A 72089-nucleotide genomic window follows, 5' to 3' on the forward strand; every position below is an offset into this window, starting at 1 on the left:
ATGAGTAAGTAACTCAAGGCTGCGTGAAGTTAAATATGTCCATAGTCACATAATTTCCAAGTGTGAAAAGTACAACTCAGTAGTCTTTTTACACACATTATACTAGACTTGATTCTACCTAATTGTTAAAATCACTACCCCATGTGATCATCCAGATGCTAAATTGAATATGACAGGTAAATAAATATAAGTGAAAGTCAATATCCTGTGAAACAAATCTGAATTGAAAGGGAAAGCAGGAAGAGCTATATCCTGAATACATTAGAAAGTAGTCTACCTAAAATAGGTTGGATAAGTACCTCAGATTCCAAGGTAGATTAATACCAATGATACAGTATACACTTAGCCTACTGGAAATCTTAGTTTATGTTTGGTGAGTCACTTTCTAGAAATGAAGAACTACTCCCTTAATTCAGAGCAGGAAAAGTCATTTCTACTCTGCTTACTGAATGGTGAAAACTTTTTAATTGGCTGCTGTTTTGGTATGCATAATTCCAACAACAACAACAAGAAAAAAAAATTTAAAAAAAAGTAATTTTTATTGCCTAGTGTTTAAGAAGGAAAGAATTGGAGGACTTTCGGCCAAGATGGCAGCGTGGAGGCAGACAGCTGCTTGAGCTCTGTGTTTTCTCTCAGGATTTACTTCATGAAAAGCCTCAGAGTTAATGCTTCAATGGAAAAGAAACCCACAAATAATCACCAAGAGAAGACATCCTTGAAATTCGCCAGAGAAGGTCTGTGTTTGCTTGGGGGAGGGTCAAACAGACTGGGTGCAGACTGAGGGCAGGCAAGCCAGAGCAAGACAGACAGCTCACACAGTTCAGACCTGAGGGGGGAGGGGTACAATCTCTGCCATTTCTGCAAAAAGACTTTGACCCCAGTGTGGATATTCCATCTTGGCAGCAAGCCAGGAGCAGCAGAGAGGGTGTAAACACCAGAGGTGAAGATTAAAACCCCTGAAAGGTAGAGTCTCTCCAAATCGGCCACCCCCAACACCCACCTGGAGTGACTCAGCATGTTCTCAGGGCCTCAGAGCACAGACTCAGTACAGTCATTGCTGTTCTGTTAGTAGCTCTCTGCTGCCCTACCCCCAATCTGTACAGGAAGCCCATTAACACCATCCAGCCCCATCACCCCCAAAACAAACCAATTGTTTCTCTTGTCAATTTGTTTTCTTCGATTCCACTCTTGACAAAATGAACAAAAAATTCAAAAGGGCTCTAACCATTGACAGCTTCTGTATGGAGAGAGAGCAGACTTCAAATACTGAGGAGACTAAAAACAGACTGTCCCCAGAGGAATCCCCTAAGGGGGATATGATCTTCTCCTCAATACATAAGACTCTCATAGAGGAAATCAAAAAGGCTCTCACAAGAGAGCTAGAAGAGAAATGGGAAAAGGAAAGGGAAGCTTGGAAAGAGAGCCTGGAGAAGTCATCCAGAGTGGATAAAGAGATCAAATCATTGAGAAACAAAATTAGTGAATTGGAAAAGGTAAACAATTCCAAGGAAAACAGGATTAGTGAATTGGAAAAGATAAACAACTCCAAGGAAAACAGGATTAGTGAGATGGATAAAGAAATCAGCTCTCTATAAAACAAGATGGAGAGTGGATAAAGAGATCAAATCATTGAGAAACAAAATTAGTGAATTGGAAATAAACAATTCCAAGGAAAACAGGATAGTGAATTGGAAAAGATAAACAACTCCAAGGAAAACAGGATTAGTGAGATGGATAAAGAAATCAGCTCTCTATAAAACAAGATGGAGAAAATGGAAAAAAAATTCCATAAAATAAAAAAACTCACTTAAAAACACAATTTGACAATTACAAAAAGATATAAAAAAGTGAGTGAAGAAAATACATCATTGAAAATTAGACTTGAACAAGTAGAAATTAATGACTCAAGGAGAAACCAAGAGGTAGTCAAGCAAAACCAGAGAAATGAAACAATTGAAAAGAATGTCAAGTACCTTATTAGAAAGACAACAGACCTGGAAAACAGATCCAGGAGAGAAGATTTGAGAATAATAGGACTCCCTCAAAAATGTGAGGAAAAAAAGAGCTTGGACACTATTTTTGAGGAAAATGTCAAAGAGAACTGCCCAGACGTTTTGGAAACAGAGGGTAAAATAGACATTGAAAAAATTCATCAATCCCAACTGAAAGGGACCCTAAAATCAAAAGACCAAGAAATATCGTGGTCAAGTTCAAGAACCATCAGACAAAGGAAAAAATATTGGAAGCTGCTAGAAAAAAATCAATTCAGATATGGAGGATCCACAATAAGGATAACCCAGGATCTAGCAGCATCCACATTAAAAGAACGAAGGGCCTGAAACATGATATTCCTAAAAGCTAAGGAACTTGCTATGCAGCCAAGAATAACTTACCCAGCAAAAGTGAGCATTGTTTTCCAGGGAAGAAGATGGACATTTAAAAAAATAAATGAATTCCATCTATTCTTGATGAAAAAACCAGACCTACATAAAATGTTTGATCTTTAAATACAGAACTCAAAAGATGTCTAAAAAGTAAAAAGAAATCTTGAGAACTATACTTCTGCTACAAAAATATGTAAAGAACATACATATAATTTGTCCTAGAAACTGGAGGTGGAAAGGAAATTATATCATAAAAAAGTGTAAAGTGGTAGTACTACATCTCATGAAGAGGCAAAGGTAACCTATTATATATCTGAAAGAAAGAAAGGAGGGAGATGAACATAGTGTATATCAATAGAAATATTCGATTTAATGAACATAGTGTATATCAATAGAAATATTCGATTTATGGTGAAACTTCTTCCACTTCATTGAAAAGTGAGAGGGAAGGAGTAAGCTAAGGGGAAGGGAATACAGAAATTGTGAGTAAAAGGGGTAAAATAAGGGAAGGAACTTTAAGGTGGGGGAGGGATCCTAAAAAGGGAGGGCTGTGAAAAGCAAGTGGTGTTCACAAGTTTAATACTGGGTAGGGGGGTAAGAGGGAAGGAAAGGGGAAAGCATAAGCAGGGGTTAATAGGATAGCAAGCAATATAGAATTAGTCCTTCTAACCATAAATGTGAATGGGGCAAACTGCCTCATAAAGAGGAAGCAGTTAGCAGACTAGATTAAAAGCTAGAATCCTACTATATGTTGTTTACAGGAAATATACCTGAAACATGGTGATACATTCAAACTAAAAGTAAAAGGGTGCAGCAGAATATATTATGCTTCAGGCAAAACCAAAAAAGCAGGGGTAGCCATCCTCATCTCAGATCAAGCAAAAACAAAAATTGATCTAATTAAAAGAGATAAGGAAGGGCATTATATCCTGCTAAAGGATAGCATCAGTAATGAAGCAGTATCAATATTAAACATATATGCACCAAGTGGTGCAGCATCTAAATTCTTAAAAGAGAAATTAAGAGAGCTGCAAGAAGAAATAGATAGCAAACTATAATAGTGGGAGATCTCAACCTTGCACTCTCAGAATTAGATAAATCAAAACACAAAATAAATAAGAAAGAAGTCAAAGAGGTAAATAGAATACTAGAAAAGTTTGATATGATAGATCTTTGACGAAAGCTAAATGGAGACAGAAAGGAGTATACTTTCTTCTCAGCAGTTCATGGAACCTATACAAAAATTGATCATATACTAGGGCATAAAAACCTCAAAATCAAATGCAGTAAGGCAGAAATAGTAAATGCATCCTTTTCAGACCACAATGCAATTAAAATTACGTTTAATAAAAAGCCAGGGGAAAATAGACCAAAAAATAATTGGAAACTAAATAATCTTATACTAAAGAATGATTGGGTAAAACAGCAAATCATAGACATAATTAAAAACTTCACCCAAGAAAATGACAATAATGAGACATCATACCAAAATGTGTTGGATACACCCAAAGCAGTAATAAGGGGAAGTTTTATATCTCTACAGGCCTACTTGCATAAAATAAAGAAAGTGAGGGCCAACAAATTGGGCTTACAACTAAAATTGCTAGAAAAGGAACAAATTAAAAACCCCCAGACAAACACAAAACTTGTAATTCAAAAAATAAAAGGTGAGATTAATAAAATTGAAAGTAAAAAAAAAAACTATTGAATTAATTAATAAAACTAAGAGTTGGTTCTATGAAAAAACCAACAAAATAGACAGACGCTTAGTAAACCTGATTAAAAAAAAGGAAAGAGAAAAAGCTAATTGTTAGTCTTGAAAATGAAAAAGGTGAACTAATGAAGAGGAAATTAGAATAATAGGTAGGGGCTACTTTGCTCAACTTTATGCCGATAAATTTGATAACTTAAATGAAATGGGAGAATACCTTCAAAAATATAGCTTGCCCAGATTAACAGAGGAAGAAGTAGGTAGTCTAAATAGTCCCATCTCAGAAAAAGAAATAGAACAAGCTATTAACCAACTTCCTAAGAAAAAATCCCCAAGACCAGTTGTATTTACATGTGAATTCTACCAAACATTTAAATAACAACTAAATCCAATGCTATATAAACTATTTGAAAAAATAGGGATTGAAGGAGTCCTACCAAATTCCTTTTATGACACAGATATGGTACTGATACCTTAACCAGATAGATCGAAAACTGAGAAAGAAAACTATAGACCAATTTCCTTCATGAACATTGATGCTAAAATTTTAAATAAGATATTAGCAAAAAGAATTCAGAAAATCATCCCCATGATATTACACTATGATCAAGTAGGATTTATACCAGGAATGCAGGGCTGGTTTAATATTAGGTAAACTAATGAGAGTATAGGAATAAATGGACTATTCCTTAGAATAATCAGGAGCATATATTTAAGACCGTCAGTAAGCATAATATGCAATAGAAATAAATTGCAACCTTTCCCAGTGGGATCAGGAGTGAAACAAGGTTGCCCACTATCACCATTACTATTCAATATAGTACTAGCCTTGGCAATAAGAGCTGAGAAAAAGATTCAAGGAATTAGAGTAAGAAATGAGGAAATCAAACTATCACTCTTTGCAGATGACATGATGGTATACTTAGAGAAAAAACATAAAAAACATAATGACTTTTCATGAAAAATGATAATTTCAGGTATCAATATTATTGTTTCATATAAATTCCTCCTTATCTATTTATTTTTGTTGTTGCTTACTCTTAAAACTATCAGTTACTTAGGGAGTTAAGAAAAATTCAAGTTTTTCTCCTTGTGACAAATGTATCTGCATTCCATATTCCTTGGTGCATTCCTATAACCTTCTCATGATGATTTTTTTTTTTCACATTTGCTTTAAATCTCATCTCTACCTCAAAGACTTCTGAGTCTTCTGGATGCAAATTTCCCCGTGAAATTTTGATTCCTGTTATTTTAAAGTAAAATGCTATGTATGGATGGAGGCATACCATTCTCTGAGAGGTGTATTATCTCTGAGGACCAAATTCCAGTATGTTGTGTGCATCAGAAGAGTGTCATTTCTAATGAGAGAATATATGCAAAAAAATCTTCAGTGTCTCACTACCTATCTTACCACTAAATTGAAATTCACCATTAACATCTTCTCTTTAATTCATTGCCTTTTCCATTTACTTGTAGCCCCTCATATTCCCGAAAGAGTTAATCACTGATAGTAATTTTCCATTAATTATTTATTTTTACTTTATTATTATGCAGATCTTAGCTTTTATTTCCCTTTTCCTCTTTTGCACAACTTATTTTTCCTCAATTTATTTGTATCTAGGTGAATTTTAGGACTTTGTTTCAGGTCTAATCAGTATTTTTCTCTAAGTTATACTTCCATTATTATCCCATTGTATATTTTAGAAAAAAATTAATGGTCCTTTTGCTCTTTTTTATGAAAATTTCTTTTTAAACTCTGATCCCACTTTTACAACATCTTTTTGGTCTTACTTTCACTCCACTACTATACTCTCTTTCAAACCTTCATCACCTTATTCCTGGACTATCACTGTTGAGTTTTCTTCCTTCAAGTGTCTGTTCCTACTCCCATTGATCCATCATTCAGTCACTGAGGTGATTTCCCAAAAATTCAAGTCTGATTATCCTACTCAGTAGATTGCAGTAACTCCTTTTTGCCTGCAGGTACAAATATGAGATGATACACTAAAAACTCAAAAACCTTTACCCCTTTTTTCCCCAGTCTCATTTTACCTATCTCCCCTACATTTATTCTTTGATGCAGTGATACTGGCCTCCTGGCTATTCTACAAATCAGATATTTGAATTCTTCACTCCAGGCTTTTTCTCTTGCTGTCTCCTGTGCCTGGAATGTTGTGCCTCCTACTTCCTAAGCTCTGATTAATGAGTTCCCTGGATTCTTTTTAAGTCCCAATTAAAATCTGACTTTCTATATGAAGCTTTCCCAAGTTCTCTTAATTCTAGTTTCATTACTCAGCTATTTTCTATATTTTTTGTATATAGTTAGCTTTATATCTATTTGTGTATAAGTTGTCTTCTATAGCATATTGGCAGCTCCTTGAAGTCAGGAATTATCTTTTTTTCCCTTCTTTTTTGTATCTAGCAATAAATGCAGTGCCTGAAACATAGTATCACCTAAACAAATATTAGTTTTCTACCTTTTTTTTCTTGCTTTGTTCACTAGAGATAATTTAGTTAATTACTGGAACTTTCCTTGGAAACTTTGTTTATCTTTCTTATAATTCAATGTGTGCAGAATATGTTGCCTTGGATTGCAACTTGAAGGAATATAATATTCAATACTCTTCTGTGGTTTTGGAGGAGTATACAATAGAATTATAATACTCAAATTTCCCTTTATTTATATTTGAAGATTTTTCTTCAAAATAATATCTTGCAGATTTTTTTTTCATTTGGAATCACTCAAATTAACTACTATATCTTTATGCTAGAAACTATGTTTATATATATATATATATATATATATATATATATATATATATATATATATATATATATATATATATATATATATATATATATACTATTTATTTTGTATTAATTATTTTCTTTGTTTCTACTCTTAAGGACATAGAAATAATCAAACCCACATCCACCCCTTGGCACATAAGCCTCTTTTTGTCAGTTTTCTAAAAGTAAGAGGGGGAGGAAGGAAGCAATTTCCAGTCCTTTTTGGTCATAAGATTAGAAATCTTGAGTTTCAAAGGCCTTTGACATAAGAATATTCAGTTTGAAATGAACAACTGAAAGTTGGTCTTGAAGGATTGAGACCCATGAAAGATATTATGTGTGGATATATATAGTATCACTGTAGGATCAGTATAGATGTAACTATATATACACATGTATGTTTCTGTGTTTGTAGATACATGTAAAATCATGTACATATGTATGTCTTAGTATTGAGTGTAGCATGTATGACTTCATACACATATACATGATATATATTTGTATGCAATGTATACCTAATAGACTCTCTCTTTCTCTCTCTCTCTCTCTCTCTATATATATATATATAGATATAGATATAGATATAGATATAAATATATAGATAGATATATAGATATAGAGATAGAGATAGAGATAGAGATAGAGATAGAGATAGAGATAGAGATAGAGATAGATATAGATATAGATATAGATGTAGATATAGATAAACATGAAATATTATATAAATAAATTAATTAAGTAGCAATTAAAGAGAGTATTAATATCCTAGCCAAGTTCTATATACTTAAAGCTTGCTGCACATCTAACTTCTATATCTAATCTTTTTTTTTACATATATGTAACACTAATTTTACTAGTTATTCACATGATGACTATATATTCTCCTACTACATATTTAAAAGGGAAAATAATTTTATAGAACTGAAAGTTAACTGTAATGACAGAAGGTGTAACAACAAGAGAGTAACAAGTGGAAGTTTAGATTTTCTGTGGGGGAACAAAGACTGAGTGTAACAGCCATCTTGTGAGAGACTGACTGACATTTAGCTGTTACTGTTGTAAAACACTGGGAGTTAACACTTATTTGTGAGACTTTTTTAGAGGACTTTGAGAATGAGCTGTTATCTGTAAGGGAACCCTAAGAGACGGTATGAGAAATGTGAGTTTAAGTCTTATTTTTTGGAGACAGTTTGAAGGAAATTCCTGAGATACTTCACTTACCATCCTGAGAGAACTGGATTTTTTCCAGAACTCAGAAGAGATTGGCACTGTTCCACAATGAATTTTTCTCTTGGTTCCCCTCCACACTTATGAAAAACAAAGAATTTTAGAATGACATGTACATGTTTATTTATCATTTTGTATTATTATTTTCTTGTGTAGTGAACTATATCAATATTACATAGATCTTGTTTATATTTATGAAACTATTAAGAGAGATAGGCACAGAAAGATAGAACAGAGACCCAGAGTGAATGAGGCAGAGAGATAGACAACGATGCACATGCAGACAGGGATATAGAGAAAGACAGAGAAACAACTAGAGAGAAACAGAGAGAAGAATCACTCAGGGACATAGACACAGAATCAGAGATAAAGACAGACAGAGATAGAGACAGTGCAATAAAAAAAAGAAAAGTGGAAAGAGATAGAGAAAGACAGAGGCAGAGTCACAGAGACATATGAAGAGGAACAAAGACATGAAGTATTAAAAACTTATGGAAATAAACTTATTTTTTCCAGGATATTAATAAATAGTGTTAAGAAGTCAAATCTAGATAATTAGTGTCAGATAGAATATTTTTGTTAATTCATAAGGATATTTCAAAATAGGCTCAATTTCCTTAAAATCTGCATAGAGAATTGAGGGCATACTAGGGGATACTGGAACTTTCAATGTAGTTGCTGTTCATGTGAATTACCTAGAACACTGAAAAGTTTGTAGTTGCCTCAGGGTCACAGACAATATGTGTCATTAGCAGAATTAAAATTCAGTTCTTAAGTTCAATGCTAGACTCAAACCCTAACTGACCTGAATTCAAGTCCTGCAGGATATCTATTGCATGTATGTTAAAAATTACAAATACCAGTGAAACTTCTCTGATCCACACATATTTATGTGTGCATATATACACACATATTATGTGCATATTCTGTATATGAGTCAAACAGAAAATAGACATATATGCTAATGAATTATAAACATATAATATATACACATATGTAAGTTATTGATGACTATACTTTTGTGATTATAGTTTGAAATAGCATTTTACTGTTTTGTAACAAAATAATTTTCTTACAACACACCTATTATGTGAGTATAGAAGTCAATGGAAGTATGTATCTTTCTATATACATTCATATCTGCATATATACACACATCATCCATAAAACACTTCATGTTTTCAGAAGTGATCTGTCAGTGGGAAGGAATAGTACCAAGGGAAAGAGAGATGGACTACAAAAGAACTCACCAGTAAATTTAGAAATATTTTTATTTCTCTACTCTTATAAAAATATGGGGCTTAAAATGAGCTATAGTTATTATCTTCATATTAAAGTTCCTTATTACTAAAGCCAGTATGAGACAAGTTATTTAAGTATTATACATTAAATATACACCAAAATATGATTATAACAAATGCCACGAAGTGAAGAAGACACTTGATGACTCAGCATTACTGTAGTGTGATCAATGGTGGATTTCATTGATGTGGGTACTCTTCCAATGGCATAGATGATAATTTTTTTCCATATTTCCATATTTCCACAGGCTCATGTCCAATTCAACTCACAAGGAAAATACATTCTGGAGACTTCCTTTGCATTCTTGTCAAATCATGCACTTAAAAGGATATTTTAACTAATTTTAGTGTTGATTTAAAAATAATTGCTGGTCCATAATTTTTCATACTGATAAATTATATACTTGACCAAATGAATCACTTGGACTTGAGAAGTAGAATGAAAAAAATAAAAACCATCATAACAAATACATACATATATATATATATATATATATATATATATATATATATATATAATAGTTGTTTGTTTTAATATTAAAACAAAATATGAGTACCCTTTAAGTACTAGATAGAACAGAGGTAAAGGCTCTATATAATACATGTAATAATTATGTGTGTATGTATGGGGGGAAGACAGAGACAAAGACAAATTTGAGACTCAGATTAAGAGAGATGCATAGAGAGAGAGACTCAGAGAAAGAGACACAGAGATACAGAGATAGAAACAGGCAGAGAGAGAAAGAATAAGTCAGAAAGAGAGATAGACAGATAGACACACACACACACACAGACAGAGACAGAGACATAGAGACTCTTTGTAGGGAAGCTATATTATAAGTACATGTCAGAGGTGATATAATATAGTTGATAAAATTTTCTGTTCATGCTGGCTATATAATCTTAGCAGGGCAATTAAACTCTGAATGCTCCAAGTAATTCTATAGGACTCTAAATTTTCAGAGTGTCCTAAGGTAGTGACATTATAAGTTTTTACCAGGAGAAATATGGAATATAATATTGTACATGACAATAAAGGCCAATATCTCTTAATTTGAAAACTGAAGTAAGTGCAACCATTTTTCCCTCTCAGGAATATAATATATTATATATTATAAGTGTTTATAATAAGTATATATAATATATACATATATATGTATGATTCTTTTCATTCATTCTTCATATATATGTATTATTTTTTCATTCATTCTTCATTTTCTTCATTCTTTATCTTCTTCATGTTTTTCATTCTTCATGTTTGCATATGACTGGGATTAAGAATATTTTGTTAGAATGTATGCACTTTCCTTGTATTAAGTGTATACTTCCATTATATATTTTGGTAATTAAAGGGAGTAATAGCTTCTAACTTACATAAATATGTTGAGAAACAGAAAAAATATCATGTGTTTAAATTGAGATAAAGTAAGAAAATTTCACTGGAGGTGGGGCTTCTGGTAGAGAGTAACCATAAAAGGAAATGATACCTTGCCTATTTTTCAATTCTGTGGTTTTGCATTTGTATTTTTAACTTAAAAAATAAGAAGTACTGAATTTTAGTTCTGCTTGTGACACATACTGTCTGTGACCCTGAGGCAACTACTAACTTTTCAGGGTTCTAAGTAATTCACATGAATAGCAGGCTACATTGAAATTTCCAGCTTCCCATGACTTGCCCTCAATTCTCTATTCAAATTTTAAGGAAATTGTGGCTATGTTTTGAAATTTCCTTGTGAATTAACAATTCTTTTCAGAACCTTAATCAGTCTATATTTGTGGTACTGAGTTATTTTTCACTAAAGTATAAGTATTATTTTGGTCACAGATATTGAACAAGAAGGCAATCAAATATCATTAAAATGTATTCTTGATAAAAATGCACATTTGACTCAATCTTTGTATTTTGTTTCAAGGAATACAAGGAATATGGAGTATTAGGTCCAAAATGATTGTTTCTATTTTAAGAGATAAAAGGACAGCTGCTGCCTTACTGGTTGGTTTGCTAACAGTTGGTGCTATAGATTTGCTGAGATCATTAGTGGTTATAATTAGATAGTATATACTGTAATATCATGTGATGTTGCCTCAACTCTAATGTTAACTCTAGTCAGATTTCTTAGTTCTTGGAGTTTCCAGTGAATTCACCTGCATAAAAATATACAAATGAATATAGTGTTACCTCAGAAACACCTTGCTCTTTATCATAAATCTATAAAAAACCCAGAAAATTTGAGAACAGTGTCTTTATCACCTATAATTTTAGTTCTCAATATATCACAAAATGAATCTTTAAAGTACTAAACTTAACATTCAGTAAAGTTCTATTTCAATGTCATCATTTTAGAGAGATAGCATAAATTATTTTGGTGAAATTTACTGTAGAATTGATCATCTTAAAAAAGTAATTTGAAACTAAAACTTGCTAAAATAGTGGGTAGCTCATCAAAAAATCTTCAAATTACAGAAAAAAAATTCCCTTATTAAAAATTATGAATTTCCTTTTTGCATCAAATTAACCATAATTCTATACTAATTATCAATCCTACTCAACCATCTCATTGCCACATACCATGTAAGGCTATCCTTTAAATAACTAGACCTTCTTGAGATGATACTTTAGATTAGGGATTGGCAAACTATAGTCTGTGGATCTAATATAGACCACAAAGGTTTGCAAAATATATCTATGAACTTATTTATCAAATCTATCTATACCTATAATCGATATCTATCCATTTATCTATACATCTATCTATCTAATTAGTTTGCCAGTCTTAAAAACATGATATCTGATTTTATATATATATATATATATATATGTATATATATATATATATATATGTAAACAATTATAAATATACACCTGTACATATACACACTCACTCACATATATGTATACATATATTTTTAAATCATGAAGAAATCATAATTGATTGTATGAGTATCTCAAGGTATCTTAATAAATTTATGTTTTTTTTATTTCCTTGAAATCTTGTTTTCCCCACTTTACATATGGACTAGAACTCCACAAAGCATTTCCCCTCTCCTTTTAAAGAATTAATATAGGGATATAATTACACAAGGGCTGATCTTTCCTGATTATTACATAAGTACAAACTCATTTACTCACTGCAGTGTTATGTAAATTAATTGGGGAAATCAAAATTATTAAATTTATTGACATATATATTAAATGCTTTAACCACTCATATAGAAAAATATTTTATTTTTAATGTCTTATTATTGCAACAATCATTTGTTTTTGCAGTTTAGCATCACATTTATAATGTTTTTAATGATAGACAGTTTTTTCATAATTAAATCACACATTTATTACATTGGATGCTAAATATATTTCTGATCTACAGTCTAATACATAAAACTTTACTGTGCTTTAGATAATATATTTTAAATGAGATTTAACTCAGGTAAGATGCTAACTTATTTAAATGTGGCTATCTTCATCTGTTAGATAAGTTTTCCAAACTTTTTATGCTTTCATAACATGTTTACACACACATACATCCATCTATCTATGTATGTTACTAATGTTAGTATTTCTTTCAAAGAGAACAAAGCTTCTAGGCCCACTGGGATAAAAGAAAAGAAAAAAAAAAGAAAAAGAAAGAAGGAAAGAGAAACTCCTGAAAATATATTTTTGAGTTCAAGATTTGCAGTTTAATTAAGATGCCCATATGTTATATATATATATATATATATATATATATATATATATATATATATATACATTCTAATATTTTTGTTCAAACATGAATTTTCATTAAAAAGTTATCTTCATCAGTAGAGATAACCTGTTCCCAAATTTTCAGTTTTGGTATTTCCTTTCTATTTTTCAATTCTGTGGTTTTGCACTTGTAGTCTTACTATTTTTTAACTTCAAAAAGTCTATGCTGAAGCACAGATAAATAAAACAAAAACAATGAATAATGTCAGCTTCCTCTGAAGGTATTTGTTTTTTGAGTATTATTTGTAGTATTGTTACTTCCCAACTCAATTTTTATTTAAGACTAAGTTTTAAAATTAAATTAAGACTAATTTTTAAGACTAAAATTTCTCTGAAATGTACTTTTTCTTGTTTCACTATGATATTGGATAACCCTTGAAGCTCTTGGTTTCCCCAAAGCAATAGCTGCTAGAGAAATATATTTAACAGTTACTATCATGGGCACTTTATTAGCTTCAACTTTCATTTGCTTTTTTTGAGTAATATCCATTCTTCAAAACCATTAAAAGGAAAACAAAAGATTGCTTGTGTATCAGGAGTGAAATCAAGCATACCAGGGACAGAAAACTAATTGAAGGCTGACAGACTCAGATTCAGATGGTTTAATTTGATCAAGGTCAATCATTCTGAATCAGACTAGTGGCAATAAAAGCAGAAATGTTCAATTATTGCTGTCAGAAAATTAAACCATATAAAATTCATAACTGTCCCAAATATTTCATAACAAAACTGTCTCTGGTTTCAACTCCTGGACAGGTGTTATATCATTTTTATTGCCACACGAACTGATTTTACATTTTCAAAACTCCTTCTATTATCTGTTTTCTACCTCTTGCTCTGGGAAAAAGAATCAAATCAATAATACTATTATTGCTTCTGGAAAGGAAATGATAGTCAATTAACTGCCCTAAGGCTCTATTCACCATTTTTAACTATCTCATCTCCCTCAGCTAGTACTGATATTTCATAACAAACTGAAAAGACTAAATATAGGACAAGAGATATAATATATATTTGACTTTTGCAGATCAGAATATTTTAAAAAATAGAAACTCAGAAACAGGTTACTGGCAGGAGGTCAGGTATTTTTTGTCTGTATCTATGGGTCCAGTGGGTGGTTGCTGATATATAATTTTATTATTATAAACCCAATTTCATAATATAATGAATCATAAGTTATATGTGTGTATATGTAAAATTTCTTCACTTCTAAAAATTATACCATGAAATAGAAAGAGCTTTATGCTTTTCATATATTATTGTATTATTTGTTTGTCACAACAATATAAAATATGTAACAGTAATTTTATTATCCTCATTTGATATATAAATAAATTGGGAATCAGTTTACTATTAGTAACTAGTAGACTCAGTAGAAAAAAAGTGGACTAGTCCTGAAGTGAGGAAGATCTGAATTGAAATCTGACCTTAAATACTCCCTGTTTGTATGACCATGGAGAAGCCACTTAATTTTTGTTTTCCTGATTTTCTCTCTCTGTATAATGGGATTACTACTAATAACTCTCTTACAGTTTTATAAAGATAAAATAAAACAAGGGTCCTTTTCAACAGTTGCTAAATAAAGGTTAGATGTCAGTTGCTATCATTCATCCATCATTCTTGAAAAGGACCAATGACTGCATGAGGAGGATACTTGATCTCGTGTAAGAATTAGGTTTAGTAAGGCAAAGTTGTGCAAAGTTATCAGCTGTACCAGGTCTTCCAGTCAATGAAGTCTAGTGGCAAGAAACATTCATAATAACTAGTAATAGCCTAGAATGTAGTGGATGATGTTGGCTTTTTTCAGTTAAGGCATTTCCTTAGCTTCAATTTGCCTGAAGCAATACCCATTCAATAACTAAGAACAAATGTAAGTCATTTTAAAATGTAGGACAAGGAGTGAGAAAAAAGACACTCTAGAAAAAATACTGGGGGTTTCTTCCTCATTTTCCCTATAATAAAAGAATGTAGAGTGGGGTAGAGCCAAGATAAGAGAGAGCAGACAGGTCTTTGAGCTATTCCTGATTTACCATAAATCAAAACCAGATGAAACCTCTAAACTGGATTGAAGTGACAGAACCCACAAAAATTTAGAGTGTTAACAAATTTCCAGCTGAAGATATTTTGAAAGAACTTCAGGAAATGTCTGTTTCAATTGTTCAGGATGGAGGGTTGGTTTGTGGCCAGTGCAGGTGTAATGCAAGGACCAAGAAAGAGTGGTCTTCACATGTCAAGGAAATCTACTATGAGGTTCTCAGCTAAAATACATCAATTTTGGCTGTTCTTTCCTGGTTTAGAAGCCAATGGATCAGTAGACTAGCTATCAGGAAGGAAATGCAACTGCAAAAGACAAATAGTGAGTCCCTGAACCTCAGAATAATGTGGGACTTAGCCATGCCCATGCAGCACAGGAAAAAAAAAAGTTACAGCACAGACCCAAGGCAGTGTGAAAATTCTGAAGAAGAAACTTGGGATAATCTCCTCTTTGCACTAACATCTGAATTCAAGCTTTAAAAATGAGCAAAATGGCAAAAAGAATTCTGATTGTAGTTACCTTTTATGGAGAAAGAGAACTGACGTTAAATTCCGAGGACACTAAAGACAAATTGTCTCCAAATGAAGACCAAAAAGGTAATATAAGTTGTTCCCCATCACACAAATCACTCTTGGAAGGATTCCAAAAACATCTTAAAAGAGAGATAAAAGAAAACTGGGGAAAAGAAAGGAGAACATTGCAGAAGAATGGAAAAGAAAACAGCAATTATCTGAAGAAAACTCCTTACAAAATTGATTTGATGAAATGGAAAAAGTGTAAAATGCCCTACAAAATAGATTTGAAAAAGATCCAACTTATTAAAAAACCAGAATTTATTAAATGAGAAAAAATAAAATGAACAAAACAAACTCATTTAATAATTCAGTTGTCCAAATGTGAAAGAAGATAAAAATATAACTAAGAAAATAATTTATTAAAAATTAGAATTTTAAAAATGGAAGTGAATGACTCAAAAAGACATCAAGAATCAGTCAAACAAAACCAAAAATATATTTAGAAGAAAATGTAAAATACTTCATTGGATAAAGAATTGACCTGGAAGATAGATCTAGGAAAGAAAATCTAAGAATTCTTGGACTTCCTGAAAATCATGATGAAAAAAAGAGCCTAGATATCATCTGTCAAGAAATCATTAAGGAACACTCCCCTGATGTCCTAGAACCAGAGGGTAAAATAGCTATTGAAAGAATTCACCAAACACCTTTTGAAGGAGACCCCAAAAAGAAAACTCCAAGAAATACCTTAGCTAAATATTAGCATTATCAAATCAAAGAGGAAAAAAAATGTAAGAAGCCAAAAAGATACAATTTAAATATGTGAGCAGCCACAATCAGGATTACAAAGGACCAAGCAGTTTCCATGTTAAAAGATTGAAGGGCCAGGAATTTGACATTCCAAAAGACAAAGGAATTTATATTGAAGCCAAGAATCAACTATCCAGCAAATTTAAGCATTATCTTTTAGGGGAAAGGATAGTCATTCAATGAAATAGATTACCTTACTTTATTTCTGATGAAAAGACCAGAACTGAACAGAAAATTTGATCTTTAATTGCAGAACTGAAGAGGAGCATAAAAAAAAATTGGACTTAATAAAGAACAAAAACAACAAAAAATTCCATGGAATTAGAATATTCTTCCCCACCTCCTGCTTTACTGAGAATTAGTTTTAATGTTTATTAGTTTCTCATCCCTAAAAGAGGGACAATAATACCTATCCTACCAATGAAAGATTGTATTTTGAGTATAAAATGAGGTAATGAATATAAATATATAGAGGTCTCTTTCTCTCACCACTCTTCTTGTTCATTCCCTTATCACCAGGCTAAGCAATCTCCTAATTGTTCTATCTGCTTTTAGTACCAGCTGACCTCCAAACTATCTCCCTATAACTGCCAAAATAATTTCCCCAGTGTACAGATACGACTGTGTCACTCCCTTGCTTCAGATTAAGTGATTTTAATTGCTTCAAAGATAAAATAAAATCTCCTAAACTTGGCATTTAATATCTTTTCAAATTTGGCAAGAGTCTATATTTTAAAATTTTCACATTTTTCTCCTTTATGCACTTCCAACTTGGGCCAGATTGTTGTATTTTCTTTTTTTTTTCTTTTTCTTTTTCTTTTCTTTTCTTTTCTTTCTTTCTTTCTTTCCTCCCTTCCTTCCTTCCTCTTTCACTTTCTCTCTTTCTTTCTTTCTTTCTTTCTTTCTTTCTTTCTTTCTTTCTTTCTTTCTTTCTTTCTTTCTTTCTTTCTTTCTTTCTTTCTTTCTTTCTTTCTTTCTTTCTTTCTTTTTTCTTTCTTCCTTCCTTCCTTCCTTCCTTCCTTCTTTCTTTCTTTTTTAAACTAGGCACTTCTCCATTCTTCTCCAAGCTTTTTAACAAGATATCTCACATACATTGCCCTACTTCTTCATCCCTTAGAATTCCTACCTTCTCTCCAAATTCAATTTCCATGCTGCTGCATATAGTAAGCTACTCTTGATCTCATCAATTGTCAAGATTTTCCCTTCCTAAAATTATCTTGCTTATATTTATACATGCCAATGTTGCATGTCAGTATACTATAAGCTTCCTGAGCTACAAACTTCTGTTTTTAAAAGCATCTTTTACCCAAAGCATCTAAAAAAGACACTACCTTGTACAGATTCAGCACTTAAATGTCTGGTGAATTGAATTTCCTAAGGTTTATGACAGTGAGTTTTACATATCTATAAGCCCTAGTAACCTAGACAAGTTTTGTACCTGCTGGTAGATAAGCTCTTTGTCTATTAATCCAGTCCAATCCACTTTTAGATAAAAAGTGCTTTTAAAGAGGTAGGTGTAGAGAAATTTCTTCCTCTAACCCAAATGGCAACTGATTCATAAATAGACACCTTATCAAGTGAGTTTTAGTCACATATAAGGGAAACTTCTCCAAATAATCATGAATACAGAGAGTCAGCCATTAATAAGACGAAATACTTCTAGAAGTAAAATCTTTGGAAAAAGAAAAAGGAGCTGGCTATGGATTCAAGAAAGAGCTACCGTATTCCATGAGAACATGAAATACATCAAAGACCTAAATTTTGAAAGTAGTGAGATTCCTTGGCTTTGGATTTGTGTAAAATGCTGAATTTGTGACCACTTTACCCAAAAAACTATATGGAATTATGGGAGATTATATCATAGTTTTGTGGCTATTGTCTTCATTATCCCCATTTAATAAGTTGTTTTTTTTTTAATCTAAAAAAAATACAACAACAACAACAAATTCAATGATGTCTCCTTAAAGAGATCACAAGATGAAAACTCCAACTGAATTTCAGAATTATCAGATCAAAGAGAACATATTTAAAATGGCCATAGAAAAACAATTCAAATATTAAGGAGTCACAATCAGGATTACCTAGGACCTAATGGCTTCCACTTTAAAGACCTAAAGGTTCTGGAATTTAATGCTCCCAAAGGCAAAGGAATTTTGGTTGTAGCCAATAATCAATTATCCAGTAAAATCAAGTCATCTTTCGAGGGAAAAAATGAACATTTAATGAAATAGGTGAAATTTTTTTTGTTTTTGATGAAAAGGTCAGACCTGAACTGAAAGTTTGGACTTCAAATACAGAACTCAAGAGAAGCATAAAAAACTAAGAAAGTTTATATTCTTATATGGGAATATGATATGGGAGGATGAGAACTGCATCTCTGTATACTTGGAGCTTGTAGGTATAATTCTGACTTTATTGGGATCATATAAGAAAGAAATTATAAGTGGAAAAGGGATGGTACTGGAAAGATAGGAAAGGGGAGCAAAACGAGTAAATTACATCTCCAAAAGAGGCTAAAAGAGCCACTAAAATTAAGGGGGAAAAAAAAGGAGAGAGCATTGTGTGAACCTTAATCTCATCGCATTTTGTTCCAAGAGAGGATATCAAACATAATTAGTTTTATAGAGAAACACATCACTTTGCAAAGGAAGTAGGAGAGGAAAGGGGGAAGGAAAGGGAGAGACCAATAGAAGGGAGAACAAGTGAAAAGGGAACATAATAAAAAAGGTGTAGTGATTGTAAAGTGGTAGGACTGTTTGAAGGAAATAGTGGTCAAAAGCAAAACACTGGGGAGGAGGAAAGGGGAAAGGAAAGAAAAAAAATTGTAACTTGAGGAAAATAAGATGGCAAGAAAAACACTAATTTTAACTGTGAATATGAGTGGGATGAATTCACTCATAAAACTGAAGCAGATAGCATATTAGATTTAAAAACCATTAGCCTTTATGTTGTTTACATAAAACACATTTAAAGCAGAATGATACATATAGAATAAAGATAAAAGACAGGAAGAGATTGTATTACACTTCAGCTGAAGTAAAAACAAAACAAAACAAAACAAACAAACAAACAAACAAAAACAGGGAAAATAATCCTGATCTCTGATCAAACAAAAGGAAAAATAGATCTAATTAAAAGAGTTGAGGAAAGAAATTACATTTTGCTAAAGGACATCATAGACAATGAAATAATATCAATACTAAACATATATGCCCAAGTTGTAGCTTTCAAATTCTTAAAGGATATGTCAAGAGAACCACAAGAAGAAATAGACAGGAAAATATACTAGTGGGAAATCTCAAACTTGCTGTATTAAAATTATAATCACAAAATAAATAGGAAAGAAGTTAAAAAGGTAAATAAAATTTTATAAAAAGTTAGGCATGAGAGAGCTTTGGAGAAAATCAAATACACTTTTTTATTGGCAGTACATGAAATCAATACAAAAAGTTGACTATGTATTACTGCATTAATCCCTCAAGATCAAGGCAGAAATAGTAAATGTATCTGTTTTAGAACACAATGCAATAAAAATAACATGTAATAAAGTCCAGGGAAAAACAAATACAATTTTAATTGAAAACTAAATAATCTAATCCTAAGGAAGGAGTGGGTACAACAACAAATCATAGATATAATTGCTAATTTCATCCAAGAGGATGACAATAATGAGACAACATGCCAAAATTTATGGGATGCAGCCAAAGCAGTTCTTAGGGGAGGTTTAATATCTCTAGATACTTACTTGCATAAAATAGAGAAAGAGAAGACCAAAGAATTAGGCACACAAATAAAATAGCTAGAAAAAACAACAAATGAATGTCCCTCAAATTAAATACTAAATGTATAATTTTGAAAATAAAAGGATAAATTAATAAAATTTAAAGTAAGAAAACTATTAAAATGATGAACAAAACTAAAAGTTGATTTTATGAAAAAAAATAATGAAAGAGATAAACCTTTTTTTAATTTGCTGAGAAACAGAAAAGAAGAAAACCTAACAGTAAAAAAATGAACAGGTTAACTTTTCCACCAATGAAGAGAAACTTAGAGTAATAACTAGAAAATATTCTCCCAACTGTATGAAAATAAATCTCCATAATCTAAGTGAAATGGATGAATACTTGCAAATATATAGATTGCCCAGATTATCAGAGTAGGATATAAAATACTTAAATAGTCCCATTTTGAAAAAAAAATTTGAACAAAATATTTATTAATCAGCTTCCTATGAAAAATATCTTCAAAGCCACATGGATTCACATCTGAATTCTACCAAACATTTAAAGAAAAATTAATTCCAATACTATGCAAACTATTTGGAAAAATAGGGAAAGAAGGAATCCCACCAAAATTATTTTTAGATCACCAATACATTGCTGATCCCTAAACCAGGTAGGATGCAGACAGAGAAAGAAAATTTTACACCACTTTTTCTAATGAAAATTTATGCAAAAATATTAAATAAAATGTTAGCAAAGAGATTAGAGCAAGATATCAGCAGGAACATACATCATGACCTAATAGGATTAATACCAAGAATGCAAAGTTGGTTCAATATTAGGACAGATATTAGCATAGTTGACTTAATATATACTATAACTAAACAGAAATTATGCAGAAAAAGCATTTGATAAAATCCAACACCCATTCCTATTAAAAACATTAAAGAGTATAGGAAATAAATAGAATTTTCTTTGAAATAATCAATAGCATCTACTGAAATCAGCAAGCATCATATGAACTGAGAATAAACTAGAACCATTTTCAATAAAATCAGGGGTAAAACAAATTTGTCTACATTAGCCATTAATATTCAATTGAATTGTTCTCTATTTAGGAAAGGTGATGGGGGAAAGGGAAGGAGAAACAAAATGGAGCATAACTTTTGCAAGAGTGAATGTTGAAAACTATGCATATGTTTTGAAAATAGTAACCTATATAAAATATAATATAGAGTTGCTATTCTACAATAGCAAATAAATCATAAAGTGGAGAGCTCCTATTAAAGTGATGATAGGGATCTGAGAAAAATCACCCCTTTCAAATCACTCCTTAAAGCATATATACATACATGGACACACATAAAAATACACAGAAACTGCTTTTATATAAGCGGGATCTAAAGAAAGGAAGAGACATATTTTCACAGACAAGGTGATTCCAAAACAAACAATCTGGATATATGGGGTGAAGCTTTGTTTTGGTGATGATGAGTACTTTAAAAATTAATTTTGTGTGGCTCACACATACATATTTTGGACAGCATGATTCAAAATTTAGATCTGTAATTTTATTTGATACAAGTCAGCAATTCTTCTGTAACATCCTTCTTGAGAGTACTTTAAGGGTGCCCAGCTAATAATTATTGCTGTGTTTCTTCTACTAGCTATGTCCTTGAGTTATTTCTCTAGACTGGCAAGATGATATTTCCTTCTCTTACTTCCTAAATATAACTAGGATGTAAGTCAGATATAATTGACCTCTGGAAACAGGAAGACAGTACTGTAATTTTCTTCTTTCTTTAACCTATCTCAATATAAAACACATTAGTCTTATAAATGGAAGACTTAATTTTGAATCTTGGTTCTAGTGGTTTGCTTTGTATGTGATTTCATGTTTCTCTTCTCAGTTTTATTTTCCATATAAACAAAGAAATTATATGGAATTGTTTCTAATATTCATGTTAGTGCTAATAGTGAAAATTGGAAACAACACCAATAATATTTATATTTTATTTTGTGAAAATAAACTGTACTTGGGTTTAAATATATGATCTATTTATGTCAATAAGCTGTTCTTTTCCTCTTCCCTTTTCTTACTTCTCCAAAACAAAACAATAATTTATTTTATTTGGCTTAATAATAAAGTGGTTTCTTATTTGTTTTTATATAAAAAATGAGCATTTTCTTTTAGGGAAGAAGGTAGATATTCAAGGATAAATTAATAATTAATAATAATATTCAATGGTAAATTCCATTTATTTCTGATGAAAAGACCAGAGCTGAACAAAAAAAAATGACTTCCAAATACAAAATTCAAGAGAAATATAAAAGTTAAAGAAAAGAACTCTTGAGAACTGTATCTCTGTTATGGGTATACATAGATAGTGCATGTATAATTTGATTTTACAATTATAATATTAAAATAACATAGAGGTGGAAACGGGATTGTACCAGAAAAAGGGGAAAGTGGAGGTAAAATGAGAAAAATTATATCTCAGGAAGAGGCAAAGAAAACTTATTATAATTGAAGGAAAGAAGAGAGGCGGTTAACATTGTGTGAATCTTAGTTTCCTCAGATTTTCCTAAAAGAGAGAATATTAGACATATTTGATTACACAGAGAAATTCTCTCTCCTTAATGGAAAGTGAGAAGGAAAGGGAAAAAGGGAAGGGGTAGATTAATAGAAGGGAAAACAGAAATAGTAGGGGAAAGGCATAAGAAATGGGGGGAACTCTAAACAGGGACAGGTGATTGAGGCAGGTGGTTCTCATAAGGAAAGTACTGGGGAAAAAGGGCAGGAGAAAAGGAAAGAGAACGGTCTAATCTGGGGTAAATAAGATGAGAGGAAACACAGAATTAGTAATTTTAATTGTAAATGTGAATGGGGTGAACTCTCCATAAAGTTGAAGTGGATAGCAGACTGTATTAAAAGCCAGAATGCTACCATATGTTGTTTACAAGAAACACATTTAAAGCAGAGATATACATATAGAGTAAAGGTAAAAGTCTGGAGCAGAATCTATTATGCTCCAGGTGAAGTTAAAAAAAAAACCCCAAAAAACAAAAAACAAAACAAAACAAAACAAAAAAACAGGAGTAGCCATCCTGATTTCAGATCAAGCAAAAGGAAAAATTGATCTAATTAAAAGAGATGAGGAAGGAAACTATATCTTGCTAAAGTGTACCATAGAAAATGAAGCAATATTAACAGTAAACATATAAGTAGTATAGCATGGAAATTCCTAAAGAAAAGTTAAGAGATCTGAAAGAAGAAATAGACAGCAAAACTATACTGGTGAGAAATCTCAACATTGTTCTCTCAGAACTAGATAAATTGAACCACAAAATAAATAACAAAGAAGTTAAGGAAGTAAATATAATACTAAAAAGTTAAATATGATAGATCTTTAGAGAAAAGTCAATGGAGACAGAAAGGAGTACACATTTTTCTTAGCAGTTCAGGAGACTATGTATTAGGATGCAATGACCTCAAAATTAAATGCAGAAAGGCAGAAATAGTAAATATTTTTTTCAGAGAATGAAATTACATTCAATAGAAGGACCAGAAAAATAAACCCAAAAAATAATTGAAAGCTAAATAATCTCATCCTAAAGAATGAATGGGTGAAACAGCAAATCATAGACACAATTAATAATTTCATTCAAGAGAATGACAATAATGAGAAAGCATACCAAAATTTATGGGATGTAGCCAAAGCGATAATGGGAAATTTTACAGCTTTAGAGACTTAATTAAATAAAATAGAGAAAGAGATGATCAATGAATTAGGCTTGCAACTAAAAGCGCTAGAAAAATAACAAATTAAAAATTCCCAAATACAAAACTTGAATTTCTAAAAATAAAAGGAGAGATTAATATAATTGAAAGTAAAACACTATTGACTTAATAAATAAAACTAAGAATTGTTTCTATGAAAAACCAAAATAGACAAAACTTTAATTAATTTGATTAGAAAAAAGGAAGGAGAAAAATCAAATTTTTAGTCTCAAAAATGAAAAAAAGAGAATGTTCCACCAATGAAGAGGAAATTAGAGCAATAATTAGCAGTTATTTTGTCCAACTTCATGCCAACAAATTCGGTAAGTTAAGTAAAATGGAGAAATAATTACAAAAATATAAAATGCCCAGATTAGCAAAAAAGGAAATAAATGACTTAAATAGACCCATTTTTAAAAAATAAATAGAAAAAGTTGTTAATAGCTCCCAAAGAAAAAAATCTCAAAGACCACAAAGATTTACATGTGAATTTCATCAAATATTTAAAGAACAGTCAACTGAAATACTACATAAACTTTTTGAAAAAATGGGGAATGAAGTATCCTACCAAATTCCTTTTATGATACAGACATGATAGTGATACCTAAGCCAGGTAGGATGAAAACAGAGACAGAAAATTATAGGCCAATTTCCTTAATGAATCTTGATGCAAAAATCTTAAATAAAATATTAGCAAAGAGATTATAGAACACCATCCCCAGGAAAAAATACCATGGCCAAGTAAGATTTATATCAGGATTGCAGGGCTGGTTCCATATTAGGAAAACTATTAGCATAATTGACTATACCAATAATCAAAGTAACAAAAAAAAAGTATGATTATCTCATTAAATGCAGAAAAAAAGCATTTGATAAAATCCAACATCCATTCTTATGAATAATACTAAAGATATAAAACTAAAAGGTATAAATGGGATTTTCCTTAAATAATCATTAGCATCTATTTAAAATCATTAGAAAGCATCATATGTAATGGGGATAAACTGGAAATATTTCCAATAAGATCAAGAGTGAAACAAGATCGCCCACTGTCCACATAGTTTCTATATAATATTATATTAGAATTGCTAGCTTTAGCAATAAAAGAAGAAAAAGAGATTAAAGGAATTAGAGTATGTAATGAGGATACCAAATTAACACTTTTTGCAGATAATACGATGATATACTTAGAGAATTCTAGAAAATCAACTAAAAAACTATTAGAAATAACCCACAATTTTAACAAAGTTGCAGTATACAAAATAAATCCACATAAATAATCAGGATTTTTATATATCAGTAATAAAATCCAATAGGAATAGATACACAGAGAAATTCCATTTAAAATAACTGTAGATAGTATAAAGTATTTGGAGATCTATCTATCAAGCGAAAGTCAGGAACCATATAAACATAACTATAAAACACTTTCCACACAAATAAAATCAAAACTAAACAATTAGAAAGATATCAAGTGCTCTTGGATACATTGAACAAATATAATAAAGATGATAATACTACTTAAACTAATCTATATATTTAGTGTTATACCAATCAAACTCCCAAAAAACTGTTTTACTGACCTAGAAAAAAATAACAGCAAAATTCACGTGGAAGAACAAAAAGCCAAGAATTTCAATGGGATTAATGAAAAATAAGAAAATAAAGGTGCTACAGCTGTTCCAGATCTAAAACTATATTATAAATCAGTGGTCATCAAAACCATTTGATACTGGTTAGAAATAGAGTAGTTAGTTGATCACTGGAATAGGTTAGTTTCACAGGACAAAATAGTCAATAATTATAGTAATCTAATGTTAGGGTCTGAATAATTAAGTGATTTTATTATATCCCATGAATAATATGTCTATCCAGTTTTATTATCCTGTCAATTATAATCACCTAACAGTGTCACTCCTAGCAATTTCCAAAATCAACATGTACGATAGAAAAAAAAAAAATGTTTTTCCATACCAAGTCCTCATTGGTTTAGCAGAACCTCAAGTGGTGATATAGAATGGCATTACAAAGTAGTAGATTTTACTTAAAAACTTTTCATATGTGCTGGGCAATGAGGCTCTCTTTTCTGTGTTTTAACTTCTGTGATGACTTAATTTTACCTTATAACTATTAGATTAGAAAAGCATTAAAAAATGCCTACAGTCCCAAAACAAGTAAACAAATATACATGTTAAAGAAATGAAAATGTATCCCAATTTTGCTTACTGTAAGCTTTCTTGGATTTTAAACAATAAATTCTTCAAAGTTCATTAATGTGTAACACCAGTTGAATCTTAATTGAATGACTAAGCTGAGATGTGACAAAGTTCAATTTTTCACAGAGTCATCTATTATTAAAATAGACTCCAGAGAATTCCCTACAATTACTCCTTCATGAGGGTCACTAAAATCTTTGCAAATGATGTCAAAATTTTTTTTTTTAATTTTGAGTTTCAAATAAAATGTTAGTAATTAGTGTTGCATTAAAAACTGTGATGTTATATTTCTACTTTTCCATAAGTTAATTAAACAATAATGAAAGTATTAAAACTGCATATAAATTTTCCTATGAAATTTTTCTCCTAAATTTGAGATGTACTTTTGAAGTCTTAACATGCTGGTTCAGAAAAGAAAACAAAGGATATACATGTCAGATTATAATAATAAAATATTAAGTTATATTTTTACCAAAGCCTATAAGAAGAATTTTTTTCTTTTATTCTGCAGTTTCATTTTTAATTAATTGATTATTCTTTATTTGCAAAACATATCCATGGATAATTTTTCAACATTGACCCTTGCAAACCCTTCTGTTCCAGCTTTTCCCCTCCTTTCCCCCACCCCTTCTCCTAGATGGCAGGTAGTCTAATAACATGTTAAATATGTTAAAGTATATGTTAAATGCAACATATGTATACATATTTATACAGTTATCTTGTTGCACAAGAAAAATCAGAACTAGAAAGAAAGAAAAAAAAAAAAAAACCTGAGAAGGAAAACAAAAATGTAAACAAACAACAGAAAGAGTGGAAATGCTATGTTGTGGTCCACACTCATTTCTCATAGTTCTTTCTCTGAGTGTAGCTGATGCTCTTCATTGCTAAACAGTTGGAACTGGTTTGAATCATCTCAATGATGAAAAGAGTCACATCCATCAGAGTCAATCATCATATAATCTTGTTGTTGCAGTGTATAATGATCTCCTGGTTTTGCTCATTTTACATAGCATCAGTTCATTCAAGTCTCTCCAAGCTTCTCTGAAAGCAACATACTGGTCATTTCTTATAGAACAATATTATTCCATAACATTCATATACCAAAATTTATTCAGCCATTTTCCAATAAATGGGCATCCACTCAATTTCCAGTTTCTAGCCACTGCAAAAAGGGCTACCACAAACATTTTGGCACATATGGGACCCTTTCCCTTCTTTAAGACCTCTCTAGGATATAAGCTAAGTAGTAACACTGCTGGATCAAAGGATATGCACAATTTTGAGCATAGTTCTAAATTGCTCTCCAAAATGGTTGGATTCATTTATAATACTACCAACAATGTATTGGTGTCCCAGTTTTCCCACATCTACGGCAACATTTGTCATTGTCTTTTCTGTCATCTTAGCCAATCTGAGAGGTGTGTAATGGTATCTCAGAATTGTCTTAATTTGCATTCCTTTGATCAATAGTGATTTGAAGTGATTTTCATATTACTAAAAATAGTTTCAATTATTTCATTTGAAAATTTTCTGTTCATATCTTTTGACCAATTATCAATTGGAGAATAGTTTGATTTCTTATAGATTTGAGTCAATTGTCTACATATTTTAGAAATGAGGGCTTTATCAGAGCCTTTGCATGTAAAATGCTTTCAGTTTATTGTTTCCCCTCTAATCTTGTCTGCATTAATTTTTGGGGGGGTACAAAAATTTTTAACATAATATAATCAAATTTATCTATTTTGTGACCAATAATGAACTCCAGTTCTTTGATCACAAATTCCTTCCTCCTCCACAGATCTGAAAGTTAAATAATACTTTGTTCTTCTAATTTATTTATAATCTCATTCTTTTTGTCTAAGTCATGAACCCATAATTATGACCCAAAAGGTATCAAACTGTTCATACCCTTTGATCCAGCAATGCTACTACTGGGATTATATATCAAGGAAATACTTAAGGGAAAGGGACCTGTATGTGCCAAAATGTTTGTGGCAGCCCTTTTTATAGTGGCTAGAAACTGGGAAACGAATGGATGCCCATCCATTGGAGAATGGTTGGGTAAATCATGGTATATGAATGTTATGGAATATTATTGTTCTGTAAGAAATGACCAACAGGATGAATACAGAGAGGCTTGAAGAGACTTACATGAACTGATGCTGAGTGAAATGAGCAGAACTAGGAGATCATTATACACTTCAACAACAATACCATATGAGGATGTATTCTAATGGACGTGGATATCTTCAACAAAGAGAGGAGCTAATCAAATTCCAATTGATCAATGATGGACAGAATCATCTACATCCTGAGAAGGAACACTGGGAAATGAGTGTAAACTGTTAGCATTTTTTGTTTTTCTCCTGAGGTCATTTTTACCTTTCGAATCAAATTCTTCCTTTGCAACAACAACAACAACAAAATTCGGTTCTGCACATATATATTGTACCTAGGATATACTATAACATATCTAATGTGTATGGGAATGCCTGCCATCTAGAGGAGGGGATGGAGGGAAGGAGAGGAAAAATTCGGAGCAAAAAGGAGTACAAGGGATAATGTTGTAAAAAATTACCTATGCATATGTGCTGTCAAAAAATGTTATAATTATAAAATTAATAAAAAGTAATTTTTAAAAAATAAGTCATGAACCCATTTTGCCCTTATCTTGGTAGACAATGTTTAGTGTGTGTTAATACCTAGCTTCTGCCACACTAATTTCCAATTTTTCCCAGCAGTTTTTGTCAAATCGTGAATTATTATTCCAAAAGTTGGGATCTTTGGGTTTATCAAACACTAGATTGCTATAGTTATTGACTATTTTGTCCAGTAAACCAACCTATTCCACTGAACAATTACTCTATTTATTAGCCAGTACCAAATGGTTTTGATGACTGATGCTTTAAAATATAGTTTAATTCTGGTACAGCTAGGACACCTTCATTTTATTTATTTATTTGTTTTTCATGAATTCCCTTGAAATTCTCGACATTTTGTTCTTTCATATGAATTTTGTTGTTATTTTTTCTAGGTCATTAAAATAGTTTCTTGGGAGTTTGATTGTTATAGCACTAAATAAATAGATTAGTTTAGGGAGTATTGTCATCTTTCTTATATCACTCAGCCTATCTAAAAGCACTTAATATTTTTACAGTTAGTTATCTTACTTTATTTGTGTGGAAAGTGTTTTGAATTTTTGCTTATATAGTTCCTGACTTTCCCTTGGTAGATAGATTCCCAAATATCTTATACTATCGACAGTTATTTTAAATGGAATTTCTCTTTGTATCTCTTTCTATTGGATTTTGTTAGTGATGTATAAAAAATACTGATGATTTATGTGGATTTATTTTGTACACTACAACTTTGCTAAAGCTGTGGCTTATTTCTAATATGTTTTTAGTAGATTCTCTGGGGCTCTCTAAGTGTACCATCATATTATCTGCAAAGAGAGATAATTTGGTTTCCTCATTACCAACTCTAATTTCTCTTTTTCATTTCTTATTGCCAAAGGTAGCATTTCTAATACAATAGTGAATAGTAATTGTGATAGTGGGTAATCTTGTTTCACTTCTGAGCTTATTAAGAATGGTTCGAGTTTATCCCAAATACATGTGATCCTTACTGGTGGTTTTAAATAGATGCTACTGACTATTTTAAATGAAGGTCCATTTATTCCCATCCTTTTTGTGTTTTTACTAGGAATTATGTTGGGTTTTGTCAAATGCTTTTTCTGTATCTATTGAGTTGATCATATGGGTTTTGTTAATTTGATTATTAATATGGATCCAGTCCTGCAATCATGGTATAAATCCTACTTAATCACGCTGTATTATCCCGGGAATGATTTTTTTCAATCTCTTTGCTAATCTTTTATTTAAGATTTTGTATCAATATTCATTAGGGAGATTGGTCTATAATTTTCTTTCTCTATTTTTGTCCTACTTGGCTTAGGTATCAGTACCATGTTTGTGTTATAAAAGGAATTTGGTAGGACTCCTTCATTCTCTATTTTTTCAAATAGTTTATATAGCATTGGGGCTAATTGTTCTTTGAATGTTTGGTAGAATTCAAATGTAAGTCCATCTTGTCCTGGGGATTATTTCTTAGGGATTTGATCAATAACTAGTTATATTGCTTTTTTTCTAAAATGGGACTATTTAAGCAATCTACTTCCTCCTCTCTTAAGTTGGACAACCTATATTTCTGTACATATTCATCCGTTTCACTTAACTTATCAAATTTATTGGCATAAAGTTGGGCAAAGTAACTCCTAATTATTACTCTAATTTCATTAGTGGAAAGTTCTCCCTTTTTATTTTTAAGACTAACAATTTGATTTTCTGCTTTCCTTTCTCTAATGTGATTTTCCAAGGGTTTAACTATTTTTTTTCATAAAACCAACTCTTACATTTATTTATTATTTTTTTTTTTTTTTTTGTTTTACTTTCAAGTTTATTCATCTTTCCTTTTATTTTTAGAATTTCAAGTTTGGTATTTGATTTTTTTTTTGCTTTTTTTATAGCTTTTTTAGTTCCAAGCCCAAATCATTGATCTTCTCTTATTCTATTTTATGCAAATAAGTATCTAGAGATATAAAATTTCTCCTTATTACTGCTTTGGTTGCATCTCAAAATTTTGTTATGTTGTTTCATTATTGTCATTCTCTTTTATGAAATTAGTCTATGATTTGCTGTTTCATCCATTCATTCTTTAGGATGAGATTATTTAGTTTCCAATTACTTTTTGGTCTATTTTCTCCTGGTACATAACTTAATGCATTTTTTTATTCCATCCTAATCTGAAAAGAATCCATTTACTATTTCTGCCTGTTTGTATTTCATTTTGAGGTTTTTATGTCCTAAATTATGGTCAATTTTTGTATAGGTTCCGTGAATTGTAAAGAAGAAAGTGTACTCCTTTCTGTCTCCATTCAATTTTCTTCAAAGATCTATCCTACCTAACTGTTCCACTATTCTAGTATCCTATTTACTTCTTTAACTACCTTCTTATTAATTTTGTGGTTTGATTTGTTTAATTCTGAGATTGCAAGGAAGATCTCTCCTACTATTATAGTTTTGTTGTCTATTTCTTCTTGAAGCTTTCTTAACTTCTCCTTTAGGAATTTAGATGTTATACAACTTGGTACATATATTTTTGGTGTTGATATTGCTTCATTATCTGTGGTACTCTTTAGCAAAATATGGTTTCCTTCCTTATCTCATTTAATTAGATCAATTTTTGCTTTTGTTTGATCTGAGATCAGGGTGGCTAGCCCTGCTTTTTTATTTCACCTGGAGCATAATAGATTGTGCTCTAGCCTTTTACCTTTATTCTGTATTACTCTGCTTAAGTGTGTTCCTTGTTAAAACAAAACAAAACAAAACAAAAAACATATTGTAGGATTCTGGCTTTTAATCTTTTAAAGTCTCCTAGCTGTCTCCACTTTATGGGAGAGTTCACCCATTCACATTTATGGTTAAAACTAATAATTGCCAGATGATGAGAAGACATTTAGAAAGTGGTAAATAGGAGGAAATTAGATAGGTTAACTGCCTGGGAGAGAGGGTTTGCTTGTATTTCTTCAGATGAAGAAGAAGCAGATCTCCTCCCAGAGAATGGGCATGGAATAACTGCCACCTTATTATCCCCAGATTAGACTTTTCTCTTTCTTTTTCCCTTATCCCCCTCCCTAGTATTTAACTTACAGGCACCACCTGCTTCAAACAGCCCTCCCCCTTTAGAATGCCTTCCCCTTAGAGTACATTCCCCTTTCTTATACCTTTTCCCTACTATTTCCGTATTTTTTCTATTCAGCCCACCCCTTTCCTTTTTGTTTTTCCCCTTCCACTTTTCAATAAGGTGAGAGAAATTTCTCTGTAAACCAAATATGTCTAATATTTTCTCCTTGAGCCAATTCTGATGACAGTAATATTTACACAATGTTCATTCACCTCTTTCTTTCTCTCAGATACTACAATAGGTTTCTTTTGCCTTTTCATGTGATGTAATTTTTTTTTTTTTCTGGCAAAATGACCTTTCCTGCTCCAGTTCCTTTTTTTATATTATAACAGCAAAATCAAATTATACATGCACTCTCTATGTATACCCATATCAGAAATACTATTTTCAAGAGTTCTTTTTACCTTTATATACTTATCATGAGTCCTATATTTGGAGGTCTTTTTTTTTTTTTAGCTCTGGTTTCTTCATCAGAAATAAATCAAAGTCTCCTGTTTCATTAATGCCCATCTTCTTCCCTGGAAGAAAATGCTCATTTTAGTGTTGTAGTTTATTCTTGGTTGCATTCCAAGTTTCTTTGCCTTTTTGCAATATCAAATTCCAGGCATCAAATTTGATGTGGAATCTGCTAAATCCTGAGTAATCCTTATTGGCTTTCAGTATTTGAATTTTTGTTTTCTTTTGTTTTGTTTTTCTGGCTGCTTGTCTTATTTTTTCCTTGGTATTATAGGTCTGAAATTTAGCCACAATGTTCCTTGTAAATTTAATTTTGGGGTTTCTTTCAGAAGGTGTTGGTTAATTCTTTCAATGGCTATTTTGCCTTCTGATTCTATGACATCTGGGCAGTTCTCTTTGTTGTTTTCCTGAAAAATTGTGTCTACACCCTTTTTTATTATGATTTTAAGAGAGTCCAATAATCCTTAGATTATCTCTTCTAGATCTATTTTCCAGGACTGTTGTTTTCTCAAGTAGTTATTTAACATTTTTCTCCTATTTTTTTTCATTTTTTGGTTTTGCTTGACTGATTCTTGATGTCTCATCAAGTCATTCATTTTCATTTGTACAGTTATGGTTTTTAGTGAATTATTTTCTTCATTTGCTTTATTTTGTACTTCTTTTTGTATTTGTCCAATTGAGTTTTTTTTTAGTAAGTTGTTTTTTCTATTATTTTTTCCATTTCACACAAAAAATTAAGGAGTTATTTTCTTTTTACAATTCACACATTCTGTTTTTCAGAGAGTTGTTTTCTTTTTTCAATTTTTCTTTTAATAGTATATGCCTTTTCTAACCTTCTTGCAAAGTCTTCCTTTCCTTTCCCCATTTTTCTTCTAGCTCTCTTTTAAGATCCTTTTTAATTTCTTCTAGGAGAGCCTTATGGCATTAGGACCAGGATATATCATCCTCTATCTGGAGACAATGTGCTTTTAGTCTTCTCAGGGTTTGAATTTGTTCTTTTTCACTATAGAGGCTGTCTATAGTTAGAGCTCACTTTGTCTTTTTACTCATTTAAAAAAAAAATGTTAGGATCTGCTTTTAGGGCAAGAATGTTCCAAGATACCCAGAAACAGCAATGGCTGCACTTGGATAGCACTTACTCATTCTAGGTACTCATTGAGAGTAGCCATATCCCATGATACTCCAGCACTTTGAGGTACACTTTTTATCCTTTGTGTTTGTGTTGAATGCTTTATAACTTCCCTGATGATTTACTGGCTTGCACTACTAATATTCATGGATTCTGCCAGTCCAGCACTATTTCAGAGGCTGAATTTCATAATTAGTGTGAGGAGAGTAGGAGAGCTCAGAAGGAAGCATGAGTCCTCTCATCCATCTTGGCTCAACCTCTCAATATTTTTTTTTGTAAAGAAATACACTTAAATGCTAAGTTATCTATCTATCTATCTATCTATCTATCTATCTATGATATAAATGTGCAATAGTGCTTAGATTTAGTAGGTAATAGTATTCTTGCATATATGAATAATACAATATGTTGTGGAATGTTGTGGAAAACTGCATAAAAGTGCAGTGATATTATATTGCTTTTAGTATATATATATGTATATATATATACATATATATATGTATATATATATATACATATATATATATGGAATGAAAGAATTTATTAAGCACACCACACTGGGGATACAATTAGAAAAAAAGGAGACACTCCCTGCTCTCAGGGAGATCACATTCAAACTGAGGAAGACAACATGTTTAGAAGGAAGATGAAGGTCCCAGAAGTCCTAGGGACACAATACAGGGAGGAAGGCAAGACCCAGAGGTGTAGCAGATAATTTTTAGTGAATTAATTTTCACCTGTAAAAGGTATATAAATTATAGTTTGTTTTTTTGTTTGTTTTGTTTTGTTTTGTTTTGTTGTTGATGAAATATCCAAGAAATTTCATCAGTGTTATCAGTGATATCCTTATGGTAGTGTCTTATGGATATATGTCATTGAATTTTGGCATTTCACAGTACACGTGGAACACCTAAAGAGAAACAGGAGAGACCCATTGTAGGCATAAGTAGAAGGAAACACAATACCAATGAAAAATATGCAGGAAAATGAATGAATTTTCTTTTATTTTTGAGCATGTTTCCTTCAAAGTTTCAAGTCATGACCTATCTGTACTTAATTACCTTTTTGGATCCTTGTCCATGTTTTCACATATATTCACCACTTAGGGTTCTACACTACATACTATATGTACACCTTCTTGGAAAGTTCCTTATATTGTGATAAAAGCAATAGAGTACTCAATCCACATTATAAACTGCCCACTTTCATGATGTACCTCTCTGTATTCCCCTATGTATGGTAGTCACCTTATTTTTTTTTCCAGAGACTGCAATCCATTCCTTGAAATCATGAAATACCTGAAGAATGTAATTAATAAAATTAGACTTTTTGGTTTGGGGAGAAACTTTATGGACATTAAAAGAATTTTGTAATATTCCAACAACCCATTCAATCTAGAAAAAGCCAAACTGGAAAAAAAAAAAGTCAGTTTGGTCATCTAGGAAGTGTATCTGATAACCAAAGAAAAGCTTGTGTGCTCCACTAATATTGACATAATTTTACAAAATCTAAAGGAAGTTACTTGGCACATTGTATAACTGTGGATTTTTATGGAAGTATATGAGTTCCATAAAATGAGCAAGCATACCTAGATTCTAATTTGTATTATTGGAGGGGAAAGTTTCATACATAAGATTATAGTACTACTGAAATACCAAATGAACAAAAAATTCAATATTTAATCATAAACAACTCACATGTAGATGTATGCATGACCAACTCTATATATCGTAAACCATGATGCCTTTCTTATCAATCAGTGCTTTTAATGACACTCAAATTTAAATTATTATAGTCATTTGGGAGTTTTGATTTACCAAAAGGGAAGAAATGTTTTTAAATCAGTTATTTAATTTTAACAATAAATATCCTTTCTTGAACTTACAGCTTCCCCTCTGTTGATCCTAACAAGTTAAGGATTTTAGGAGCTTGATTTCTTGTGATCTTAATCACTTAGGGGGATATCCTTTAAGGGAACTTCGCAGGCTATTAGGTCAGATGTGCTCCATTTACTTGTCCTTTCTTGTTCCCTTTCCCTCTGGGGACTATGTAAACCTATTTTATTGCTTCCAATATGAATCAGTCATTATTTCATTTGTTATTTTGAAACTTATGTAGGTCAAATCAAAGGTCAAACAAATGTTTCTAAGAATATTTTCAAACAAAATTTTAAAAAGTTGTTAAATTTTTATCATTGCTTAAAATAATAATAATTGTACAAGCAAGTTGAATAATGGAGTAATGAAAATCTCTAAATTTTTTATCCAGTTAGAAGAGTGAAATGACATGCTGCCAGGATGCCTGCAGAAGTAGTCAGATAAAGGTCTTATTAATCAGGCAGGAAATGTTGAAATCTCCTGGGATACATAATTTTGCTAATGTGTTTGTGGGCTGCTATTAGATATGTAAGTATGGTAATTACAATAAATCTTCTGGGCATACACAGACTTACAGGAGTCATTGTAAAGGTTTATTAGCCTTCAATTTGAGTTGAATATTCTAATCTCAATTTAGTAGTTTTAAACAAAATAGGCAGATACTCCCTATAAATATCATGGAATTGTTAAGTTATTCTTTTACTGTATATTAGCCTGATAGGAGCTTAATGAAACAGAGTGCTTTATTACATACTATATCACTGTGAACTATTTGATAATTATTTTATGAATTCTGGCCACATTTGTTCAAATATGTGTTTACTTCTTTAAGATCTTATGTCTTATTTTTCACTTCATTTTCTTTTACAATATGACAAACATTTATTGAGTAGTTAATTGATTCATTTGCATACCATATGACATAAATATTGTTAATTTTTACAAAGTACATTAAAACATAAACTGTAGGCCAAGATGGTGGAGAAGCCACACGGGACTTTCTAAGCTCTCTCACTCCCTCCCTACCAACTATTAAATTCAGCCTCAAAAATAGTGCTTCACTGGTAAAACCCACAAAGATTAGAAGTACAACAACATACCAGCCAAAGAGAATCTGGAATATTGCCAGAAAAGGTTTGTCCTGAGGTGTCAGGAGTACATCTGCACAGAGTAAGGATAGAATTGGGAGCAGGGCAGCCTCTGCGGTTGGAAAGTTTACACAGAGCTCTCTGCCATAGCCTGACTGCTTTGCTTTGGTGGTGGAGTAGTGGACCAGCAGAGAAGTTAGAGCCTAGGGTAGTGGGTACACTGAGGGATGCCTAAGGCTGAGAGGCTCTGGCTGTGCCCACCAAGGACCAGAAGTGACTCAGCACAGATCATAACACAGCTCTTTGAGGCATTCCGAAGCTAGGGGCTCTTGGAGGGCAGTCACACAGAGCAGGGGCATAGCCCGGGGCAGCCTCTCATCTGCATAGTGAGGGCTTGGCTTGGGGTAGTGCAATTTCCCCAGCTCAAGTACCCTGCCCAGGCAGAGACACTTCTGGCGCAGTAAGGGAAAGGGAGACTGCTAATAATCAAAGTGAGCATTTGTGGGGGAGGGGAGTAGTGATATTTTTGCTGTTTAACCTCTAGCCCCAAGGCAGTCACTAATCTTCACAGCAGGGTTCCTGGCAGGGCACTTATACAGCCTGGCCCTTAATACGCAGGCCTACTCACTTCCCTGTGGAGCTCTTCCCAGAGCCCTCCCACAGCTCAGTGGTACCTTGAAGCCCATTGAGAGGACAATAACTGTTCATATACCCATTCCTCTGCAGAGGAAGCTGGTAACCTCCTTGCCCTGAAGACAGACCCTAAAGGGTTTAAAAAAATGAAAAAAAAAAAATGAAGAAAACAAATGATCGCTTCTAAACAGAAAGAGAGCGGGTTTCCAAACCCAAGGAGACTAATAGCAGACAACCTCCAGACAATACCCAAAATAAATTGCTCTTCTAAAAGAGACTATTAAAAAGCTCAAAAGAGAGTTAGAAGAAAAATGGGGAAAGGAAAGGGAAGCTATGCAAGAGAGTAACAACATCCTGAAATGTGAATTGGAAAAGGTAAACAACTTCCTGAAATGTGAATTGAAAAAGGTAAAGAATTCACAGGAAATTAGGATTTATGAATAGGAAAAAGAAAATAACTCCCTAAAAATAAATTTAGTGAAATGGAAAATAATTCCATAGAGCAAAACAACTCATTTAAAAAACAACTCATTTTAAAACTCAATTGGACATATACAAAAAGAAATTAAAAAAAAATTAGAAAAGCTAATGAAGAAAATAACTCATTAAAAATCAGAACTGAACAAATAGAAAAGAATGATTCATTAAGACACCAAGAATCAATCAAGCAAAACCAAAAAAAAAAAAAAAAAAGAAAAAGAAAAAGAAAAAGAAAATCTGGAGAAAAATGTCAAATATCTATTTGCCAAAACAACAACAGACCTGAAAAATAGATCTAGGAGAGATAATCTGTGGATTATTAGACTTCTCAAAAAATATGATTTAAAAAAAGAGCCTAGATACTATTTTACAGGAAATCATCAAGGAGAACTGCCCAGAGGCAATAGAACCGAATAATTCATCAAACACCTTCTGAAAAAGACTCTAAAAAAACAAAACAAAACAAAACAAACAAACAAAAAACAAAACAAAACAAAACAAAACAAAACAAAACTCCATAGAACATTGTGGCCAAATTTCAGAATTATCAGACTAAGGAAAAAATATTACAAGCAGCCAGGAAAAAAACAATTCAAATATCAAGGTGCCACAGTAAGGGCTACTCAAGATCTGGCTGCCTCTACATTAAAGGGTAGCAGGGCAGGGAATCTGATATTCAGAATGGCAAAAGAACTTGGAATGCAGCCAAGAATAAACTACCCAGTTAAGTTTAGCATTTTCGGACTTTTGGCCAATATGGCAGAGAGGAAGCACACAGCTGCTTGACCTCTACATTTTCTCTCAGAATTTACTTCATGACAAGCCTTGAAATTAATGCTTTACCAGAAAAAAAAAAAAAAAGAACACAAATAATTACCAACAGAAGACATCCTTGAAATTCACCAGAAAAGGTCTGTGTTTGCTCAGGGGAGGGGATGAACAGACTGGGCACAGGTTGAGGGCAAGCAGCAAGAGTGAGGCAGGCATCTCACAATGCTCAGACCAGAGAAGGGAGGGGTGCAATCTCTGCCATTTCTTTGGAACAAACTTTACCCTAGTGTGGATATTCTGTATTGGCAGCAAGCCAGGATCAGTAGAGAAGATGTAAACACCGGAGGTAAAGAATAAAATCCTATAAGCTAGTGTCTCTTGGGACGGGCAACCCCCAACCTGACCCAGAATGACTCAGCCCATTCTTAAAGCCTCAGAGCACAGATTCAGCATAGCCATCACTGTCCTATTAGTGCCTCACTGCTATCTCCAGCAGTCTGTAGAGGAAGCCCGTTAACATATTCCAGCCCTACACCCCCGTCCAGAAACAAACCAATTGTTTCTCTTGTTAATTTGTTTCCTTCAATTCCGCTCTGACAAAATGAACAAAAAATGTAAAAGGGCTCTAACTATTGACAGCTTCTGTATGGATAGAGAGCAGACTTCAAACCCCAAGGTGACTAAAAGCACACTGTCTCCAGAGGAATCCCCTAAGGGGGATATGATCTGCTCCTCAATACACAAGACTCTCATAGAGGGAATCAAAAGGGCCCTCACAAGAGAGCTAGAAAAGAAATGGGAAAAGGAAAGAAAAACATGGCAAGAGAGTCTTGAGAAGTCATCCAAGGTGGAAAAAGATCAAATCATTGAGAAATAAAATTAGTGAGTTGAAAAAGAAAACAGCTCTCTAAAAAATAAAATGGATGAAATGGAAAAAAAATCCATAGAAGAAAAAAACTCACTTAAAACTCAATTGGACAATTACAAAAAGATAAAATACAATTCTTCCACTTGTAAAAGAATACAATGTAACAAAATTTAAAAGATGAAAGGAAACTCCCCAGTCAAATTGTCAAAGTCATACAGTAAACTTTCATTCCAAAAAAGAAATAAAAAAGTATGTGGAAGTCTTTTGTCTGTTAATCATCATTCAAGGTTTCTTTGTTTTTAATTTGAAAATGGTCAACTCAAACCTGCAAGGCATGAAACTTTAAATTCCATTAACTCTGTCACATAAATTTATAAAAGTTCTAAGTCACCTTCTGATTTTATAAGTTTCAAGAAACCCTCAATATTACTCTTTAGAGATGCTCTTCCATGAGAAAAAAACATTATTGGTTCGGACCAATGCTAAAATTCCAATGATGCTCCTTTTTTCCAATGCTATTCTTCATTTGCCATACAAGATAAAATTATTAAGTAGAAATGCACCCTCAAAAACTCTATCTTTTGGTAACATAAAATAAAGTAGTGAACATAAATGGTTATTTGTATTAAAAGATCAAGGATGTTTCAGTGTTTCAAATTTTTAGTTTCTATGTTTGCCAACAACTAGCAGTTAAGGTCATTTCTCCTTACATTTGGTTCTGTGTCAGAGAATAATAATCCAGGTATGAGTTTATTCTTTAGCCTTTGTATGTTTAAAGACAGTAGTCTTTTCAACCTCTTCTTTAGGTTGAGAAATCTAAGTCTTAAACTATCTTTCATAGGATACTTTATTGTTGTTCATCAGCCATTTCAGTTGTCTCTGACTGTGAGACCATTTTGAATTTTCTTGGCAAAGACACTGGAATTGTTTTCCATTTCCTTCTCCAATTCATTTTATAGATGTGACCCAGGGCAAACTACTTAACACTTTACCTGAGGTCAGATATGTACTCAGGAAGATTAGCTTTACTGATTCTAGTCCTAGCACTCTATTAATTATACTGCCTATCTGTCACAGCCTCTATTTAATATGTCTTTGATCATTTGTAATAAATATTTCTAAATCCTTCATTATTGATCTACACAGCACTGTATTTCGCACTCATCTTTTAGAGAGTGGTCCACTAGAACTAGGAGATTTTGTTTTGTTTTTCCTACATGGTTATATATATATATATGCATAGTACCTGCATATAATAAACACTTAATAAATGTTTCTTGACTGATTTGCTTATCCTTTTGAAGTTCAAGAGAAAAAATAAAAAGCTAATATTTTTCATTTAATTTATTCTTATTGTGTTTTAACTTATTTTGACACATTATATATGATTATGTCCTGAGTGATTTTTATTTTATTCTTATTTTATAACATGTTTCTGTTTTTAAAGAATTCTTTGCCAGAAGCCCAGATCTCCTATTTAAACACGAAGTCAGTATGCTTTTGACCTCAACCTGATGAAGCTTAATTTATAAAATGTTCATTAAAATGTGACCCTGAGTTTATTTGTCATATCAACTTTTATGTCAAACTTCATGATTCCATAGGTAATGAGTAATACCTGAAGTCACTCTTGTCTTATATGCAATACATTGTGTGCAAATTATATCTCCCCATTATGATTAAAGACTATTTTTAAAAAATATATATTGCCACATATTCAAGGCCAAACTTGTCTTGAGATGTTACCAATAGCATTCCCTTTTTTCTTTCCTTCTTATAATTCAAAATATGGCTCCTTATGAATACAAATTTTGATTTAGCTTCCATCTTAATCCTGTCTCTGCATATATTGCAGCTCATCATTTCTACCAAGGCACTAAAAAGAGCAGGAGGCCTTTCAAGTTTGCTCCTCCTGTTAATTTCATTTAATGCCCTAGAACTTGAGTGCTCAGGGAAACATGATTTTCTCTCTTAGCTGTGGATCACTGCCAGTGCTCCAAAGGAAGAGATGACGGGAACAGGTGTACATCTTCAGGGTGTACCTTTTAACCAGAGGAAAGTTGGAGTCCTGCAGCTTTCTCTACTTGGCTTTATGCTAATAGCCTTCAGGTAAGCAGGGCCATCAAGAATGAGCATCTTCAACCTCTCTGCAAAGAGGCTGACAAGTCAAAACTACCATGCCTGCTGAGTCAGCTATGGGGAAGTAGTGTCATCAATTCTAACTTCAAGTTTAGACTAAGCCTGGGGAAGATTCCTTTTATGTTTTTAGATAATATGTATTAATTATTTCTCTTCTCTCTATGTTGCTTATTTAAAAAGGGAAACTTAAACAAAATATAAATTCAGAAGACATAAAGTGTTTTTAAAATAAAAATTCAATATCATTTATCTCAAAAAAAAAATTTGAACTTCTACTGGGAAATTCCAATCCAAAAAAACCCTGAAATTCATTAAGCAAAATTCAAAATTATAAATTAAAATAAGCAATTAGATGATATATTATTTTAATTCAGTATATCATATTTTGAAAGTATGCCATTTTTCTTACTGCACTAATATACCAATCCTTATCCTCAACAAAAATTTCATAGAATTACAAGTCCCCTATGTCTATATCAACTTACTCATCTAATAGATGAAAAAACTAAGATTAAGTACTCAAGTGATTTTTCCCCATTCTCAAACAGCTAGTTTAAACTTAAGTAATATGGATAATTTAATGAACCACTCTGATTTTTTGCTTACTTTGAGGAAAATGTGTTAGTACATTACTTATATATTTTAATGTGCTAATTAAAATGGCCAATTTTATTATGAAGTTGAAATTTTAATGGAAGTGTTAATGGAGTACTTACAAAATAAGATTAACCTGTGATATTTAAAAATTTCCCATGATGTGCTTTCTCCCTGTTGGGTTAGCCTGAGACAATAGGATGGGTGCTATGACAATTAAAAAGTGACACATTAGGAAGCCTAGCAGTCATATTTATATTGATTGTTCTTGTAAAGTGGTGGTCGAGAAATGGGATGGACTGACCTAAAATAATACTTGCAAAAATCCATAGAAAAACAATTATTGCTTTTCAGTTTTTTAGATGACTGTTAAGTATTACTTGAGCTAGGAACTTTGCATTGGAGTTGTTTGCCATGAAAGACAATGAATTTCAGAGACTTACCCCAGCTAGTAACAGAATTTTGACCTTCCAACTCTTCCCCTTTTCTTCTCCATTGATCCACATGTTTGAATAATTCATAATTTGTCCCATTTTACTTATGTCACTTGCTTTTTTTTTTTTTTTTACTTTTTAAATGCTTAGTATCTCTATTTATGTTTAATTTATTTCTCTCTCTGTCTCTCTATGTGTGTTTCTATTCCAATACATAAGGAATAATCCTTAGTAAGTACATTCTTTTCAAATGACTACATAGCAGGACATACTGAATGTATAGACATTATTATTAATCTATCATCACCTTTGTTAAAATGACTGAATTAAGGTTTCAGAGTAATTACAATGACTATGATAGTAGTTACAGAACACTTCAAACTTTTTATAATTCTTTGCATATATATATATATATCTTGTTAGTTTCTCACAAAAACCCTGTGGATTAGGTACTATTATTATCCTCATTTATCATATGAGAAAACTGAAGAAGAAAAAGTATGTGATTTTTCTAGTGATCACCCATCTACTAAGTGTCTGAAATATAATTCAAAATAAGTCTTTCAGCTTAAGTTTATGAGATTCTATTACCTAGATATTACCTAGAATAATTAAGAATTCTGCTTTCAAAATATGGGCTGTTTTGAGAGATTTGCATATTTGAATTCATATGCTAACTTCTCACAAGGATGCATGAAGAGGATTTAAATTATATCAGTTTTGTATGGTTAACAGAGATCTCAATCTGTAATCTTCTATAATCAGTTTACCTGATAATATTTTTATTAAATTCTCCTATACTAGTATTTAAACCCATTTGGGAAGTAAAACAAGTTCTTTAACTATAAGTATACAATGGTATTGGAGAGAGTATTCACACTGATGAGATTATGAACCATAACAGTTTTTCAAAAAAATATTTTATTTGCAAAAACAAAGTAAGAAAAAAACAGAAAAGTAATACAAAACAAAAGAGAACATTATCATGTGTTCAGTAACACACTGGAGAGGATTCCAAACATATCCCAACAAATCACCAGATCAAGAAAATAGATATATGTTAACAGAAGAAATTATATTCACGAATGTCCATTTTTTTTCTTTACTTCCTTGTAAACTGTTTTTTGGTTTTCTGCTGCATACCTTATGTACTTTGTTAATTTCTCCTCTTTAATCCCCCAGTCACTCTCAATAAGCTACACTTAAGAAAAGATATAGTTATGTAGACATATGTAGATAGATACATACACACATACTCACACCTACACATACACACCCACATACCACATACAAAGGTTTTTCCTATTCCTGATGACTCAATTAATTTCTGCTCTATAACTTGCTTTGCTATCACTTAACCCTCCTTTGTCTTCCTCCCTCACCCTTTGTTTCCCCTTCTATTCATTCCTTCTGCCTTATTCCATTATAAATTTTGGAGGGTGGTATACCCATCATGATATATTTGTAATATTGTCTAATAAACCCATTGCCAATGTGACTGGGTCTTCAGAACTATGAGCCCTGATAACTCCTCTAATGTCTCTACTCTTTCTCTGTACCTCATTTGAATAACATGAATACTATTTTTACATTAACTCTGCCAGTATTTTTTGAACTACCCTATTGTTGATGTGAATTTTGAACATATATATTGCCCATATTAAAAATATAAACAATTTGTCCATATTGAGTTCCTTAAAATTGATCTTTGATATTGGCTTTTAAATGTTAAATTTTCTATGAGTTTGGGTTTGGATGTTAGAAAGTTCTGAAAGTCTGCAAGTTCATTGAAGATCTATTTTTTTTCATTCAAAATTACACATACAATTTCTGGATATTTGGCCACCAGGTCTTGTGATTGTTTGAGGATATGATTCCAGGACCTATGTAGCTACTGATAAGTCTCATAGAATTTTGATTGTCACTCCAGCATGTTTGAATTGGTTTTTCTTACTTCTTAAAAAATTTTTCTCTTTTATCTGAGAGTTTTTCGAAATTTGGCAATAATATTCTTGTGTGTTTTCCAGAAAGGTTATCTTTGCAGTGGTGATCGGTGGATGCTTTCTGTTTTTATTGTGTGAGACAAAGGCCACCAACTCAGAAAACCAATGAGATTTCTCAAGGTGAAAAGAGAAAGGAGTTTTATTGCAATCTCATGAGAAAGTGCATCTCCCTCCCAACAAGCAGTCAAGAAAGAAAGGTAGGTTACAGAAGGAGAGTACCAAGTTATATATGTCTAACACAGAAATCCCCCACCCATCACTGGCTTCAACTTGAAGTGATCAGAAGACAGGTTAACAATCTAATAGAAAGGAAAAGGAAGCAAAATCAATTGATACAAACTCATAAAAGCATATATCATCTTATTTTACATAATCTTTGCCAATGTGGAGGGAAGGGGCAATCCCTGGAGTTCCCATTTCTAATCAGTAAGGAGATTTTTGGTAAATGAAACAGGCTTTGTTTTTTTGTTTGGTTGTTTTGTTTTGTTTTAATTTTATTTATTTATAATTTTTTCACAGTATATATGCATGAGTAATTTTTTTTATAATATTGTCCCTTGTATTCATTTTTCCAAATTAACCCCTCCCCCTCTCTACTCCCTCCCCTTGATGACAGGCAATCCCATACATTTTACATATGTTACAATATAACCTAGATACAATATATGTGTGTAAATACCATTTTCTTGTTGCACATTAAGTATTAGATTCTGAAGGTATAAGTAACCTGGATACATAGACAGTAGTACTAACAATTTACATTCACTTCCCAGTATTCCTTCTCTGGGTGTAGTTGTTTCTATCCATCATTGATCAACTGGAAGTATGTTGGGTCTTCTTTGTGTTGAAGATATCCACTTACATCAGAATACATCTTCATACCACATTGAAGTGTACAGCGATCTTCTGGTTCTATTCATTTCACTCAGCATCAGTTGATGTAAGTCTCTCCAAGCCTCTCTGTATTTCTCCTGCTGGTCATTTCTTACAGAGCAATAATATTCCATAACCTTCATATACTATAATTTACCCAACCATTCTCCAATTGATGGACATCCATTCATCTTCCAGTTTCTAGGCACTATGATAAGAGCTGCCACAAACATTTTGGCACATATGGGTCCCTTTCCCCTCCTCAGTATTTCTTTGGGATATAAGCCCAATAGCAGCAATGCTGGATCAAAGGGTATGCACAGTTTGATAACTTTTTGGGCATAGTTCCAAATTGCTCTCCAGAATGGCTGGATTCTTTCACAACTCCACCAACAATGTATTAGTGTCCCAGTTTTCCCACATACCCTCCAACATTCATCATTATTTGTTCCTGTTATCTTAGCCAATCTGGCAGGTGTGTAGTGGTATCTCAGAGTTGTTTTAATTTGCATTTCTCTGATCAGTAGTGATTTGGAACACTCTTTCATATGAGTGGATATGATTTCAATTTCATCATCTGAGAATTGTCTGTTCATATCCTTTGACCATTTATCAATTGGAGAATGGTTGGATTTCTTATAAATTAGGATCAATTCTCTATATATTTTGGAAATGAGACCTTTATCAGAACCTTTAACTTTAAAAATATTTTCCCAATTTGTTACTTCCCTTCTGATCTTATTTGCATTAGTATTAGTACAGAAACTTTTTAGTTTGATGTGATCAAAATCTTCTATTTTGTGATCAATAATGATATCTCGTTCTCCTCTGGTCATAAATTCCTTCCTCCTCCACAGGTCTGAGAGATAGAATACCTCTAATTCTCTGTTCCTGTAATCTATTTATGATCTCATTCTTTATGCCTAAATCATGGACCCATTTTAATCTTATCTTGATATATGGTGTTAAGTGTGGTTCCATATCTAATTTCTGCCACACTAATTTCCAGTTTTCCCAACAGTTTTTTTCCAAATAACAAACTTTTATCCCTAATGTTGATATCTTTGGTTTGACAAAGACTAGATTGCTATAGATGTACCCTTTTTTGTCCTTTGTATCTAATCTGTTCCACTAATCGACCGGTCTATTTCTTAGCCATTACCAAATGGTTTTGGTGACTGCTGCTATATAATATAGCTTTAGATCAGGTACACTTAGACGACTTTCATCTGACTTTTTTTTTTCATTAGTTCCCTTGCAATTCTTGACCTTTTATTCTTCCATATGATTTTTGTTGTTATTTTTTCTATGTCATTAAAATAGTTTCTTTGGAGTCTGATTGGTATAGCACTAAATAAATAGATTAGTTTGGGGAGTATTGTCATCTTTATTATATTCGCTCGGCCTATCCAAGAGCACTGAATGTCTTTGCAATTATTTAAATCTGACTATATTTTTGTGGTAAGTGTTTTGTAATTTTTCTCATATAATTCCTGACTTTTCTTTGGTAGATGGATTCCCAAATACTTTATACTCTCAACATTTGTTTGGAATGGAATTTCTCTTTGTATCTCTTGCTGTTGCATTTTGTTGGTGAAATGTAAAAATGCTGAGGATTTATGTGGATTTATTTTGTATCTTGCAACTTTGCTAAAATTCTGAATTATTTATACTAGTTTTTTAGCAGAATCTTTAGGGTTCTCTAAGTATTCCATCATGTCATCTGCAAAGAGTGATAGTTTGATTTCCTCATTTCTTACTCTAATTCTTTGAATCCATTTCTCGGCTCTTATTGCCAAGGCTAGATTTTCTAGTACTATATTGAATAGTAATGGTGATAGTGGGCAACCTTGTTTCACTCCTGATCCCAATGGGAAAGGTTGCAGTTTATTTCTATTGCATATTATGCTTACTGATGGTCTTAAATATATGCTCCTGATTATTCTAAGGAATAGTCCATTTATTCCTATACTCTCAAGCGTTTTTAGTAAAAATGGATGTTGGATTGTATCCAATGCTTTTTCTGCGTCTATTGAGATGATCAAATGTTTTTTATTAATTTGATTGTTAATATGGTCAATTATACTAATAGTTTTCCTAATATTGAACCAGCCCTGCATTCCTGGTATAAATCCTAATTGTTCATAGTGTATTATTCGGGGGCATGATTTTCTGAAGTCTTTTTGCTAATATCTTATTTATGATTTTAGCATCAATATTCATTAAGGAAATTGGTCTACAATTTTCTTTGTCAGTTTTTAATTGACCTGGTTTAGGTATCACTTCCATGTCTGTGTCATAAAAGGAGTTTGGTAGGACTCCTTCATCCCTTATTTTTTCAAATAGTTTATATACCATTGGGGCTAATTGTTCTTTAAATGTTTGGTAGAATTCACATGTAAATCCATCTGGTCCTGGGGATTTTTTTCCTGGGGAGTTGATTCATAGCTTGTTCTATTTCTTTTTTTCTAAAATGGGACTATTTAAGCAATTTGTCTCCTCCTCTGTTAATCTAGGAAGCCTATATTTTTGGAGTTGGTCATCCATTTCACTTAAGTTATCAAATTTGTTGGCATAAAGTTGGGCAAAGTAGCTCCTTATTATTTCTCTAATTTCCTCTTCATTGGTGCAAAGATTCCCCTTTTCATTTGTAAGACTAACAATTTGATTTTCCTCTTTCCTTTTTCTGATCAGATTTAACAAAGGTTTATCTATTTTATTATATTTTTCAAAAAAACAACTCGGTTTTATTTATTAATTGAATAGTTTTTTTTTTTTACTTTCAATATTATTGATTTCTCCTTTTAATTTTTTGTATTTCAAGTTTGATTTTTGGTTGGGGGTTTTTAATTTGGTCTTTTTCTAGCTTTTTAAGTTGCAGGCCCATTTTGTTAATCTTCTCTTTCTCTATTTTGTTCAAATAAGCCTCTAAAGATATAAAATTTCCCCTTATTACTGCTTTAGCTGCATCGCACAGATTTTGGTATGATGTCTCATTGTTGTCATTATCTTGGGTGAAATTATTAATTGTGTCTATAATTTGCTGTTTCACCCAGTCATTCTTTAAGATGAGATTATTCAGTTTCCAATTACTTTTTTGTCTATTTACCCCTAACTTCTTACTGAATGTAGCTTTTATTGCATTGTGATCTGAGAAGAAGGCATTTACTATTTCTGCCTTCCTACATTTAATTTTGAGATCTTTATGTCCTAATATATGGTTAGTTTTTGTATAGGATCCATGAACTGCTGAGAAGAAAGTATATTCCTTTCTATTGCCATTCAGTTTTCTCCAAAGGTCTATCATACCTAGTTTTTCTAATGTTCTATTTACCTTTTTAATTTCTTTCTTCTTTGTTTTGTGGTTTGATTTGTCTAATTCTGAGAGTGCAAGGTTGAGATCTCCCACTACTATAGTTTTACTATCTATTTCTTCTTGCAATTCTCTTAACTTTTCCTTTACAAAGTTAGATGCTATACCACTTGGTGCATATATGTTTAGTATTGATATGGCTTCATTGTCGATGCTACCTTTTATCAGGATATAGTTTCCTTCCTTATTTATTTTAATTAGATCCATTTCTGCTTTTGCTAGATCTGAGATAGGGATGGCTACCCCTGCTTTTTTGACTTTACATGAAGCAAAATAGATTCTGCTCACACCTTTTACCTTTACTCTGTATGTATCTCCCTGCCTTAAGTGTGTTTCCTGTAAACAAAATATTGTAGAGTTCTGACTTTTGATCCAGGCTCCTATTCATCTCCATTTGATGGGAGCATTCATCCCATTCTCATTTACAGATAAATTTACTAATTCTGTATTTCCTGCCATCATATTATCCCCAGATTATGCTATTTCCCTTGACACCCCCTGAACCCCTTCCCCAATATTTAATTTATAAACCCCACTTGTGATGCGCAGCCCTCCCTTTTTTTAGTATCCCTCCCCCCTCCCTCCAAATCCCTTCCCTTATTCCCTTTTTCCTTTTCTCTTTTAATCTCCCCCCTTTTAATGAGGTGAGAGAAAATTCTCTGAAAAACAAATATGTCAATTATTAACTCTTTGAGCCTTCTCTGATGAGAGTAAGATTCACACAATGTTTCTCCCCCTCTCTAAATTCCCTCAAATATGGTATATTTTCTATGCCTCTTCCTGGGATGTAGTTTCCCTCTTTTTATCACTCCTTCCCCTTTTTCTGATACTACCCCCTTCCCTTTACTACTCCCCCCTTTTTTATATCAGTAAAATCAAATTGTCCATGCAGACTTTCTATATATCCACCACAGAGATACAGTTCTCAAGGGTTCTGTGTACCTTTTTCTGTTTCTCTTCAGTCTTGTGGATGTAGATCAAATTTTTTGTTTAAGTCTGGTTTTTTTTTCTTAGAAACATATAGAATTCCTCTATTTCATTGAATGACCATCTTCTTTCATAGAAAAAAATGCTAAACTTAGCTGGGTAGTTTATTCTTTGTTGCAATCCTTGATCTTTTTCCTTTTGGAATATCAGGTTCCAGGCCCTTCGATCTTTTATTGTGGGGGCAGCCAGATCTTGAGTGACCCTTATTGTGGCCCCTTCATATCTGAATTGATTTTTTCTAGCTGCTTGCAATATTCTTTCCTTTGTGTGGTAATTCTGCAGCTTAGCCACAATATTCCATGGATTTTTTTTTTTAATGGTCTTTTTCAGAAGGTGTTTGATGAATTCTTTCCAGGCCTATTATCCCTTCTTTTTCTATTATCTCTTGTCAGTTCTCTTTGATGATTTCCTGTGAAATAGAATCTAGGCTCTTTTTTGGTTCATAGTTTTCAGGAAGTCCAATGATCCGCAGATTCTCTCTCCTAGATCTATTTTCCAGGTCTATAGATTTTCCCAGTAAGTATTTGACGTTATTCTCCAGCTTTTCATTTCATTTGTTTTGTTTGACTGATTCTTGGGTTCTCAATGAATCATTCATTTCTATTCCGTCCTGATTTTTAAGGAGTTATTTTCTTCATTCACAGTTTTTAGTTCTTTTTGTATATGCCCAATTGAGTTTTTAAATGAATTATTTTGCTCTATTGAATTTTTTTCCATTTCCCTATTTTTTTTTAGAGAATTATTTTCTTTTTCCAATTCAGAAATCCTATTTTCTTGAGACTTTTTTTATCTTTTCCAATTCAGAAATCCTACTTTCCTGTTATTTTTTAACCTTTTCTAATACACAAATTTTGTTTCCGTGAATCTCCTGGGACTTCTTTATTTTTTTCCAACTCAAATTTCAGAACGTTGTTATTCTCTATCATAGCTTCTCTTTCCTTCCCCATTTTTCTTCAAACTCTCTTAATTTTTTAATAGTCTCTTCTAGGAGAGAGTTATGTGATGGGGCCTGGTATCGTTACCCTTTAGGCTATTATCTGCTGACTGTCTGCTATTAATTTCCTCGGGGTTGGATATGTGCTCTTTCTCTGTGTAGAAGGGGTCAATGGTTCTTTTTTGCTTTTTACTCAAATTAAAAAAATATTTTGGTCTGTCCTTGGTGTAACAAATTATTTATTTATTTCTTTACCAGCTTCCTTCCAGACCGGATGGATGCAGTGTCTCCTGCGCCTGAGCTAAGAGAGAGCTCTGGGAGTGAGTTCCCCTCCCCCTCCATGGAAGTGCCTCAGAGGTGATTAGCATGGCTGTGGCTGCACCCTGAGGGTTGCCCAGTGAAGGACCCTGCTGTGTGTCTTAGCGACTTCCCTGAGGTTTAAGACTGAACAGTAAAGGCGACACAAAGCCCAGCCAATGCATCCAGTGGGGCATGGATATCAGCAGCTGATGTGAAAAGCCCCTGTGCTCAGACTGGAAGTTTCTGCCCAGAGAAAGTGGTCCCTATTTCAAAGGTTCTGCTTCTCTGGGACTTCTGCGGCTGAGTTTCACAGCTTCCAGCCAAGCCAAGCACTATGTGAATTTTATGTTGCCTTGGGCTGTGTCCCTGCTTTTCAATCTCTTAATTACCCCCAGCTAAAGCCCCGGACAGCAGAAGTTGGCCACACCGCCCTGCGAGATCTGTTAAGTCACTTCTGGATTGGGGTGGTTCTAATATCTGGCTTTATATTTTAAAGGGCCTTGATTTCTCTTCTGAGCTGCTGTTTTATAAGCAGAGAAGAGCTATCAGCCTGTGCCAGATTCTTCTATCTCATGGCTTCTCTGATCCCAGAGTTCTCCCCAGTGTGATCAGTGTACTGTGCTAGCACCCAACTGTCTGTGCTGGCCTCTTTTTTTTTGTTCCTCCCCTGGCAACTTACCTTTTCTGTTGAAACTCCAGATTCTCTTCAGCTGGTAAGTTGTGCTTCCAGTCCTTGTGGTTTCTATCAGTCCAGGGTTATTTTTGAGGCTGATTTAACTAATTTGTAATGAGGGAAGAAGAGAGCTCACAAAATCACGTGTATCCTCTCCACCATCTTGACTCTGCCCCTCAGGCTATGGTTTTGAACAAATTTATTCTGGTGAGTAAGCAGTCTTCACTTATAGTACTTCCCCCTTGTATTCTATCACTCTAAGACAATTATTTTTAGATTATTTTCTGCATTATTGTATCAAGGTTCTTATTTTGATCAAAACTTTCTGGAGTATAATTATTTTTATATTTTCTCTTCTTTACCTGTTTTCCAGATCTGCCTTTTTTCTTATAAGATGTTTCACATTCTGTTATATTTTCTCATTCTTTATAAACTGTTTTGGCCTGTTACAGCTTCAATGCCTCCTCCTTACACAATTCTAATTTTCAAATAATTATTTTCATCTTTGATGCATTGTATATCTCTTTTTCTAGTTGGGTAAATTTTTCCCCATAAACTTCTTATTTTGCTTGGATGGATTTATTAAATTTTTTAGGTTTTCCTCAATGTCTGCCATTTGGTTTTTAAATTCTTGTTTGAGTTCTTCTATAAATTCTCTCTGGACCAGAAACTATTTCATATTATCCTTGAGGTAGAAGCTTTTTGTTTGTTTGTTTTGTTTTGTTTTACTAAACTATCCTCCTCTGAAGATGAACTAGTTCTCATAATATGTTTCAGAGATGGGGCTCTTTCTTCTTGGCAAGATCACTACTTTTTTTTTAATAAGATATTAGTGTAAACACCCCTAATTGTGAGGGGGAAGTGGTCCCTCAAGATTCCCTTTAGCTTTCTACTATGACCAGAAACCCTAATCAAGAGCTTCATCCTTTTGCAAGAGCTCAAAGCCAGCAATGCTCCTACCCAACTGCTTCTGCATTCACCAGATGCCAATGTCTTCTCATCCAAGGCTGTGTCTCAGCAATGCACTTGACATTCTTACCTGAGGTTCACTCAGTATTTCCCAACTCAAATCCCAATTCAACAAACAGCCCAGAAAATGAAAATCTCTATGGTTTCTGCTGAGGATATAGCCACACCCAGCTAACCCCAAGGGTACCCACTTGATGTTTCTGTGGAGCTAGGCTGGAGGTGTTTGCACTTCAAACAGGTTAATCTCCATCCTGGTGTCTTTCTTCAAATCTCAGGTTGGATCTGGAGGACTCCTATTTTAACTCATCTTCTTCATTTTTCACCATTCTATGTTCCCTCTATACATACCTCCCCTGAGGTGCAAATTTGTTCTAGTTGTGGGGGAAATCAGGAGAGCTTGAAATTTACCAACCTACTCTGCCAATTTCCCAGAAACCTCCTCCATAATAGTTTTGAAATTAATATACTGAAGAAGATGGACTTGTTAGAATGATGGAACCTTTAGGTGTTAGGCAAAAATGAAAACCTCTTCCAAAAATATGGTATGGAAATAAGAACTTGATGAGGACTATGAATCAGGTAGGGGATAATAAATTTTTTTCTTACTTTGTAAAAAACTGCTAATAATAGAAGATCCACAGTATAAATTGATTACTCAAAGTAATCCTGTGTTATTCTGAGTGGAAATAATGGCTGGACATGGCTACTGCCTTTTGTTCATCAACTGAATTATCAGTTCCTTATTACTCACACTCCATAGCCAGTAAAAGTATGCAATCCCTTCAAAGATAAGTCACACATAAGCAGTAGTAAACCCCTCAAAACTTCTATGTGCTTGTCTAGACTCAAATATGAAGAAGCTGAACAAATGTCATTATTACAGCACAAATGCATTATAAAAATCATTTGTTAAAGACTAAACTAGGTACAAAATACTTTTCTGAGTATTTAATACATTTAATTAGCATGGAAATGAAGATGTCACACATAGGAGGCTTCAATAGCATGTCAAATGTAAAACAAAAGTGCCATGGTCCTTATGATACTGGGATCAAGTTCAAAACTTATATTTATTGAGTTCCTACTATGTACAAGGCGATTTGCTCAGGATCATATGGGAAGAGATTTAATAAACCAAAAAGTTTGAGAAAAGACACTTTAAATCACCTCCAGAAGACATTGTTTGATATCATTTCTATAAGTTTCAATTCCTTGGATGATGTGTAAGCTATCCCTAAAGGAACGTCCTGGTCTTGGAGCCACAAATTTTTCTAAATTTTGAGCTATCTTCATTATGGAATGGAAAAACATGATCATTAGGATATTAGTGATTTAAATTATTTGGCATATGCAATCTCAGTTTCTCTATAACAGTGCCTTGCTACATCATTAAGGATAGCTTACCTTCCCTGTGGATAAAGGATGGTTTCCACTACAGAAAATTTACCTAAGAAAACTAATTTATAGTGATATATTTGATCCTTGATCAAGTATGATAAATACTTGCATTAATCATAGCTATTCTCACTCTGTGGAAGTTCCATTCCATAGAATTGGAGAGTTACCACAAACCAAGAGAAGTGCTAATGAATTTGATTTAGTCTCCATGTCTGAAACCTACAATCATTATTCCAGAGTTATCTTTTTTCTTGTTTTAGACTTATAAATTTTTAATTTATGGAATAAAATAAGTACTTCCATAACATAATACAATGCAAAAGGTAATTTCACATGAAACCTCAAATTTCACCATGCATAATTTGCTATTCTTTATAAATGCATGACAGTTTTTGTGTAAATTTATTTTCCCTCTTTTTTCTTCCTCCCTCCACTACAAAAATAGCTACCATTAAAACAAATATGTATATATGTATAAAATTTGCTAATAGTTAATATTGTTTATAATAGACAAATGACTTATTTTTACAAAAACATTCTTAAAACAGTATTGCCATTGTGGCAGTTAGGTGGCACAGTAGATAGAGCACCAGCTCTGAAGTGAGGAGGACCTGAGTTCAAATTTGATCTCAGACACTTAACATCTCCTAGCTGTATGACATTGGCCAAGTCACTTAACTGCAATTGCCTCAGCAAAAAACAAACAAACAAAAAACAATATTGCTGTTACTGTGTACAATATTATTTTAGTAAAAAGGTGAATTCTAATGACAATAATTATCTATACAATAGCTTAATTTTTATTAATTCTATTTAATTTTCATATATCAATTTTCATTCAATATATTTTATTAATTTTAAAAATACAGAGAAATATAAAATTTGTTTCTTATAATCTTAAACATTTAAAAATAAGTATTAGCAAACTAATTTAGTACCAAAGAATGAAATCAATATATATATATTTTTTAATTTACAGATGATTGAATTGTGGCATCAAAAGAATAAGGTCATTATATGAATAACTACATTGAAAAATAATTTCATTTTTACCATTATAATTCTAGAACAATAAATTTAAATCTAATTTTTAAAATAAACGAAACTTAAATGATGCCACATTTTCACATCTTTTGTTTAGTTTTTAATAATTTAAGAAAGGAAAAAAATTCAAAGTTCAAAGAAAGTAATTTAATATATTTTAATTCAGTGCACTCTCCATAAAGTTAATCTCATAATGGAAAGAAAGATTTAATGATTGTATTTTTAAGACCCTGAATCAATTATTTTCTTGAGATTCTGCCAATTATAACATAGTCTTTGAGTCTAAAATGCTCAATTTCAAAATTCGATACAGTAAAAATCTACTTGATATAACAATTATCCATAAGAACGGCTCTCAAATTGGAAGGTATGATTGCAAGGATTTTTAGCAAAGGAATATCTGCATATATGATGTTCCTTTAATAATGCAAATTTCATAGAGTTTTGTTCAATCAAATTTAATCTCAGTCTGATGGCAATAGTCCATAATTGATGTTTGAAAATAAGGAAAAGTCTTAGGAGAAATGCTGTACAACTCAGTTTTCTTCACCACTACTACCACAAAAATATAGGAAGAGCACCAAACTGCATCGATTATTATTAGGAACAACAAAAAGAAAATGCAGTGGGCCATATCTTTTTACATAAGATTTTTAAGACAACTAAAAGATGACTTTAATGCTGGAAATTCTACTATTAAAATGAACTTATCTGAGATACAAAGGAGTACCTTGCAAAAGGGGCTTCGTCTTGGAGCATGTACTGTGTTCTGTCTTGCTGATTTTCTTAGTGGAGGCATATTAAGACTGCTTCTGGAAATTCATGAAAGTGTGAAATACAGTTTTTAAAGCCCTGATTTCATAATATTTGTTTGTTCCTTTGCACTAACTCCTCAGTGGACATAACCTGCTATGTTATCAAACTCTATTTGGACCTCAGTTGTGAGACTTATTGTGGCATTTCCAAAATTTCCAAGCTTCCAAGGTTGTAACTTCATCTATTCTTCTCTAATTTGCATTACTCTAAGATCATGTAAGAGTAAATACAAGGATGATGGAAACATAAGCACAATGTTTAAGCAAAATGGATACCAAATGTAAATGCCCAAATCAATTATTTCCTTCTTTTTTAAAATTTTATATTTTTATTATTTTTTATAATTATAACATTATCTTTAACTGTACATATGCATAGGTACTTTTTTTTACAACATTATCCCTTGTACTCCCTTCTGTTCCAAGTGTTTCCCCTCCTTCCCTCCACCCCCTCCTCTAGATGGCAGGCATTCCCATACATATTAAATATCTTATAGTATATGCTAGGTACAATATATATGTGCAGAACCGAATTTTGTTGTTGTTGTTGTTGCAAAGGAAGGATTGTATTCGCAAGGTAAAAATAATCTGGGAAGAGAAACAAAACAAAACAAAACAAAACAAAAAAAAAAAATAATGCTCACAGTTTACACTCATTATCTGATTCTTTCCATCATTGATCAATTGGAATTGGATTAGCTCTTCTCTATGTTGAAGATATCCACTTCCATCAGAATACATCCTCATACATTATCATTGTTGAAGTGCATAATGATACCCTAGTTCTGCTCCTTTCACTTAGCATCAGTTGATATAAGTCTCTCGAAGCCTCTCTGTGTTCCTCCTGTTGGTCATTTCTTACAGAACCATAATATTCCATAACATTCATATACCATGATTTACCCAACCTTCTCCAACTGATGGACATCCATTCATCTTCCAGTTTCTAGCTACAACAAAAAGAGCTGCCACAAACATTTTGGCACATATGGGTCCCTTTCCCTTCTTTAGTATTTCCTTGGGATATAAGCCCAATAGCAGCAATGCTGGATCAAAGGTTATGCACATTTTGATAACTTTTTAGGCATAGTTCCAAATTGCTCTCCAGAATGGCTGGATTCTTTCACAACTCCACCAACAATGTATTAGTGTCCCGATTTTCCCACATCCCCTCCAACATTCATCATTATTTGTTCCTGTCATCTTAGCCAATCTGACAGGTGTGTAATGATATCTCAGAGTTGTCTTAATTTTCATTTCTATGATCAACAGTGATTTGGAACACTTTCATATGAGTGGAAATAGTTTTAATTTCATCATCTGAAAATTGTCTGTTCATATCCTTTGACCATTTATCAATTGGAGAATGGCTTGATTTCTTATAAATTAAAGTCAATTCTCTGTATATTTTGGAGATGAGGCCTTTATCAGAACCTTTAACTGTAAAAATGTTTTCCCAATTTGTTACTTCCCTTCTAATCTTGTTTGCATTAGTTTTGTTTGTGCAGAAACTTTTTAATTTGGTGTAATCAAAATTTTCTATTTTGTGATCAATAATGGTCTCTAGTTCTCCCTTGGACACAAACTCCTTCCTCCTCCACAAGTCTGAGAGGTAAACCATCCCATGTTCCTCCAATTTATTTATGATTTCGTTCTTTATGCCTAAATATTGGACCCATTTTGATCTAATCTTAGTATGTGGTGTTAAATGTGGATCCATACCTAGTTTCTGCCATACTAATTTCCAGTTTTCCCAGCAGTTTTTGTCAAATAATGAATTCTTTTCCCAAAATTTGGGATCTTTGGGTTTGCCAAACACTAGATTGCTATTTTTATTCACTATCTTGCCCTGTGAACCTAACCTATGCCACTGATCAACTAGCCTATTTCTTAGCCAATTCCAAATGGTTTTGGTGACTGTTGCTTTATAATATAGTTCTAGATCAGGTACAGCTAGACCACCTTCATTTAAATTTTTTTCATTACTTCCCTTGAAATTCTCGACCTTTTGTTGTTCCATATCAATTCTGTTGTTATTTTTTCTAGGTCATTAAAATAGTTTTTGGGAGTCTGATTGGTATAGCACTAAATAAATAGATTAGGGAGTATTGTCATCTTAATTATATTTACTCGGCCTATCCAAGAACACTGAATGTCTTTCCAATTATTTAAATCTGACTTTATTTTTGTGGCAATTGTTTTCTAATTTTGCTCATATAATTCCTGACTTTCCTTTGGTAGATATATTCCCAAATATTTTATACTATCGACCGTTATTTTGAATGGAATTTCTCTTTGTATCTCTTGCTGTTGGATTGTGTTGGTAATGTATAAAAATGCTGAGAATTTATGTGGATTTATTTTGTATCCTGCAACTTTGCTAAAATTCTGAATTATTTCTGAAACCATCTTAATCATTTTAGAGAAAAAAAATTTGTTTAAGCTTTTTATATTTCAAAACATATGCATGGAAAATTCTTCAACATTAGCCCGTGCAAAACATTGTGTTCCAATTTTCCCTCCCTTCACCCAGGCCCTAACCTAGATTGCAAGTACTCCAATATATGCTAAACATCGTAGAAATATATGTTAAATCTAATATGTGCATACATATTTATGCAATTATTATGGTGCACAAGAAAAGTAAAATAAAAGCAATAAAAAATAAGAAGAAAAATAAAATGCAAGCAAGCAACAACAAAAAGAGTGAAAATGTTATGCTGTGAACCACATTCAGTTCCAATAATCTTCTCTCTGGAATTAGATGGCTCTCTTCATCACTGAAAAATTGGAACTGGTTTGAATCATGTCATTGTTGAAGAGAGCCATGCCCATTAGAGTTGATCATCGTATAATCTTCTTGTTGCCGTGTACAATGATCTCCTGGATCTCTTCACTTCACTATCATCAGCTCATGTAAATCTCTTCAGGCCTCTCTGAAATCATCTTGCTGGTCATCTTTTTATAGAATGATAATATCCATAGCATTCATATATTATAGTTTATTCAGCCATTCTTCAATTGATGGGCATCTATTCAGTTTCCAGTTTCTTGCCACTACGAAAAGGATTGGCACAAACATGTTTACATGTTACTCCCTTTCCCTCCTTTAAAACCTCTTTAGGATATAAGCACAGTAGAAATAATATTGGATCAAAGGGTGTTTGAGTAAAATTCCAAATTATTCTCCAGAGATGGTTGGATCCATTTACAGTTGCACCAACATTGTATTAGTGCCCCAGGTTTCCCACATCCCTTCGAACATATATCATTGTTTTTTCGTGTCAACTTTGCCAATCTGAGAGGTATGTAGTGGTATCTCAGAGTTGTCTAACTTGCATTTCTCTGATTAATAGTGATTTAGAGAACCTTTTCATATCACTAGAAATAGTTTCAATTTCTTCATCTGAAAATTGTGTCTTCATATCCTTTAACCATTTATCAATTAGAAAATGGCTTGTATTATTCTAAATTTGAGTCAATTCTCTATATATTTTAGAAATGATGCCTTTAGCAGAACCTTTCCATTAAAAAAAATGTTTTCCCAGTTTATTGCTTCCCTTCTTATCTTGTCTGAATCAATTTTGTTTGTAAAAAAAATTTAAACTTAATATAATCAAAATTATCTAAAATTATCTATTCTGTGATCAATAGTGATCTCTAGTTCTTCCTTGGTCACATATTCCTTCCTCCTCCACAACTCTGAGAGGTAAACTCTCCCATGTTCTTCTAATTTATTTATAAAATCATTCTTTATGTCTAGATCAAAACCTATTTATACCTTATCTTGGTATATGGTGTTAAGTGTGGGTTCATACTGCCATACTAGTTTCCAATTTCCCCAGAAATTTTGTTGAATGGTGAATGCTTATCCCAAAAGCTGTGGTCTATGGGTTTGTCAAACACTAGATATTTATAGTCATTGATTATTTTCTCTTGTGAACTTAACCTATTCCACTGATCAACTACTCTATTTCTTAGCCAGTACCAAATAGTTTATAATATTGTATTAGATATGGTATATCTAAGGCCCTGTCATTTGCTTTTTTTTTTTTTTTTCCATTAATTCTCTTGAAATTCTTGACCTTTTGTTCTTCCAGAGGGGTTTTGTTATTTTTTCTAGGTCAACAAAATAGTTTCTTGGGAGTTTGATTGGTATAACACTAAATAAATAGATTTATATAATAGTTATATAGTTTATATATATATATATATATATATATATATATATATATATATATATAGTATATATAGTTTATAATAATAGTTTATGTAGTGTTGTTGTCATCTTTATTATATTCATTCAATCTATCCAAGGGCACTTGATATTTTTTTCTAATTGTTTAGATCTTACTTTAATTGTATGGAAACTCTTTTGTAGTTTTCCTCATATGCTTCTTGACTTTCCCGTGGCAGATTCCCAAATATATTCTACTACCATCAGTTATTGTAAATGGAATTTCTCCATTTATCTTTTACTGTTGGATTTTGTTAGTGATGTATAAAAATGCTGGTGATATATCTGAGTTTATTTTGTATCCTGAAACTTTTCTAAAGTTGTAAGTTATTTCTAATTTTTTTTTAGTTGATTCTCTAGGACTCTCTAAATATATCATCATATCATCTGCAAAAAGTAATAATTTGGTTTCCTCATTACTCATTATTTTTTGTCTTATTGTCAAAGCTAGTATTTGTAATACAATATTGAATAGTAATAGTGCTAATGGGCAACCTTGTTTCACTCCTGATCATATTGGGAATAGTTCCAATATATCCTCATTGTATATGATGCTTGCTGATGGTTTTAAATAGGTGCTAATGACAATTTTAAGGAAAAGCTCATTTATTCCTATATATGCTAGCATTTTTTATAAGAATGGATATTAGATTTTATCAAATGCTTTTTCTGTATTTATTGAGATAATCATATGGGTTTTTTGGTAATTGGGTTATCAATATGGTCAATTATGCTAATAGTTTTTTTTTTTTTTTTTTTAATATTGAATCAGCCCTGCTTTCCCGGTATAAATCCTATTTAATCATGACTTTCTGTAATCTCTTTGCTAATATCCATAAGGAAAATTGGTCTATAATTTTCTTTCTCTGTTTTCATCCTACCTGGTTTAGGTATCAGTACCATGTCTGTGTCATAAAAGGAATTTGGTAGGAGTCTTTCTTTCTTTATGTTTCTTTTTTCTTTTTTTTTTTTACTCTCAGTTTTTTTAATCTCTACTTTTATTTTTAGAATTTCAACTTTGGTATTTGATTAGATTTTTAAAAGTTGTTCTTTATTTAGCTTTTTTATTGCAAGCCTAAATCATTGATCATCTTTTTCTCTGTCTTATAAAAGTAAACATCTGAGAGATTTAAATTTCTGCTTATTACTGTGTTGGTTGCATCCAAGAAATTTTGTTATATTGTCTAATTATTTTCATTTCCTTGAACGAAACTATTAATTGTGCCCATTCATTATTTAGGATGAGATTACTTAGTTTTCAAGTCCTTTTTGGTCTATTTTCCCCAGCCTTTTATTGAATGTAATCTTTATTGCATTATAATCTGGAAAAAAAGAGTATTTACTATTTCTGCATTTGATTTTGAGGACTTCATGTCCTAATAAATAAATAGGTTCCATGAAATGCCGAGAAGAATGTGAACTCCTTTCTCTCCCCATTCAATTTTCTCCTATCTCTTCCTTTTCCTCCTTTCCCTTCCCACTTTTCTATAAGGTTAGAGAAGTTTGTCTGTGAGACCAAATATGACTAGTATGCTTTGAGCCAAATCTGATGATAGTAAGATTCACACAATGTGCATTTCCCTCTGTTCTTTCCCTCTATCATAATAGATTTTCTTTGTCTCTTTGTGAGATGTAATTTACCTCATTTTACCTCGACTTTCCCCTTTTTCTGGTACAATCCCTTTTTGACCTCTAGTTTCTTTTTGATATTATAAGAGTAAAATCAAATTATACATTACCTATGTATATTCATAACAGAAATACAGTTCTCCAGAGTTCTTTTCTTTTTTACTTTGCTATGTTTCCCTTGAACTCTGTATTTGGATGCCATTTTTTTAAGCTCTGGTCTTTTCACTAGAAATAAATGGAATTAACCTATTTTGAAGGATGTTTATCTTCTTCCCTGAAAGAAAATGTTCACTTTAGTGGGGTAGTTTATTCTTGGCAAGTTCCTTTGCTTTTCAGAATACCAGATTCTAGGCCCCTCAATCCTTTAAGGCGGAAACTGCTAGGTCCTGGATAATCCTTATTGTGGCTCCTTGGTATTTTAATTTTTTTTCTGGCTACTTGTAATATTTTTTCTTGGACTGATCAATCTGAAATTTAGCATCAATATTCCTTGGGGTTTTAATTTTGGGTTTTTTTCAGTAGGTATTTAATGAATTCTTTTAATAGCTATTTTACCTTCTGACTCTATGACATCAGGGTAGTTCTCTTTGGCAATTGACTGAAAAATAGTGTCTAGGTTTTTTTTTGTTTTGTTTTTTTCCTTTCATCATGGTTTTCAAGAAGTCCAATAATAATCCTTACATTGTCTCTCATAAATCTATTGTCCAGGTCAGCCATTTTCCCAAGTAGGTGTTTTGCATTTTCTTCTATTTTTTTTTCATTTATTTTTGTTTTGCTTGACTGATTCTCAATATGTCATTGAGTCATTCATTTCCATTTGTTCACTTCTGATTTTTAGTAAATTATTTTATTTATTTACCTTTTTTCCTTTTTTTTGTATTTGTCCGGATTTTTTAATAATTTTTTTATTTGTTTTTGTTGTATGAGTTTTTGTTTTTTTTTCCATTTCACAAATTCTATTATTTCTGTTATTCAGGAAGTTGTTTTCTTTTTCCATTTTGTCAAATCTACCTTTTAATGAGTTATGTTTTTTTTTTTCATTTCACTAAGTCTATTTTGTAGTGAATTTTCTTCAAATAATTTGTGTTGCCTTTTCCAAACCCTCTTGCAAAGTTGTCATTTCCTTTCCCCATTTTTCTTCTAGCTCTCTTTTAAGATCCTTTTTAATTTCTTCTAGGAGAAGCTTGTGTCATTAGGATCAATTTATATCACCCTTTGGGGCTTCATCTGGAGATGATCTGCTTTTAGTCTCCCCAGGGTTTGAAATCTGTTCTTCTCTTTCACCATATAAACTATCTGTAGTCAGGGTTCTTTTTTCTTTTTTACTCATTAACAAAAAAAAAAAAAAAAAAAAAAAAGTTAAGATCTGCTTTTAAGGCAAGGGAGATTGTCGAAGCTTCCTCTGTGAGTGGCAGCAGCTGAGCTGTGTCAATGTTTTCTTACTTCTGATGCTGGGTAGGCATGACATAAATAGCAATATCATAATAAGCAAATTAGGGGGAGGAAAGAATATTTTCCCTGTCAGATGTATTCATGGAGGAATAACTAATGAAATAAAATGAATTATCATGCATTTAACATCCCAAAAGATAATATAATGGGATGTTAAATGTATGATAATTCATCACATCAAATCAAAAACTTGTGTACAAGTTTAACCAATGAAGGCAAGGTTAGAAGGAAAATAGGAAACCTAAGGAATGTGTCGAGGAATTACATCAAGCTTCTCTGATAACAAAGTTATTTCTAAAATATGTAGAGAATTGAGGATATTACCGATTACAGAAAAACCAATGAAAGCAACTTTGAAGTACCACATTGTACCTATCAGCTTATTTAAAAATACAAAATGAAAATTTCAAATATTGGAGATGTGGGAACATCAGAGTATTAACCATTCTAGAGATCACTTTGGAACTATGCCCAAATATCTATAAAAATTCAAATACCCCTTGACCCACAATAACATTGCTAGTTTGTATCCCAAAAAGAGCCAAAAAAAAAGGACAAGGACAAGGATCTATAGGCACAAAAAATCCTCATAGTAACTTTCTTGGTGGTGGCTTAGAATTGAAAATTGAGAGAATGCCCTTCAATTGAGGAATGATTGACCATGTTATGGTATGTGATTCTGATGCAAATTATTGTGCTACAAGAAATAGTAAGCAAAAAATCTCAGAAAAACCTGTAAAGACTTATATGGACTGATAAAAAGGGAAATGAGCAAAACCAAGAATAACAGCACTATCATGGGAAGATCAAATGTGAATGACTTAGTTATTCACAGTAATATAATGCTCCTAGACAGTTCTGAAGGACTGATATTGAAAAATACTATCCATGGGTAGGCAGCTAGTTGGTGCAGTGGATAAAGCACCAACTCTGAAGTTAACAGGACCTGCATTCCAATATTATCCCAGACACTTAACACTTACTAGCTGTGTGACCCTGAGTAAGTCATTTATCCTCAATTGCCTCAACAACAACAACAACAAAATAATAATAATTAAATAAATAAATAAAATAAATGCTAGCCATGGGGAAAATGGTGGAGTAAATTCCAAGCTTTTCAGATTTCTCCTATGAATAAAACAAAATTGAGCCTCATTGCAAACATTGGTAAGTAAAAATAAATTAAGACTTTGGGCAAAGGCACCAGGAATGATTTCTTGATACTACAAAGAGGGTTACCATAAGCATTTTTGCACATGTTGGTTCCTTTCCCTCCTTTAAGACTTCTTTAGGATATAATCCCAGTAGAAACACTGCTGGATCAAAGGTTATGCACAGTTTGATAAGTGCTTGAGCAAAGTTTCAAATTACTTTCCAAAATGGTTGGATCCATTCATAGTAGCAACAACAATGTATCAGTGTCCCAGTTTTCCCACATCGATTCCAACATTCATCATTATCTTTTGCTGTCATCTTAACCAATCTGACTGGTATGTATTGGTATCTCAGAGTTGTCTTAATTTTCATTCCTCTGATCAGTAGTGATTTAGAGCACTGTTTCATGTGGCTATAAATTGTTGCAATTTCTTCATCTGAAAACAGTCTGTTCCTATCTTTTGCCCATTTATCAATTGGAGAATGGCTTGAACTATTATAAATTTGAATCAATTTTCTATATATTTTAGAAATGAAGCCTGTATCAGATCCTTTGAATATAAAAACGTTATCCCAGTTTATTGCTTCCCTTCTAATATTGTCAGCATTAGTTTTGTTTGTACAAAAACTTTTTAGTTTAGTAAAATCAGCATTATATATTTTATGATCAATAATGATCTCTAGTACTTCTTTGGTCACAAATTCCTTCCTCCTTCACAAATTTGAGAAGTAAACTAACCTATGTTCTTCTAATTTATTTATAATCTCATTCTTTATGTTTAAGTCATGAACCCAATTCAACCTTACCTTGGTATATGGTGTTAGGTGTAGGTCTATGCCTACTTTATGCCGTATTAGTTTCCAATTTTCCCAGCAGTTTTTGTCAAATACTGAATTCCTATCCCCAAAGGGGAGGCCTTTAGGTTTGTCAAATACTTAATATAGTCATTGGCTATTTTGTTCTGTTAACTTAACCTTTTCTATTGATAAAATTTTCTATTTCTTAGCCAGTACCAAATGGTTTTGACGAATGCTGTTTTATAATAGTTTTGGATCTGGTGCAACTAGGCCACCTTCATTTGCTTTACTCTTCATTGATTCCTTTGAAATTCTTGACCTTTTGTTTTTCCAGATTCATTTTGTTGTTATTTTTTCTAGTTTATCAAAATAGTTTCTTGGGAATTTATTTGATATAGCACTAAATAAATAGATTAGTTTAGGAAATATTGTCTCTTTATTCTATTTGCTTGACCTATCCACGAGTACTTGATAGTCTTTCCATTTGCTTAGATCTGACTTTATTTGTGTAGAAAGTTTTAAAGTTTTGCTTTATATAGTTCCTGACTTTCCCCTGACAGATAAATTATCAAATATTTTATATTATCAACAGTTGTTTTAAATTTAATTTCTTTTTGTATATCTAACTATTGGATTTTGTTAGTGATGTTTAACAATGAAGATTTATGTGGATTTATTTTGTATTTTGCAACTTGCTAAAGTTGTGCATTATTTCTAATAGCTTTTTAGTTGATTCTCTGGGGTTCTATAAGTAAACTACTATATCAGCTGCAAAGAGGGATGTTGATTTCCTCATTATCTACTCTAATTCATTTAATCCCTTTGTCTTCTTTTATTGTCAAAGCAAGCATTCCTAATACAATACTGAATAGTGGGATAGATAGTGGGAAACCTTGTTTCACCCCTGATCTTATTTGGAATGGTTCTAGTTTATCACCATGGCATGTGATATTTGCTGATGGTTTTAAATAGATGCTACTGATTGTTTTAAGAAAAAGTCCATTCATTCTTATATTCTCTAGTGTTTTTAATTGGTATGGGTGTTGGATTTTATAACATGCTTTTTCTGCATCTAGTGAGATAATCATATGTTTTTTTGTTAATTTGGTTATTGATCTAGCTAATTATGCTAATAGTTTTCCTAATATTGGACCAGCCTTGCATTTCTGGTATAAATCTTACTTTGTCATGGTATATTATCTTGGGTATGATTATATGTAATCTCTTTGCTAATATTTAATATTTTTGCATCAACATTCATTAGGGAGGTATAATTTTTATTCTGTTTTTGTCTTAACTTGTTTAAGTATAAGTACTATGTCTGTGTCATGAAAGGAGTTTGGGAGGAGTCCTTCATTCCCTATTTTTTCAAATAGATTATATAATATTGGAGTTAATTGTTCTTTAAATATTTGATCAAAACCATATGTAAATCTATCTGGTCCTAGGGATTTTTCTTAGGGAGTTGACTAATATAGCTTGTTCTATTTCTTTTTCTAAAATAAGACTCTTTAATAATTTATTTCCTCTTCTGTTAATCTGGGTATTCTATGTTTTTCTTGGTATTCTTCCATTTCATTTAGGTTGTCAAATTTATTGGCATAAAATTGGGCAAAGTAACTCCTGATAATTCCTCTAGTTTTCCCTTCATAAATGGATAGTTTTTTTCTTTTCACTTTTGAGACTAACAATTTGATTTTCCTCTTTCATTTTTCTAATCAAATTTACTAAAGGTTTATCTATGTTGTTTTTTTTTTCATAAAACCAACTCTTAGTTTTATTTATTAATTCAGTATATTTTTTAGTTTCAATTTTATTGATCTATCCTTTTAGTTTTAGAATTTCAAGTTTGGTATTTGATTGGGGGCTTTTAACCCCTATCCAGCTGAATTTATCCCAGTTGATGTGCAGTATACTGAGTGTAAGCCAATCATGATATCCACTAGGGAACCATTATTTGTTGTAATATTAATTCAATCATACTGAACTAGAGAACTATTAATCACCATGCTAAAATAGATAACCATTGTGTTATCAATTCCACGTAGTTAACACCTTGTTTAAATCAATAATACTGAGACTTAAGTATCCTGCCCTTTACATTTCATTATATATACATTTTAGCAAGATATAGTTTACTTCTTTATCTTTTTTAATTAGATCAATTTTTGCTTATGCTTGATTTGAAATCAGGATGGCTATCCCTTCTTATTTTACTTCACCTGAAGCATAATAGATTCTACTCCAGCCTTTTACCTTTACTCTGTATGCATCTCACTGCTTTAAATGTGTTTCTTATAAACAATATATTGCAGGATTCTGGCTTTTAATACAGTCTGCTATCTGCTTGCCTTTTATGGGAGAGTTTATCCCATTCTCATTTACAATTAAAACTATAATTCTGTATTTCCTGTCATCTTATTAATCCTAAATTACATGTTTTCTCTTTCCTTTTCCCCTTTCCCTCCTCCCCAGTATTTTGTTTATGAGTACTATTTGCCTCAAGCAGTCCTCCTTTAGAGACCCTCCTCCTTACTTATGCATTTCCCCTACTATTTCTCTTCTGCCTTCTATTTAGCCTACACCTTCCCTTTTCCCCTTTTCCCTCCCACTGTTCTGTAAGATGAGAAATGTTTCTCAGTGAAACCTAAAATATTTAATATTCTTTCTTTGAGCCAAATCTGATGAGATTATCAATTCTAATTATAATATTTTGTTTGCCTCTTCTTGAGATGTAATTTCCCTCATTTTATCTCCACTTTCCTTTTTTTTTTCTTATTACAATCCCCTTTCCATCTCTAGTTTCTTTTTTATATTATTATAGTAAAGTCAGATTATAAATTTACTCTTAATGTATATCCATAACAGAAATAGAGTTCTCAAGAGGTTTTTGTTTGTTTGTTTGTTTGTTTTTTACCTTTTTATGCTTCTTTTGAGTTCTATATTGAAGGTCTAAATTTTTGTTTAGCTCTGGTCTTTAAAAAGAAAAATACATGGAATTCACCAGTTTCATTGATCTTCTTCCCTGAAAGAAAATGCTCAGTTTAGCAGAGTAATTTATTCTTGGCTGCATTCCAAGTCCCTTCACCTTTCAGATTCAAGGATCTTTGATTATTTAAAGTGAAAGCTGCTAGGTTCTTAGTAATCCTTATTGTTTCTCCTCAGTATTTGAATTGTTTCTTTCTGGCTGCTTGTAATATATTTCCTTGGTCTAATTGTTCTCAAATTTAACTATGATATTTCTTGGGGTTTTAAATTTGTGGCCTCTCTCAGGAGGCCTTTAGTGAATTGTTTCAATGGTAATTTTACATTTTACCTTCTGATTTTGTGGAATCAAGGCAGTTCTATTTGATGATTTCCTGAAAGATATGTCTAGGATCTTTTTGTTCATCATGTAATTCAGGGAGTCCAATAATCCCTAGATTGTCTCTCCTAGATCTATTTTTAAGCTTCAATATTTTCCCAATTAGGCATTTTACATTTCTTTTTCTATTTCTTTTTTTTTTCTTTTTTTCTTTTTGGTTTTGCTCAAACGATTCTTCTTGTCTCATGGAGTCATTCAATTACATTTGTTGAATTCTGAATTTTAGTGAATTATTTTCTTCACTTACTTTTTAAACTTCTTTTTGTATTTGTCCAACTGAATTTTGAAATGAGTTGTTTTGTTCTATGGAATATTTTTTCCATTTCACAAATTCAGTTTTTTAAGGAGTAATTTTCTTTTCCTGTTTCATGAATTCTGTTTTTCTAGGAATTGCTTTCCTTTTCCATTTTATCAAATCTATCTTTTAATGAGTTAGATACTTTTTTTTTTCTCCATTTTACTAAGTCTATGTTGTAGTGAATTTTCTTCAGATAGTTTCTGTGTTGCCTTTTCCAAAGGCAATTTTTAAATTTTCCTTTCCCCATTTTTCTTCTACTTCTCTTTTAAGATCCTTTTTAATTTCTTCTAGGAGAGCCTTGTGTCATGAGGATAAATTTATATCACACTTTGTGGCTTCATCTAGAGATAATCTGCCTTTAGTCTCCACAGTGTTTGAAATCTGTTCTCTTTTGCCATCAAAGCACTCAATTGGACAATACTCTATAAGAATATGTTTGGAAAATGACCCTTCCCACTATGCTGTCCCAATCATTTAGTGTATACAGAGAATTGTTGGAGGGACTAGGGGGTGGAGTAAGATGAGCAGAGTCACTTCTGGGCAGGAGATGAAGAGGCAGGTCATGGAGATTCTGCTTCCATCCAATTCAGGCCTACCCCTAAAGACCAAAAATAAAGACCAAGGACTTTTGCTTATCCTGACTCCAGATGATTCTAAGGTATCCAGGATGCTAATGCAGTCATAACATTTGGCACCCAACATGGGACCAAGAACTCTAATTTCACTGAAGAAGTCCTAGGGGACCAGGAAATAGGGTGAGCATTTTAATAGACAAACAGGGAACTTACTTTGTTAAGGGTTAAACTAGTAACCTTTTTTAGCTGAAATGGGGCAGATATTAGGAAAAGATTCTCCCCCACCCCCATCCCAAGGGGACACTATAGAAAGCATACTTAAGTTGATCAAGGGACAAGTCTTAATTATAAGTTGGTTGCAGATCACTAGACTCTTGGGTACATTACAATGCAGGTCCCCTTAGTTCTTAAAGGAAGAAGATATAGGGCCAGATAATTGGAAACTAGTAGGAGATCAACTATGTAAATACTACAATGATAAAGGTCCTGGTTCAATTTCCAAGGAAATGTTCTATATATACAACACAATGCAACTGGCCTTAAAGAATCCTGCAAGTAATAGAAAAAAGAAAAAATTTAAGAATAGCCAGATGACAAAATGTGAGGAAAAAGAGAAAGACAATGAACAGATTAATAGCAATATTAATTATTAATTAATTATTATTTTTAATTAATTTTTAATTATTAATTAAAGAGGGCATGTGGAGTTAAGTAAGGTTGAAGGATGTGAAGGGTGTGGTGAAAGGTGTGGTGAAGGTTGTGGTGATTCCCCCCTGACCAGGGAGCTCCAGCCTAAATTAGAACTAGTTCTTGAAATGGATGGAGGGAGGAGGAGTTGTGGGAGGGGCAGTGATATCACCAGCACCTGCCCCCCCAGCAATCACCCCCTCTTATGAGTAGGTTGCAAAAGGCACTACTTAAAGCCACAAAAGAAGGGCAGGATTTAGCTGATTTGAAAATTGGAATGTATCCTGTGAATCAACAATTTAAGTCTTCAGGTCAAGAAAGTAGAAGATACACTCCTTTTGATACAGAAATCCTCAAAGAACTGAAAAAGGCTTGCACTCTTTATGGGGCTACATCAGCTTATGTTAAGATGTTATTATAGAATTTGGCTTATGAAATCTTAACCCTAAGGACTGGAAATCTATAGCAAGGACATGCTTAGAACCTGGACAAAACTTGTTGTGGCTTTCTGAATATAGTGAGTTCCAGGATACAAGCCCAACAAAAAAGTCATAATGGTGTTAATCCTACAATCACCTATGACCAACTAACAGGTGTAGGTCCTTATGCAGAATTTCAGTACAGATTAGTTATTCCACAGCAGCAGATGTTTGCTGCTGTTGCTATCAAAGCATGGGGTTTTATATCCAGTAAAAATGACAAGGGAGAAGTCTTCACAAAAATTGCACAAGGGCCAAATGAACCCTTTGCTGATTTTGTTGGACATGAACAGACAGCTGTCATATGAACTAATGGTGAAAATGCAGTAACAGACACTTTGGTAAGGCAACTTGCTAAAGAAAATGCTAATGAGGTTTGTAGAAGGATTATTCTAGGACTACACAAGGATGCTCCTTTAGAGGAGATCATAGGATGCTGTGCCACAGTGGGCACAAATACTTTTTATAGCCAGACTATGATTCAGACTTCCCAAGAGACAAACATAGGAAGCCAGGGTCCCTTTTGGCAAAGGACTTCCAGAGAGTCTCTTCAATGCTTTCAATGTGTTAAAGTAGGGCATCAGAAAGCTCAATGTTGGCATAGAGCCAGAGTGAGAAAACAAGACCCAATATCCCATGTCCAAAATGCAATAGAGGCTTCCATTGGGCACCAGAATGTAGACTGATTTAGGGAAATGTGGTGAGGGGCCCAGCCCGAGGGCCCAAGGCAAAAAATACTTGGGGCATGATGCCAGCTGTTGCTACACCCAGAAAGTGTCTAGAAGTTCAGTACCTAGACATGACCAATCCACCAGGAAGCAACCTAATGGTAGAAAGGGATTACAATTGAGGAGAATAGAGTTGTATGCAGCTGAGACAACTGAGATACCCCATGGAGAGGTGAAATCTGGTCCTCGCCAGGATATGAATACCTTGCCTCCAGGCACAATAATTGGCTTGACCATTTCACCTCCTGAGAGTACTTACAAAACTGTGCTCATCCATACAATGATTTGGGAAACTGGGGGATGTGTAGATAATATCCCAATCACTAATACAGGTAGACGATGTGTGACTTATCAACCAGGAGGAATAGTAGCATCAGGTTTATTGATACAGACTCCTAATAGGCAATCTGGTAATAGTTGCCCAGATTCTGACTCCAAGCAACAGAATCCAATAATATTCCGGACAGCAGCTGTGACAGCTGACCATCCTATGCTCACTCTATATAAAAGACATACCATTAGAAGGGTTGGTAGACACAGGTGCAAAACATTGAGTCATTATAAGTGTCAACTGGCCCAGTCACTAAACAAAGATTAAGGCAGACACCTACATGCCTGGTGTAGAAGAATCAATAGCAGCTAAAGTCCAATGTCTCAGTGTCTGTTTTCCCTCTATACTTTATTTCTATTACATAATTACCATTTTTACCTTAACTTTGCTCCAAGTTTCTGAGCTATCATATTGTTGATGTCAATCTTAATATATTATATACATTTCCTATGTAAAAAAAAAAACATAAAAAACATCTTGTACAATTCTAATTATAACTCCAGCATATCTGTCTATGTTGAATTCCTTGAAACTGA

This window comes from Sminthopsis crassicaudata, chromosome 3 (genome assembly GCF_048593235.1).
Source record: "Sminthopsis crassicaudata isolate SCR6 chromosome 3, ASM4859323v1, whole genome shotgun sequence".
In the NCBI taxonomy this organism is placed as follows: domain Eukaryota; kingdom Metazoa; phylum Chordata; class Mammalia; order Dasyuromorphia; family Dasyuridae; genus Sminthopsis; species Sminthopsis crassicaudata.